The sequence below is a fragment of the Eschrichtius robustus genome, chromosome 1, assembly GCF_028021215.1.
Source record: "Eschrichtius robustus isolate mEscRob2 chromosome 1, mEscRob2.pri, whole genome shotgun sequence".
Lineage (NCBI taxonomy): Eukaryota > Metazoa > Chordata > Mammalia > Artiodactyla > Eschrichtiidae > Eschrichtius > Eschrichtius robustus.
The window spans coordinates 93,598,171-93,670,259 of NC_090824.1; positions in this window are offsets into that span (position 1 = coordinate 93,598,171).

Below are 72,089 nucleotides of genomic sequence, written 5' to 3' on the forward strand. Positions count from 1 at the left end.
GTAAGAGGGAGGCCAGGGAAATCAGGAGAGGCAGGTGGGAGGGGCCCTCTGGGAGAAGCGGGAGAGGAGCAGAGGGCGATTGCCCTGACCACTTGGGCCCAGGAAGCCTGATGGGCTCCCAGGTGAGGTCCCCTGCCCTCTGAGACCAGGGTGGGGGGCACGCCTGGGCCCCTTCTGTTCCTTGAGCCTAAGCCCCACCCCTCACAGCCCCCAGGGCCTTTTCCAGCCCTGTGGTCCTGAGCATTGGCCCCACCCACTGCCAAAACCTCACCCTTGCTTAGATCCTGCCCTTCACAGCCAAGGCCTTTCCCCCCCTCTTTTTTTTTCTTTTCCCTCCTCCTCTTTTTTACTATTGTGATACTTATGTACCTTCCAGCTGTTGATTAATCTATATTTTTATTTTTATATTTTTCCTAACATATTTGTTAGTTTCCTATTTTTATTTTATTTTTTACGTTGCTCTTCTTTTTTTTTTTTTTTTTTTGCCACCCCAGACAGCTTGCAGGATCTTGGTTCATCAGCCCGGCATGGGGCTGAAGCTCCTGTGGTGGGAGCTCTGAGTCCAAGCCACTGGAGTAATAGAGAACCTCAGACCCCAGGGAATATTCAATAGAGTGAGGTCTCCCAGAGTTCCTAATCTCAGCACCAAGACCCAGCTCTATCCAATAGCCTACAAACTCCAGTGTTGGAAGCCTCAGACCAAACCACCAGTAAAACAGGAACACAATCCCACTCAAAAAAAAAAAAAAAAGAGACGGCAAAAAACTTCATCACACATGAAGCAGCAAGGTAAAAACATACAAGACCAAATAAATGAAGAGGAAATAGGCAATCTACCTGGAAAATAATTCAGAGTAATGATAGTAAAGATGACACAAAATCTCAGAAACAGAATGGAGGCATGGATTGAGAAAATACAAGAAATGTTTAAAAAAGATCTAGAAGAACAAAAGAACAAACAAACAGAGATGAAGAGCACAATATCTGAAATGAAGAATATACTAGAAGGAATAAATAACAGAATAACTGAGCAGAAGAACGAATAAGTGAGCTGGAAAACAAAATGGTAGAAATAACTGCCAAGGAGCAGAAAAAAGAATAAAGAATGAAAAGAATTGAGGACAATCTCAGAGAACTCTGGGACAACACTAAATGCAACAATATTCGAATTACAGGTGTCCCAGAAGAAGAGAAAAAAAGGGTCTGAGAAAATATTTAAAGAGATTATAGTGGAAAACTCCCCTAACATGGGAAAGGAAATAGTCACCCAAGTCCAGGAAGCACAGAGACTCCCATATATCATAAACCCTAGGAAAAACACACCAAGACACATATTAATCAAACTAAAAAAAATTAAATTCAGGCATAAGCAAGGAGAGACCTTCAAGATGGTAGAGGACTAAGACATGGAGATCACCTTCCTCCCCACAAATATATCAAAAATACATCTACATGTGGAACAACTCCAACAGAACACATACTGAATGCAGGCAGAAGGCCTCAGACTTCCCAAAAGGCAAGAAACTCCCCACGTACCTGGGTAAGGCAAAAGAAAAAAAGAAAAAACAGAGACAAAAGAATCAGGTCAGGACCTGCACCTCTGAGAGGGTGCTGTGAAGGAGGAAAAGTTTCCACACACTAGGAAGCCCCTTAAATGGTGGAAATAGTGGGTGGGTAGGGGGAAGCTTCGGAGCCACGGAGGAGAGCACAGCAACAGGGGTGCAGAAGGCAAAGCAGAGAGATTCCCGCACAGAGGATCAGTGCCAACCAGCACTAACCAGCCTGAGAGGCTTGTCTGCTCACCTGCCAGGGCAGATTGGGGCTGGGAGCTGAGGCTTGGACTTTGGAGTTCAGATCCCAGGGAGAGGACTGGGGTTTCCTGTGTGAACACAGCCTGAAGGGGGCTAGTGCACTACAACTAACTGGGAGGGAATCTCGGAAAAGGTCTGGAACTGCCTAAGAGTCAACAGACCATTGTTTCAGGGTGCATGAGGAGAGGGGATTCAGAGCACCACCTAAACAAGCTTCAGAGATGGGCAAAAGCTGCAGCTATCAGTGCGGACACCAGAGATGGGCATGAAACGCTAATGCTGCTGCTGCAGCAACCAAGAATCCTGTGTGCAAGCACAGGTCACTATCCACACCTCCCCTCCTGGAAGCCTGTGCAGCCTGCCACTGCCAGGGTCCCATGATCCAGGGACAACTTCCCCGGGAGAACGCATGGCACACCTCAGGCTGTTGCAAAGTCATGTTGGCCTCTGCTGCCGCAGGCTCGCCCCACATTCTGTACCCCTCCCTCACCCCGGCCTTAGTGAGCCAGAGCTCACAATCAGCCGCTCCTTTAACCCACTCCTGTCTGGGTGAAGAACAGGCACCAGAGGGCGACCTACATGCAGAGGTGGGGCCAAATCCAAAGCGGAACCCCAGGAGCTGTGCAGACAAAGAAGAGAAAGGGAAATTACTCCGTGCAGCCTCAGGAGCAGTGGATTAAATCTCTACAATCAACTTGATGTACACTGCATCTGTGGAATACCTGATTAGACAGTGAATCATCCCAAAATTTAAGCAGTGGACTTTGGGAGCAACTGTAGACTTGGGGTTTGCTGTATGCAACTGACTAGTTTCGGATTTTTATGTTTATCTTAGTATAGTTTTTAGTGCTTGTTAACATTGGTGGATTTCTTTACTGGTTTGGTTTCTCTCTTTATTTTTTCTTACTTTTTAAATTTTAATAATATTTTTAATTTTAATTTTTTTATTTTATTTTATTATTACTTCTTTTCTTTCTTTATTTTTTTCTCCCTTTTCTTCTGAGCTGTGTAGCTGACAGCGTCTTGGTGCTCCAGCAGGGTGTTAGGCCTGAGCCTCTGAGGTAGGAGAGAGGAGTTTAAGACATTGGTCCACCAGGGCCCTCCTGGCCGCATGTAATATCAGCTGGCAAGAGCTCTCCCAGAGATCTCCATCTCAACGCTAAGACCCATCTCCACTCAACAACCAGCAAGCTCCAGTACTGGACACCCCATGTCAGACAATTAGCAAGACAGGAACAAAACCCCACCCATTAGCAGATAGGCTGCCTAAAATCATAACGTTCACAGACACCCCAAAAAAACCCACCAGACATGGTCTGCCCACCAGAAAGACAAGATGCAGCCTCATCCACCAGAACACAGGCAGCAGTCCCCTCCACCAGGAAGCCTACACAACCCACTGAACCAAACTTACCAACTGGGGGCAGACACCAAAAACAACGAGAACTATGAACCTGCAGGCTGCGAAAAGGAGACCCCAAACACAGTAAGTTAAGCAAAATGAGAAGACAGAAAAACACACAGCAGATGAAGGAGCAAGGTAAAAACCCACCAGACCTAACAAATGAAGAGGAAATATGCAGTCTTCCTGAAAAAGAATTCAGAGTAATGATAGTAAAGATGATCCAAAATCTTGGAAACAGAGTAGAGAAAATACAAGAAACGTTTAACAAGGGCCTAGAAGAACTAAAGAGCAAACAAACAATGATGAACAACAGAATAAATGAAATTTAAAATTCTCTAGAAGGAATCAATTAGCAGAATAAATGAGGCAGAAGAACGGATAAGTGACCTGGAAGATAAAATAGTGGAAATAACTACTGCAGAGGAGAATAAAGAAAAAAGAATGAAAAGAATTGAAGACAGTCAAAAAGACCTCTGGGACAACATTAAATGCGCCAACATTCGAATTATAGGAGTCCCAAAAGAAGAAGAGAAAAAGAAAGGGACTCAAAAATATTTGAAGAGATTACAGTTGAAAACTTCCGTAACATAGGAAAGAAATAGTCAATCAAGTCCAGGAAGTGCAGAGAGTCCCATACAGGATAAATCCAAGGAGAAACACACCAAGACACATATTAGTCAAACTATCAAAAATTAAATACAAAGAAAAAATATTGAAACAGCAAGGGAAAAGCGACAAATAACATACAAGGGAATACCCATAAGGTTAACAGCTGATTTTTCAGCAGAAATTATGCAGGCCACAAGGGAGTGGCAGGATATACTTAAAGTGATGAAAGAGAAATACCAACAACCAAGATTACTCTACCCAGCAAGGATCTCATTCAGATTCGACAGAGAAATCAAAAGCTTTACAGACAAACAAAAGCTAAGAGAAATCAGCACCATCAAACCAGCTTTAATTAAGAAATGGCAATAGGAACATACATATCGATAATAACCTTGAATGTAGATGGATTAAATGCCCCAACCAAAAGACACAGATTGGCTGAATGTATACAAAAACAAAACCCATCTATATGCTGTCTACAAGAGACCCACTTCAGACCTAGGGACACATAGAGAACTGAAAGTGAAGGGATGGAAAAAGATATTCCATGCAAATTGAAATAAAAAGAAAGCTGGAGTAGCAATACTTGTATCAGATAAAATAGACTTTAAAATAAAGACTGTGGCAAGAGATAAGGAGACACACTACATAATGATCAAAGATTCAATCCAACAAGATGATATAACAATTATAAATGTTTATGCACCCAACACAGGAGCACCTCAATACATAAAGAAAACGCTAACAACCATGAAAGGAAAAATCGACAGTAACACAATAATAGTAAGGGACCTTAACACCCCACTTACACCAATGGACAGATCATTCAAACAGAATATAAATAAGGAAACACAAGCTTTAAGTGACACAAGAGTGGATAGATCTAATTGTTATTTATAGAACATTCCAAAAAGAAGTGGCAGAAAACACTTTCTTCTCGAGTGCACATGGAACTTTCTCCAGGATAGATCACATCTGGAGTCACAAATCAAGCCTTGGAAAATTTAAGAAAATTGAAATCCTATCAACCATCTTTTCTGACAATGCTATGAGATTGGAAATCAATTACAAGAAACAAACTAAAAAACACAAATACATGGAGGCTAAACAGCACGCTACTAAATAATCAAGAGATCACTGAAGAAATCAAAGAAGAAATAAAATAATACATAGAAACAAATGACAATGAAAATACGATGACCCAAAACCTATGGGACACATCAAAAGCAGTTTAAGAGGGAGTTTATAGCAATACAATCTCACCTCAGAAACAAGAGAAATCTCAAATAAACAATCTAACTGTACACTTAAAACAACTAGAGAAAGAACAAAGAAAACCCAAAGTCAGTAGAAGGACAGAAATCATAAAGATGAGAGCAGAAATAAATGAAATAGAAATGAAGAAAAGAATAGCAAAGGTTAATAACACTAAAAGCTGGTTCTTTGAGAAGATAAACAAAATTGATAAACCCTCAGCCAGACTCATCAACAATAAAAGGGAGAGGATGCAAATCAATAAAATTAGAAATGAAAAAGGAGAAATCACAACTGACACTGCAGAAATACAAAGCATTATAAGAGACTACTACAAACAACTATATGCCAATAAAACGGACAACCATGAAGAAATGGACAAATTCTTGGAAAAGTACAATTTTCCAGGACTGAACCAGGAAGAATTTTAAAATATAAACAGACCTATCACAAGTAATGACATTGAAACCGTAATTTAAAATTTTCCAACAAACAAAAGTGCAGAACCAGATAGCTGCACAGGTGAATTCTTTCAAACATTTAGAGAAGAGCTAACACCAATCCTTCTCAAACTCTTCCAAAAAACTGCAGAGGGAGAAACACTCCCAAATTCATTCTACGAAGCCACCATCACCCTGATACCAAAACCAGAAAAAGATATCACAGAAAAGAAAATTATAGACCAATATCACTGATGAACATAAATGCAAAAATCCTGAACAGAATACTAGCAAAGAGAATCCAACAGCACATTAAAAGGATCATACACCATGATCAAGTGGGATTTATCCCAGGGAGGCAAGGATTCTTCAATATACGCAAATCGATCAATGTGATACACCACATTAACAAATTAAGGAATAAAACCCACATGATGAACTCACTAGGTTCAGAAAAAGCTGTTGACAAAATTCAACACCCATTTATGATAAAAACTCTCCAGAAAGTGGGCATAGAGGGAACCCACCTCAACATAATAAAGGCCATATATGAAAAACCCACAGCAAGCATCATACTCAATGGTGAAAAACTGAAAACATTTCCTCTAAGATCAGAAACAAGACAAGGATGTCCACTCTTGCCACTGTTATTCAACATAGCTTTGGAAGTCCTAGCTACACCAATCAGAGAAGAAAAAGAAATAAACCAACACGAATTGGAAAAGAAGAAGTAAAACTATCACTGTTTGCCGATGACATGATACTATACATAGAAAATCTTAAAGATGCCACCAGAAAACTACTAGAACTAATCAGTGAATTTGGTGAAGTTCCAGGATACAAAATTAATGCACAGAAATCTCTGGCATTCCTATACACCAACAATGAAAAATCAGAAAGAGAAATTAAGGAAACACTCCCATATATCATTGCAACAGAAAGAATAAAATACCTAGGAATAAACCTGCCTAAGGAGGCAAAAGACTTTTACTCAGAAAACTATAAAACACGGATGAAAGAAAACATATGAGGAAAACATAGGAAAAACACTCTATGACATGAATCACAGCAAGATCTTTTTTGACCCACCTCCTAGAGTAACGGAAATAAAAACAAAAATAAACAAATGGGACTTAATTAAAGGTAAAAGCTTTTGCACAGCAAAGGAAACCATAAACAAGACAAAAAGTCCACTCAGAATGGTAGAAAATATTTGAAAATGAAGCAAGAGACCATGGATTAATCTCCAAAATATATGAACAGCTCATGGAGCTCAATATCAAAAAAACAAAGAATCCAGTTAAAAAATGGGTGGAAGACGTAAATAGACATTTCACCAAGGAAGTCATACAGATGGCTAAGAGGCACATGAGGAGATGCCCAGCATCACTGGTTATTAGGGAAATGAGGATCGGGGCTACAGTGAAGTATCACCTCACACTGGTTTGAATGGCCATCATCAAAAAATCTACAAACAATAAATGCCAGAAAGGGTGTGGAGAAAGGGGAGCCCTTTTGCACTGTTGGTGGGAATGTAAATTGATACAGCCACTATGGAGAACAGTATTCAGGTTCCTTAAAGAACTGAAAATAGAAGTACCATATGACCCAGCAGTCCCACTACTGGGCATATACCCTGAGAAAACCATAATTCAAAAGGATACATTTACCTCAATGTTCATTGCAGCACTATTTACAATGGCCAGGAAATGGAAATAACCTGGGTGTCTAACGATGGATGAATGGATAAAGAAGATGCGGTACATATATACAATATAATATTAGCCATAAAAAGGAATGAAATTGGGTCATTTGTAGAGATGTGGGCGGACCTAGAGTCTGTCATACAGATTGAAGTAAGCCAGAAAGAGAAAAACAAATATCGTTTATTAACGCATATATGTGGAATCTAGAAAAAATGGTACCGATGAATCTATTTGTAGTGTAGGAATTGAGACGTAGACATAGAGAACAGACATGTGGACACTTGGGTGGAAGGGGAGGGTGGGACGAATTGCGAGATTAGGTTTGACACAAATACACTACCATGTGTAAATAGATAGCTAGTGGGAACCTCCTGTATAGCACAGGGAGCTCAGCTCAGTGCTCTGTGACAACCTAGATGGGTGGGATGGGGGTGGGGTGGGAGAGAGGTCCAAGAGGGAGGGGATACAGGCATACATATAGCTGATTCACTTCAATGTACAGCAGAAACTAATACAACATTGTAAAACAATTTTACTCCAATAAATATAAAATAAATAAAAAATAAAATCTAGTCTCTTAAGCAACTTTGAAGTTTATAATACAGTATTGTTGACTATAATCACTATGCTGTGCATTAGATCTCTAGAACTTATATATGTATAGTTGCAAGTTTGTGCCCTTGAATAATGTCACTCTAGTTCCCCCTTTTCCAAGCTGCTGGCAACAACCATTCTAATTTCTGTTTTCATAAATACGGCTCTATAAGATTCTACATGTATGGGACATCATGCAGTGTTTGTCTACCTCTGGCTGACGTGTCTCACTTAGTATGATGTCCTCAAGGTCCAACCATGTTGTCACAAATGGCAGGATTTTCTTCTTTTCCATGTCATATAATATTCCATTATATATAATATATATTTTTTATATATAGTATATATATATGTATATATATTGCTTTTTTTAAAAATCCATTCATCCATTGACAGCCACTCAGTTTGTTTTCATGTCTTGGCTGTTTGGATAATGCAATGGACATGTGAGTGCATTTATCTCCTCAATATACTGTTCTAGTTTAGTTCAGATGTATGCCCAGAAGTGGGGTTGTGAATCATATGATAGTTCTACTTTTTAGTTTTGTGGAGGAACCTCTGCTGTTTTTCATAGAGGCTACAATGATTTGCATTCCCACCAACAGTGTACAGGGGTTCCCTTTTCTCTACATCCTCAGTGACATGTTATCTCCTGTATCCTTGATGTTAGTCATTGTATATGACGTGAGGTGGTGTCCGTGGTTTTGATTTGCATTTCCCTGATGATTGGTGACATTGAGCATCTTTTCATATATTTGTTGGCCCTCTGGATGACTTCTTTGGAAGTAAGTCTGTTTTGTTCCTCCCGCATTTTTAATTGGATTACTTGGGGGTTTTTTGTTGTTATTATTGAGTTGTATGAGTTTTTGTGTGTATTTTAATTTAAACTCATTATCTGATGTATGATTTGCAGATATTTTCTCTCATTCCATAGCTGCCTTTTCATTTTGTTGATTGTTTCAGACCAATTTCCTTAGATGTAGATGCAAAAATTCCCAGTAAAATACTAACAAACTAAATATACCAACTATAAAACAATCATAAACACAACCAAGCATTATTAATCCCCAAAACACAAAATTGGTTTAATTAAATAATATAGCATATTAATAGATAGAAAGCTAAAAACCACACAATTATGTAAATGGAGAAGAAAACGTTTGTTAACATGCAAAAACCCTGCATGGTAAAAATGCTCAATAAACATGCAATAGAAGGGGACTTCACCCTGATAAGGAACATATATGCTTTTCCATTTCACTGATTATTTCCTTCGCTGTGTAGAAGCTTTTGAGTGTGAAGTATATAGTCCCAGTTTTCTATTTTGGTTTTGTCACCTGTGATTTTGGTGTCATATCTACGAAATCATTGTCAAGACCAATGTCAAAAAAGTTTTCCCCTGATTTCTCTGAAGTGTTTTACAGATCCAATTCTGTGTTTGTCTTGCTTACAAATGGAATATTGTTTGGCCTTAAAGTGGAGGCAGGTCCCGCCATTTGGGACAACATGAATAAGCATACAGACATTGTGGTAAGTGAAATAATCCAGTTACAGAAGGACAAATATTGCATGATTCCACTTATATGAGGTTTCTAAAACAGTCTAAGTCATAGAAGCAGAGTAGAATGAATGGTGGTTGTCAGGGGCTGGGGGAAGGGGGAAGTGGGAAATTGTTCTTCAGTGGGTATAAAGTTTTTTTACTCAAGGTGAATAAAGCTATGGCTAACAATATGGAATTGTGAATTTTATAATATGTTAAAGGAATGGATTTTTACATGAAGTGTTCATTTCAAAAAAACTATAAAGGAACATATGGGAATTTGTGGAGGTGGTCAAGATGGTTACTGCCTTAATGTAGTGGTAGTATCATATGGGTATGTATGTGTACAATCTCAACAAAAGGTATACACTAAATGAATCTCAACAAAAGGTATACACTAAATGTGTGCAATTTTTGTGTATCAATTCTATTTCAATAAAGCTAGAAAGGAGCATATATGAAAACAAAAATAAATAAATAAATAAAAATAAATCAGTGGAATACGATAGACAGCCCAGAAGCAGACCCACACAAAAATAGTTAATTGATATTTGAGAAAAAGGCCAAGGCAGTTCACTGGGGAAAGAACAGTCTCTTCAACAAATGCTAAAATTCTAGTTGTAAAATTAACAGTTTCTGGGGATGAAAAAATTGCTGCTGAACAGTTAGACATCCATATGCAAAAAAAAAGGAAGAAGGAAAAGAAGAAGCAGCAGCAGAAGAAGCTAACTTATACCTTTCACAAAGTAACTCAAAATGATCGCAGATCTAAATATAAAATGTAATACTATAAAACTTCTAGAAGAAATCATAGGAGACAATCTACACGACCTTGAGTTTGGCAATGAGTTTTTAGATACAACAACAAAAGCAGAGGCAATAAAAGAAAAAACTGATGTACTGGACATTATCAAAATTTAAAACTTTTGCCCTTCAGAAGTCACTGCTAAGAGAATCAAAACACGAGACACAGACCAGAAGAAAATATTTGTAAACCGATACGTATGATAAAGGACTTATATCCAAAGTATACAAAGAACTCTTAAAACTCAACAGTATGAAAACAACAAACAAACGAACAAAAATTTTAAAATGGGCAAAGGATCTGGACACCCACCAAAAAATACACAGGTGGCAAATAAGCATATGAAAAGATGTTCAACAACACTTGTCATTAGGGAATTGCAAATTAAAATGAAAATAAGATATCATACACACCTATTAGGATGGCTAAAATTCTAAAAGAAAATTGAAACAAAGAAGACAATACCAAATGTTCGTGAGGATGTGGAGCAACAGAACTGTTTCCTGATGGGTGTGGATGAAAAATGTTACAGCCACTTTGGTAGACAGGTTGACAGCTCCCTACAAAACTAAACATACTCTTACAATGCAGTCCAGCAACCACACTGCTATGTATGTGTCCATTTGAATACTTATGTCATACAAAAACTTACACACAGATTTCTATAGCAGTTCTATTCATACGTGCAATAACTAGAAGTGACCAAGGCTTCTTTGAATGGGTGAATAAATAAACTGGTATATCTATATAATGGAATATTATTTAGTGATAAAAATGAGCTATAAGCCATGAATGCATTGAAGAACCTTAAGTGTATATTGCTGAGTGAAAGAAACCATTCTGAATGACTAAATATGGTATGATTCCCATTATATAACATTCTGGAAAAAGCCAAAACTATTTAGACAGTAGAATGATCAGCAACTAGTAGAGGGTGTGGGGAGGGGAGATGATGAGGCACAGGAGATTTTTAGGGCAGTAAAATTATTTTGTATGACATAATAATAGTAGTTGAAAGACATTATATATTTTTCAAAATCCATAAAACTTTACAGCACAAACACTGAATCTCAATGTGTGCAGTTATTAAAAAAAAATATTTAGGAGTTTGAAGGATCCAAGGAAGGACTGTGAACTGTGAGAAGACAGTCAGTGTTACAAATGTATGAAACAACCTAACTGAAGGAGTTGGGGGTGGGGGAAAGGCACTGACCTATTAACTTTGGAAATGAGTGGAGCCTGTAAGATTAAAAGCAAAAACAACTGTCCATGAGCAACTGTATTGAGGTTTATAAAGTTGTCTCCTACAGCATAGGTTAAAAATTCTGATACTGCAATACATGTATACTGGAACTGGGCAGTAATGTAAATGAATAGTTCATGGTGGGAATCAGGTTTCTTACTGTTAGAGTGAGAGTTTACAGGTAAGAAATTGGGGGAAGCTACAATGATTTCTGTGGTAATAATGAATAGAGCTGGAGACATCAGTATAAACTCATGTTTAGCTTAACATAGATACAGGTAGTTAAACATAGTTATGCATATGTCTACATAATACAAAAACATATGTAACAGATTAACTTATGCATTAGTATTTCCTTCTTCTGTCAATTGAGATAGAATAGAAGCAATGATTCTATGAATCTATTAAGAACAGAAGATCCACCAGAGGGCAGACAGTAGAAGCAAGAAGAACTACAATCCTGCAGCCTGTGGAACAATAACCACAACAAGATGAAAAGGCAGAGGGCTATGCATCAGATGAAGGAACAAGATAAAACCCCAGAAAAAAAACTAAATCAAGTGGAGAGAGGAAAAATTCCAGACAAAGAATGCAGAATAATGATAGTGAAGATGATCCAGGACCTCAGAAAAAGAATGGAGGCAAAGATCGAGAAGAGTCAAGAAATGCTCAACAAAGATCTAGAAGAATTAAAGAACAAACAGAAATGAACAATATAATAACTGAAATGAAAAATACACAAGAAGGAATCAATAGCAGAATAACTGAGGAAGAAGAATGGATAAGTAACCTGGAAGACAGAATGGTGGAAATAACTGCTGTGGAACAGAATAAAGAAAAAAGAATGAAAAGAAATGAAGACAGCCTAAGAGACTTCTGGGACAACATTAAATGAAACAACATTCACATTATAAGGGTCCCAGAAGGAGAAGAGAGAGAGAAAGGACCCAAGAAAATATTTGAAGAGATTACAGTCGAAAACTTCCCTAACATAGGAAAGGAAATAGCCACCCAAGTCCAGGAAGTGCAGAGGGTCCCATATAGGATAAACCCAAGGAGAAACATGCCAAGACACATAGTAATCAAACTGGCAAAAATTAAAAACAAAGAAAAATTATTGAAAGCAACAAGGGAAAAATGACATATAATATACAAGGGAACCCCCATAAGGTTAACAGCTGATTTCTCAGCAGCAATTCTACAAGCCAGAAGGCAGTGACATGGTATAATTAAAATGATGAAAAGGAAGAACCGACAACCAAGATTACTCTACCCAGCAAGGATCTCATTCAGGTTCGATGGAGAAATCAAAAGCTTTACAGACAAGCAAAAGCTAAGAGAATCCAGCACCACCAAACCAGCTCTACAATAAATGCTAAAGGAATTTCTCTAAGTGGGAAACACAAGAGAAGAATAGGACCTACAAAAACAAACCCAAAACAATTAAGAAAATGATAACAGGAACATACATATTGATAATTACCTTAAACGTGAATGGATTAAATGCTCCAACTAAAAAACACAGGCTTGCTGAATGGATATAAAAACAAGACCGATATATATGCTGTCTACAAGAGACCCACTTCAGACCTAGGGACATATACAGACTGAAAGTGAGGGGATGGAAAAAGATATTCCATGCAAAAGGAAAGCAAAAGAAAGCTGGAGTAGCAATACTCATATCAAATAAGATAGACTTTTTTTTTTTTTTTAACATCTTTGAGTATAATTGCTTTACAATGGTGTGTTAGTTTCTGCTTTACAACAAAGTGAATCAGTTATACATATACATATGTTCCCATATCTCTTCCCTCTTGCGTCTCCCTCCCTCCCACCCCTCTAGGTGGTCACAAAGCACCGAGCTGATCTCCCTGTGCTATGGGGCTGCTTCCCACTAGCTATCTATTTTACATTTGGTAGTGTATATATGTCCATGCCACTCTCTCACCCTGTCACATCTTACCCTTCCCCCTCCCCATATCCTCAAGTCCATCCTCTAGTAGGTCTGTGTCTTTATTCCCGTCTTGCCACTAGGTTCTTCATGACCTTTTTTTTTTCTCCTTAGATTCCATATATATGTGTTAGCATACTGTATTTGTTTTTCTCTTTCTGACTTACTTCACTCTGTATGACAGACTCTAACTCCATCCACCTCACTACAAATAACTCCATTTCGTTTCTTTTTATGGCTGACTAATATTCCATTGTATATATGTGCCACATCTTCTTTATCCATTCATCCGATGATGGACACTTAGGCTGCTTCCATGTCCTGGCTATTGTAAATACAGCTGCAATGAACATTTTGGTACATGACTCCTTTTTTTTTTTTAATACATAAGTAGTTGGGTTTTTTTTTAATTAATTAATTAATTAATTAATTAATTTTTATTTTTAGCTGTGTTGGATCTTCGTTTCTGTGCGAGGGTTTTCTCTAGTTGCGGCGAGCGGGGGCCACTCTTCATTGTGGTGCATGGGCCTCTCACTATCGTGGCCTCTCATGTTGCAGAGCACAGGCTCCAGAAGCGCAGGCTCAGTAATTGTGGCTCACGGGCCCAGTTGCTCTGCGGTATGTGGGATCTTCCCAGACCAGGGGTCAAACCTGTGTCCCCTGCATTGGCAAGCAGACTCTCAACCACTGTGCCACCAGGGAAGCCCACATGACTCTTTTTGAATTATGGTTTTCTCAGGGTATATGCCCAGTAGTGGGATTGCTGGGTCGTATGGTAGTTCCATTTTTAGTTTTTTAAGGAACCTCCATACTGTTCTCCATAGTGGCTGTATCAATTTACATTCCCACCAACAGTGCAAGAGTGTTCCCTTTTCTCCACACCCTCTCCAGCATTTATTGTTTCTAGATTTTTTGATGATGGCCATTCTGACCAGTGTGAGATGATATCTCATTGTAGTTTTGATTTGCATTTCTCTAATGATTAACGATCTTGAGCATTCCTTCATGTGTCTGTTGGCAATCTGTATATCTTCTTTGGAGAAATGTCTATTTAGGTCTTCTGCCCATTTTTGGATTGAGTTGTTTGTTTTTTTGTTATTGAGCTGCATGAGCTGCTTGTAAATTTTGGAGATTAATCCTTTGTCAGTTGCTTCATTTGAAAATATTTTCTCCCATTCTGAGGGTTGTCTTTTGGTCTTGTTTATGGTTTCCTTTGCTGTGCAAAAGCTTTTAAGTTTTGTTAGGTCCCATTTGTTTATTTGTGTTTTTATTTCTGTTTCTCTAGGAGTTGGGTCAAAAAGGATCTTGCTGTGATTTATGTCATAGAGTGCTCTGCCTATGTTTTCCTCTAAGAGTTTGATAGTGTCTGGCCTTACATTTAGGTCTTTAATCCATTTTGAGTTTATTTTTGTGTATGGTGTTAGGGAGTGTTCTAATTTCATACTTTTACATGTAACTGTCCAGTTTTCCCAGCACCACTTATTGAAGAGGCTGTCTTTTCTCTTTTGTATATTCTTGCCTCCTTCATCAAAGATAAGGTGACCATATGTGCGTGGTTTTATCTCTGGGCTTTCTATCCTGTTCCATTGATCTATGTTTCTGTTTTTGTGCCAGTACCAAACTGTCTTGATTACCGTAGCTTTGTAATATAGTCTGAAGTCTAGGAGCCTGATTCCTCCAGCTCCATTTTTCGTTCTCAAGATTGCTTTGGCTATTCGGGGCCTTTTGTGTTTCCAAACAAAAAATAGACTTTAAAATAAAGAATGTTACGAGAGACAAGGAAGGACACTACCTAATAATCAAGGGATCAAACCAAGAGGAAGATATAACAATTATAAATATATATGCACCCAACATAGGAGCACCTCAATACATAAGGCAACTGCTAACAGCTCTAAAAGAGGAAATCGACAGTAACACAATAATGGTGGGGGACTTTAACACATCACTTACACCAATACACAGATCATTAAACAGAAAATTAATAAGGAAACAGAAGCTTTAAATGACACAATAGACCAGATAGATTTAATTGATATTTATAGGACATTCCACCCAAAAACAGCACATTACACTTTCTTCTCAAGTGCACATGGAACTTCTCCAGGATAGGTCACATCTTGGGTCACAAATCAAGCCTTGGTAAATTTAAGAAAATTGAAATCATATCCAGCATCTTTGCTGACCACAATGCTGTGAGATTAGAAATCAATTACAGGGAAAAAACGTAAAAACCACAAACACATGGAGGCTAAACACTACGTTACTAAATAACCAAGAGAACACTGAAGAAATCAATGAGGAAATAAAAAAATACGTGGAGACAAATGACAATGAAAACACAACAATCCAAAACCTATGGGATGCGGCAAAAGCAATTCTAAGAGGGAAGTTTATAGCTATACAAGCCTACCTCAAGAAACAAGAAAAACCTCAAAAAAACAATCTAACCTTACATCTAAAGGAACTAGAGAAAGAAGAACAAACAAAACCCAAAGTTAGCAGAAGGAAAGAAATCATAAAGATCAGAGCAGAAATAAATGAAATAGAAACAAGGAAGACAATAGCAAAGATCAATAAAACTAAAAGCTAGTTCTTTGAGAAGATAAACAAAATTGATAATCCATTAGCCAGACTCATGAAGAAAAAGAGGGAGAGGACTCAAATCAATAAAATTAGAAATGAAAAAGGAGAAGTTACAACAGACACCACAGAAATACACAGCATCCTGAGAGACTACTACAAGCCAGTCTATGCCAATAAAATGGACAACCTGGAAGAAATGGACAAATTCTTAGAAAGGTATGACCTTCCAACACTGAACCAGGAAGAAACAGAAAATATGAACAGACCAATCACAAGTAATGAAATGAAAACTGTGATTAAAAATCTTCCAACAAACAAAAGTCCAGGACCAGATGGCTTCACAGGTGAATTCTATCAAACATTTAGAGAAGAGCTAACATCCATCCTTCTCAAACTCTTCCAAATAATTTCAGAGGAAGGAACACTCCCAAACTCATTCTATGAGGCCCCCATCACCCTGATACCAAAACCAGACAAAGATATTACAAAAAAGGAAAATTACAGACCAATATCACTGATGAATATAGATGCAAAAATCCTCAACGAAATACTAGCAACAGAATCCAACAACACATGAAAAGGATCATACACCATGATCAAGTGGGATTTATCCCAGGGATGCAAGGATTCTTCAATATATGCAAATCAATCTACGTGATACACCATAGCAACAAATTGAAGAATAAAAACCATATGATCATCTCAATAGAAGCAGAAAACGCTTTTGACAAAATTCAACACCAATTTATGATAAAAACTCTCTAGAAAGTGGCATAGAGGGAACCTACCTCAACATAATAAAGGTCATATATGACAAATCCACAGCAAACATCATACTCAATGGTGAAAAACTGAAAGCATTTCCTCAAGATCAGGAACAAGGCAAGGATGTCCACTCTCATCACTATTATTCAACATAGTTTTAGAAGTCCTAGTCATGGCAATCAGAGAAGAAAAAGAAATAAAATGAATACAAATTGGAAAAGAAGAAGTAAAACTGTCACTGTTTGCAGACGACATGATACTATACATAGAAAATCCTGAAGATGCCACCAGAAAACTCCTAGAGCTAATCAATGAATTTGGTAAAGTTGCAGGATACAAAATTAATGAACAGAAATCTCTTGCATTCTTATACACTAATGATGAAAAATCTGAAAGAGAAATTAAGGAAACACTCCCATTTACCATTGCAACAAAAAGAATAAATACATAGGAATAAACCTACAGAGGGAGACAAAAGACCTGTATGCAGAAAACTATAAGACACTGATGAAGGAAATTAAAGATGATACCAACAGATGGAGAGATATACCATATTCTTGGATTGGAAGAATCGATACTGTGAAAATGACTATACTACCCAAAGCAATCTACAGATTCAATGCAATCCCTATCAAATTACCAATGGCATTTTTTACGGAACAAGAACAAAAAAAATCTTAAAATTTGTATGGAGACACAAAAGACCCTGAATAGGCAAAGCAGTCTTGAGGGAAAAAAAATCGGAGCTGTAGGAATCGGACTCTTTGACTTCAGACTATACTACAAAGCTAAAGTAATCAACACAATATGGTACTGGCACAAAAACGGAAATATAGATCAATGGAACAAGATAGAAAGCCCAGAGATAAACACACGCACCTATCGTCCACTCATCTATGACAAAGGAGGCAAGGATATATAATGGAGAAAAGACAGTCTCTTCAATAAGTGGTGCTGCGAAAACTGGAGAGCTACATGTAAAAGAATGAAATTAGAACACTCCCTAACACCATACATAAAAATAAACTCAAAATGGATTAGAAACCTAAATGTAAAACTGGACACTATAAAACTCTTAGAGGAAAACATAGGAAGAACACTCTTTGACATAAATCACAGCAAGATCTTTTTGGATCCACTTCCCAGAGTAATAAAAATAAAAACAAAAATAAACAAATGGGATCAAATGAAACTTCAAAGCTTTTGCAAAGCAAAGGAAACTACAAACAAGATGAAAAGACAACCCTCAGAATGGGAGAAATTATTTGCAAACGAATCAATGGACAAAGGATTAATCTCCAAAATATATAAACAGCTCATGCAATTCAATATTAAAAAAACAAACAACCCAATCCAAAAATGGGCAGAAGACCTAAATAGACATTTCTCCAACAAAGACATACAGATGGCCAAGAAGCACATGAAAAGCTGCTCAACACCACTAATTATTAAAGAAATGCAAATCAAAGCTACAATGAGGTATCACCTCACACCAGTTAGAATGGGCATCATCAGAAAATCTACAAACAACAAATGCTGGAGAGAGTGTGGATTAAAGGGACCCCTCTTGCACTGTTGGGAATAAATTGATACAACCACTATGGAGAACAGTGTGGAAGTTCCTTAAAAAACTAAAAATAGAATTACCATATGACCCAGCAATCCCACTACTGGTCATATACCCTGGGAAAACCATAATTCAGAAAGACACATGCACCCCAATGTTCATTGCAGCACTATTTACAATAGCCAGGTCATGGAAGCAACCTAAGTGCCCATCATCGGATGAATGGATAAAGAAGATGTGGCACATATATACAATGGAATATTACTGAGCCATAAAAAGAAATGAAATTGAGTTATTTGTAGTGAGGTGGATGGAGTTAGAGTCTGTCATACAGAGTGAAGTAAGTCAGAAAGAGAAAAACAAATACAGTATGCTAACACATATATATGGAATCTAAGGAAAAAAAAAAAAGGTCATGAAGAACCTAGTGGCAAGACGGGAATAAAGACACAGACCTACTAGAGAATGGACTTGAGGATATGGGGAGGGGGAGGGGTAAGATGTGACAGGGTGAGAGAGTGGCATGGACATATATACACTACCAAATGTAAAATAGATAGCTAGTGGGAAGCAGCCGCATAGCACAGGGAGATCAGCTCGGTGCTTTGTGACCACCTAGAGGGGTGGGATAGGGAGGGTGGGAGGGAGGGAGATGCAAGAGGCAAGAGATATGGGAACATATGTATATGTATAACTGATTCACTTTATTATAAAGCAGAAACTAACACACCAGTGTAAAGCAATTATACTCCAATAAAGATGTTAAAAAAAAATAAAGACATATAGTAGAATGATCATTAAACAGTTTCTACTGTACCCCATGTCAAACCATATGCTCCTAAATACCATGTGCCACGAAACCAAAAATGGCATACGTTGTAATGCTGACAGTAGTCTTATCCCCAGCACTGGGACATCTTCAAATAAAAATGGCATCTAATATTATAAAATTATTTTTCATAACCTTCAGAACTAAAGACTAAATTGGATAATATTCAGAGGAAGAATGATTAAACAAATAAATGAATTAACATCCTAAAAAAAAAAAAAGAAAATCCTAGGGAATCTATAAATATGTTACTAAAACTAATAAATGATTTTAGCATGCTTGCAGGATACAAGATTAATATAGAGAAATTAATGTGTTTCTGTATACTGGTAATGAGAAATTGGAAATTGAAATTAAAAATACAACACTGTTTACAATAGTATATAAGATATGAAATATTTAGGGATAAATTTGTCAAATTATGCACAAGACTTATCCACTGCAAACTATCAAACATTGTTGGGAAAAATTAAAGAAGACCTAAATAAGTGGAGAGATATGCTTTATTCATGGATAGGAATCCTCAGTATTGTTGAGATAACAATATTCTCTAAATTGATCTACCTATTCAATGTAACTCCAAACAAAATTCACTCAGGACTTTTTTGTAAAAATTGACAAGCAATTTTCTAAACTTTGTATCAAAATGAAATGGGCTTAGAATTGCCGAAATAATTTTAAAAGAGAAGAACAAATTTGGGGTCTTGTACAACTTATTTCAAGACTTATTTTAATACATATAAACAATGGTCTATTACTCAGCCATAAAAAGGAACAAAATTGGGTTATTTGTAGAGACGTGGATGGACCTAGAGAGTGTCACACAGAGTGAAGTAAGTCAGAAAAAGAAAAACAAATATTGTATATTAACGCATATGTATGGAATCTAGAAAAATGGTATAGATGATCTCATTTGCAAAGCAGAAACAGAGACACAGATGTAGAGAACAAATGTATGGATACCAAGAGGGAAATGGGGGGTGGGAGGAACTGGGAGATTGGGATTGACACATATACACTATTGATACTATGTATAAAATAGATAACTAATGAGAACATACTGTATAGCACAGGGAACTCTACTTAATGCACCATGATGACCTAAATGGAGAGGAAATCCAAAAAAGAGGGGATACATGTATATGTATAGCTGATTCATTTTGCTGTACAGTAGAAACTAACACAACATTGTAAAGCAACTATACTCCAATAAAAATTAATTTAAAAATAAATAAATAAACAGTGATCAAAATATTATGGTACTAGCGTAAAGACAGAAGATGGTTTATTGGAATAGAGTGTTCAGATAAAGACACACACATATATATGTTCAATTCATTTTTTACAAATTTACCAAAGCAATTCAGTGAGAACAGGATGCTCTTTATAATAAATTGTGCTTGAACATATGCAAAAATGTTCTTTATAGTACCATACACAATAATTAACTTGAAATTGATCACAGACCTAAAGAGCTAAAACTTTAAAAGTTTAGAAAAAAATCTTAGTTACCTATTTTCTTGGCTAAGATTTCTTAAGTATTATACAACCTTCACTATAAATGGAAAAAGTCATAAACGGACTTTATAAAAATTAAGAACTTTTGATCTTCAAATAGCATGGACAAGAAAATGAAAAGCAGGCCACAGACTGGGAAAGTATATTTTTGCAAAACATGTATCCAACCAAGGATCTGCATCTAGAATATATGAAGAACTCTTACAATTTGATAAGAGGGCAATCAAGAAGACAATTTTAACATGGGCAAGACAGTTGCTCAGACACTTCACCAAATAAGATATACAGTTGGCAAATAAGCACATGGAAATTTGCTGCCAACATTATTATTCAAAGGCAAATTAAAACTACAAAGAGATACCAGTGTACTGCTACTAGAATGACTAAAATTAGAAACACTGACCAACTAGAGCAACTAGAAGTCTCATACACTGGGATTGTAAAATGGTTTCATACATTTTGGAAAAGAGTCGGCAGTTTCTTAAAAAGTGATCCATATTACCTGGCCATTCTATTTCTAGGTATTTACCTAAAAGAAATGAAATGGTATTCTCATACACAAACTTGTTCATAACTGTTCATAGCTTTGTTTGTAATAGCCCCAAACTGTAAATAACCCAAAAGTCCATCAATAAGAAGATAATAAAATTGAGATATACCCATATAATGACATATTACTTATCAATAAAAAAATGAACATATGCTACAACATGGATGAATCCCAAAATAATTATGCTGAGTGGAAGATGTGAATATACATACTGCATAACTCTATTTATATAAAATTTTGGAAAATGGAAAATATCCCATAGTGGTAGAAATCAGATCATTGGTTGCTTGTGGGGGTAGGGTGGGGTTTGGAAGGGTGGGAGGAAGGACTCACAAAGAGGAAATTTTGGGGCATAAGGATGTGTCATCTTGGTTTTAGTGATAGTTTCAATGGGATATATATTTGTCAAAACTTCTAAAATGATATACTTTAATATTTTCAACTTTTATTCAATCATTCCTTGACAAACCTTTCAATAAAAAATTGTTTTGTCTTTTTATAGACTACAGCAATTTGAATTGCTATTACTTATTTGTTCATATTTCTCCTTTTTAGACTACAAGATCCTTTAAGTCAGGAACTCATTCTATTTTTGTTACAAGTGTGTAATACTGAGGTTACTGAAAGCAAATATAACAAATAACATGCAGAACAGTATAAGTCAATCAATGAGTACATACTACTGAATACATCCAAATACTAGGGTCTTTGGGAAATTTCTTTTTTTTTTTTTTTCACACACACACACCAAGCATTTGGTATTTGTATTGTATTTTATTTTTACAAGAGATAAATAAACTGACACCAAGCATTGTAAGTGGATGACCACAACAAAAGCAACAATGATTGCAATTACCAAACACGAAACACACTCATACTATGTCATAATATTGACATTCAGTCCAGTAATCCTCCACTGTAGCAGGGGGAAATTTCTTTAAACCTTATTTGAGATTATCACGTCTTGTGAAATAAGAAAAAAAAAAATCTAGATTTTTAAAACAAAGTTAGAAATGTGCACCAGAGTAAAATAAGCAAAACTAACCATGCACTAATCTATAAAACTTGACCATAGCAATATTTAATTTCTAATATAAGCAAGATCGTTTCTCAGCCCAATTGACCTCTGCTTGATATGTATGCACCTTAGATTAAATAAACCCGTGTGAAGTAAGACCCCACTTCTGAAGTCACAGCTTCAGGAAAATGGATCACTGAGAGTCAGGTGAATGAGTCTGGGAAAAGTAAGGGGACTCCTAGAAGATTTAATCTGAATAGTGGGAATATTCTCATTTGAGTCTTGAAATTTTCCTTTCTTCAGTGGCTAAATTACATGTCTTTTCTTTTTTTCTTTGAATGAAGATTTTAATGGTCTCCACTCACAGGAGAAGCAAAGCGTACAGGCCCACAGCCCTCCATGCCTCCATCCAATGTTGGGTGTTGGGGGACAGGGGTGTGTATGTGGCTTATGTGGTCTAGGCCTAGATGTGGACTCCCCTGTCCCCTAGATTCACCTATAGTCCCTTTTCCTATTCCCCCTCAGGGGGCTCTTCCCCCCTCCTCATAAAAGTCACACTGCAACAAGGTTGAGGGAAGAGGGCACAGGGAGGGGCAGGAGGATCTAGGAATCCACATCCCAGCCTGGCCCGGCCTGAGTCAGGGTGGAGAGTGAGTGCATGTGCTTATGTGTGTGTGTCACTGGGCCTGACTGTGAGTTTTGGTCCAGTCCTGTGAGCTCCAAGTTCTTCCCCATACCAGTCCTCTTTCAGAGGTAATATCTGGTATCTCCACTGCGGTCAGCACATCTGAGCTGTTCAAACCACTTCTTTGGCAATGGTGGGGCTGCTGTGGGCGAGGCTGAGGCCTGGCGCCTCTCTGTCACCTCTGGCCCAGGGAAGGGAGGTGTGGAAGGCCAGGAGGGGAGGCAGGTCAGACTCAGGTGCTACTCCCTGGCTCCCCCAGGAGCCAGTAGGCCCGAACTGGGCCTTTGCCCTTCATTTCTACATCCCCTCGAAGCTCCAGCTCGAAACCACCAAACTCCTCCGGGATAGCCTTGGTCTCAGAAGACAAGTGGATCTTCGGGACTTCCCCATGAGACTCCATTCTTGAGGCCGTGTTGACTGTGTCCCCAAAGAGACAGTAACAGGGCATCTTCAGCCCTACCACACCAGCACATGCACAGGGGTCCTGCAGGGAGCTGAAGCCTATCAGCGAGGGGTTGGGAGGGGTGTTTAGGGAGGTCAGTGGGAGGAATGGAGGGTGCTCATAGGATGGGGCTAGGGTGCTCCAGGAGAGGTGGCAGGCAGGATCTGTGGCTGGTGGGAACCCAGGTGTGTGTGTGTGTGTGTGTGTGTGTGTCTGCATGTGCGTCCAGTGGTGCTGGTCCTTTTTTTTTTTTTTTTGAAACCCTGTAGTTCAGCACTTGATGTGATTGGTTGATGCCTGATATTATTGGTCGACGTGGTTGCATTAAGAAAGCTTATGATAACCCACCCCTCCCTCCAACTCTCAATCTCTAACTTCTCCACACATTACTTTTTCTAGGGACCTCTCAGAAACACAAGCATTATGCTTTGTGCTAATGGGGGGGGGGGTAGGAAGAGGTACTGTCCTGAAGTACTTTATAGTCTAATTAGACAGAGAAAACATCAAAACATGACAAAATAGCCAAACTACCAGGGAAGACAGAGTTCATAGGTGGGATCTGCCTATTGGCCAGGGAAGCTTCAAAAAAAAAAAAAAAAAGATGGGATTTTAGCTCAATCGAATAATCAAATAGGATTACAATAGGCTAAGAGGTGGACAGAGGGCACTGAGAGGTGAGGGGACAAGGGTGAGATGAGGAAATAGGATGGAGGAAAAAATAACTTCACAAAAGTAAGCACACTAATGAAATAAAGCTGAGTATTGCATTCAGCCAAATATCTAAACAGCATCTAGTAGTTTTAGAAGGGAAAAACAATGAAGAAAAAAAAAACACCACCTGACTTAATTATTTGCAATTCTTCAAACCAGTTTATATAGGTATGTATTATTTCATAAGTTATATCTTGAGTACTGGTATCACAGGTCTCTAAAATTTACTTTGTGATGCATAATCCAGAGGGTACAGATGATGATACTTAGTTTAAACTAAGTTCACTAATTGAATTCTATATGAGACCCTCAGTGAATTTATTTGGAGAATGGCTTATATCAAGTGATTGAAAGTTATTCTTTATATTACTAATGTTATGTATGTATGTATGTACTAGGGCTGGATTTGTCAACTATGTAGACATAGGACCATTAATAAGATTGACTAGTTGATGGTTGGTCCATGCTATCACTGAATCATACATAATAATCTAATTCAAAGAAGAACACTAACACTAGTATAAAATTATTTTAAAAATTGCTGCTTGAGATGTCTAAATCAGCTCATGGTAAACATCCCCTGTGCTAGGTTGAAGAAGTTTAAGCCTATCCAACAATGCACACTCCCAGGAAAACATCCTCAGCTGAAGGTAGCTGACAGTGTGGGTAACCTGACTCCCAAGAAAAGATGGACAGCTTCTATAAAACCTTGAAATCAGATTCACATTATCCTTGTGAAATTATTTTAGCTATTACTCCTTGAAATAAAATGCCACTTTCATAATGACAGCAAGATTTGGGGGACATTCTGTCACTTCTGTAACCTTGAAGTTGAAACAAAATGGAACACTGGTAAAGGAAACAGAGTTTGCATTTCACAAGGAATTCTACATTTCCCATGGGTTCTCTAAGCTCAGGAAACATCTTCTGAGAACAAAATACTTCTCTTTTTTAGTACAAAGGATGCAAATTATAGCAAATCAAATGGAGTGGGGATAACAAGGTCACTTAAAAGTACTTCTGTGATTAAATAGTCTGTATTCAAATTGTATTGTAACAGATTTTAATAACTGACACCTTGAATGAAAAGTGTTTTATTTCTGTAAAACTTTTCTGCAAAGAAAGCATGCTAAAAGAACATAGTTTGGTGTCTCACACCACTCTCTGGAGAATACTAGAATAATATGCATACTTGTACATGAGAAGAATTTATATCGTTTTAGAGCAAGAAGTGATCTTAGAGATCATCTAGTTCAAACATCTTGTTCTACAAATGAGGAGACAGGCCTAGAGGTCAAGATAAGATTGATGTTTAAGGAAGATTAGTCTGGCACCGTGGACATGACACTGCAGGTATAGTCTCAGGGACTGGTCTGGGTAGGCCTGGGTCAGGCAGGGGTGTTTTCTCCAGTGGTTGGAAGTGCATGCCATCAGAAGGATAACTGTGAATTGGAGCTCAAGTTAAGATGAAAGGGGCAGAGTCTGGCATCAGTTCCTAAGGAGTGATGGAAATATATGCCATAGCTGAGATTAGAACATTCTGGGAAATAGACTCCAAGACTCAACAACATTATAGGATGAAGACCAAAAGCTGCAAAGCAAGGACACATTTTTTTTAATGAATTTTCCTGTGATGTAGAAGAAGACTTGACATATAATTTGGAGTCTCAGAGTTGGACTGCAAAGCATTAGTGCAAAAAAGATTGAATAAAATTGAGTGATATTGGGGCCTTAGAAAAGTTTGATAAATGCTCATTGGCCTATTTAACTCCTCTTTTTCTAGATTTATAGAAATTAATCCCTATTGTCATTATTTTCCTTTTGGGGGCATTTTTCCTTGTAGCTTTCTGAGATGCCTTGTAAACAATCGGAAAATGGGTATATGGGCTTAGAAGCAGACAGATTGAGATTTGCTTCCTGGCTTTGTTCCTGACTAGACAAATGGTGTTGGACAAATTACAAATCCTCTTTAAGTTTTTCATCTGCAAAATGGAGATGACAGTACCCTTTACTTCAAAGGTTGTTTTGAGAATAAGATAACTAGAATTCTAAGCACAGAATATACCTCCAGTAGCCCCAAGGCATTTTGAAAACAGGAAAATTAAGAAGCAGGTTATTTGCTGATCATCCTAATAGTTCAGTACACCTTTCAATGGATTCACAAACTTTCACTTTTGCTGTCTCTTTTTCCCTTAAGTTTCCCGACCTGCAATCTGAATGGATATTGACAATCTAAATGGTAATCAGTGTCTTTGTGAAAATAATTGAATAAGATCATTGGGCTACAAGAGCCCAGAGAGATGGTTTAATACAACAATTTCAATTTATGAAGAGGAAATTTAAGCCTGTAAAATTACTCACTATGATGACATGCAATGATTTCATAGACCAGTACATTTTTTTTTTTTAATTAGAAGGTGGATGTAAGCTTGTTTTGTTCTTGCTGTTGTTTGTCCTTTGGATTTATCATCTAATATCACCATCTCTTCATCCTAGGTAGCTACTAATTGTTGGTTGAGCGTTGCATTTACCAAACAAACTCTGAATTAAGCTTCAGTAACAAAGGGAAGTATATTTAATGCAACTGCACCTCATTGGGACATCTTTAAAGTTTATTTGAGTGTTGGCCTAAACTGATGGTGTGCTACATTGACTGAGAGGACAGTAATCTGGGACAAAAAAAGTCCTGGATTAGAATCAAGAAAGACAATATGGCATGGCTCTGTTTATATGGCCATGACTACAGAATTAAAACCAGCTCTATGGTTTTAATAGATAAGTCTTACTAGCTCTCTGAACCTAATTTTCATCATGTAGAATATAAAAGAAATCCTGCAACAGATAAAAACTATAAATTGTGGAAAATACAAGACCCTGAGGAGTGAACAAAATTTAGGCAGATTCTGAAGAGATGTTGACAGTTGGATAAAGAAAATGACATGGCATGAGTTCCCCACTTTTTTTTTTTTTTTTTTTACTGATTTTAGCTCAAGGTCAGAATGCAGTCAGCATACGTGGGACAGCTAAAACTCCTATAGAAAACTGCAATCTTTCTGGCATGAAGAACCAATGACAGCCACTAGAAAGGGTGGGGGAAAATCCCAGAAGAAGAGCCAGAGAAGGTAAGCAACATGTTCTGTATATACAGTCTGTATACATCCCTAACTGACCCCTGCACCACACGGGCATAGGGCAGACTGCAAGCAGCCTAGCTACCAATAAATAACTGAGTTGCTGCCCAAAAGAGAGTTTTCAGTTTGAGACAAGTCAAATTACCCACTAAGACAATAAAAAATCAGTAATCTTTGCAAGAACGTAACATAGTCCAGAGTCTCTACAACAGCACTCATAATATCCAGAATACAATACAAAATTCAAAAATCTGGAAAATTTGATCCATTCTCAAGGGAAAAGACAATCAGTGGAAACTATGATAACTAATAACTCAGATGTTGGAATTCATAGACAAGGATTTTAAAGCAGTTATTGTAATTATGCTCAATAACATAAAGGAATATATGCTTATAAAGAATGAAGAAATATAAAATAGAGGTATTCATTCACTTCTTTAGACAGTATGCAACTATTCAATGCCTTCTATGAAGAGACAGTTCTTGCCTTCTTAGAGTTTATAGTCTAAAAATAGCATAGTTGGTGGGGTATAATGTCACTTTAGCTGTACTGTTTGTTCTATAAATCTTTGATTCTGAGAATAGGGAATGGAGGAGGGTCCTTAATAAATACACAGATATCCAGACACCGCTGACTTGTACAGTAGGGATCTAACTGAATTAAGGCCATTAGTTTGACTTCATAATTTCTATAGGCAGTGGCCCCAAACAACTAACTGACTAAATCAGGTCCTGACATATATTGACAGATGATTAATAATAATAATAACAATAATAATAATAATAACAGCAGCAATTATAAGAGTAATAGCTCATGTTTGTATATATCTTAAAAGCTTACAAAATAACTTGTACTTTTATTATGAAATTTGAGCCTCCCAACCACCCTGTAAAATAGGGGGGCAAATATTCACATTTTGAAGGTCCATTTGGAAGTAAAAGTTGGGGGGAGTATATCCATATAGAAATTTTCTTTTCAAAAACGTGAATGGACTATAAAAATTACAGGCATTCACCCAAATCTTTATTTCTAGTAAGCTCTCAGTTGCAATCTAAATTTTACTGAAGGAAAACAAGCTTTACCTGACATGAAAGCCTCAATGAATATCTGGGATTATCAAACCATTTTGGCAACTGTCTTTTCCAGAAACCTATCCTAAGAATGAGTTGTTCAGTGATAATTAGAGAGTGAAACGCACCCACCTTCACATTTCAATGCTCCTTTCCAATTAGAATGGCATTAGAGTGAAAGTGTAGCCATATAATTGTAAAGAATAGATCTAATTTTCTCAATGTCACTGAAATATCACCTTTGGGGACTAACAGCACTGAATGATTACACATATCATTTGGTAATTGTATTTTTATCCGTTCCAGACTGGGAGCTGATTTTTTTAAAGTGGACATGCAATTAGACTATAAATGAACACACAACAACTGGCCCTCAAAAGACAGCAATATGTCAGCATTAACCCAGCTGCATTTTTAACTACTGTCAGTGGCAGTGTTTGTGGCTTGTCAACACTCAGCAGTGATGAACATAGGGATTCTGAGCCTGGCCTTTAATAATAAAAAAGAAAGAAAGTGACTGAGAAACTCTGAACTCAGGGAGAGTGGTCTTCACACACTGGCTGGCTATTGGATGTAATTTTTAAACAAGCTGTGATAGAAGATCAAGATTAAATTTCCACCATTGCTGCTAGATGCTAGTCTTTGAGAGCTGCAGAGAGAATGTATATTAACAGAGAGGAGCCTATCATTTTATCTCATAGGCTGAAAAACAGATAATCCCTGGGGGAAAAAGAGTAGGTCTGAAGTGCCAATTAATCGTGGCATACATTGCTGGATATATTTCAGGTCAGGAGTGGAAATTTATATAGCCATCTGCATTTAAACAGCAGTTTCTAAAAGTAAAATGTATAGAAGGCGGCGAGGTTGAGGCTATAAGTTATGGCTTCAAGACCTCCTGAATACTACTGAGCTCTCTAATGCACAATCATAAATTTAAATAAATATAATTATTTGGTGTGTAGTTGAAGTCTCATTATCATACTAACGAAAAGCAAATTTGTGGACCAGTCTGATCCTTGGACTTGATAGGGAGCAATCTCAGGATATTTAAATGAGGGCATTTTTCATATGGGACAAACGATGAAAATTAATTTTGATTTTCCTGTCCTAACAACACAGCAGTTAACAACCACACTCCCCCTCATTATGATGGAGTGTTCACACCATGAAGTGGAAATGTCAATAACTCCATTCTCATTAGCAGAGTTGTTAATGCAAGCCGATGAAATGCACTATTTCTGCACGAGACCTCAGCCAGAAATCAAAGCCTGTGGCATTTCTTATAGATTTCTGTGAAGGCCTTCCATACTTTAACATGTGGATGGGCTGCAGCTGTATCTGCACATGCGAAATGAATGTTCTGAGTCATTGTCTTAGAGTGCTTCCCCTCCCCAAGGAACATGACCTGTTGTCCTGGATGCAGTCCTAGGGTGTATAGGAGGGGATCTCTTACTGCCCTGGCTGCAGTGGGTGAGGTCAAGAGAAGCCAACAAAAAGGCAGTATCTGGGGAGAATGACAAATTAACTCCAGAGAGATCATATACCCTAATCACTAGCCTATAAGGTCGCTGACAGAGCAGACATGTGGAAATATGAAATAATCGTATACAGATGGGGAAACCAAATGACTATTGGAGAAATCTGAAGCAGAAAGTAGGAGGGAGAGCCTGAGAAATTCCCCAGCTGGAAAGAATAAGTTAAGGCTTTCCTTTCCTTTTTAACTTCTCTTCCTCACTGTACACCCTACTTTAGCACTCATCCTCTGTATTACAGATAGGTAAGACCATCCTTGAGGTAACCAATAGACAATATATGTCTTGAAAAAAGGGTTATGGTTAATGTTTCTGTATCCCTGGGTTAGACACAAAATATTTGAAAAGCCTTCTTTTTGAATTAGACAATAGTTTTCTACTGCATTTAGAATAGAACCCAGACTTCTTACAGTGGACCATGATATGAGTCATTCCTACATCTCTAATTTTATCTCAACCTGCCATCTACCTTGTTTAATATGCCCTAGTTAAAAATAGATTTTTACAGTTTCCTGAATGCCCCAAGCTCTTTGTAAACAAATGGTTTCTTTTGCCTAGACTTCCCTTTCCTTCCTCTCTTCACGTGGCTGAGCTTCTTTCATTAATGTCTTTTTTCTTATCTTTCAGTTCTCAGCTTAAATGTTACTGCCTCAGAAAGATTTCCAGACTATACATACAATATAAAGTATATCCTTTTTGTTATTCTCTTTTATAGCACTAGCTTTTACCCCTGTAGGGTGATCAGCCACCCTGATCACCAGGAATCAGAGGATTCCTGGGATGCAGTTCCTTCCGTACTAAAACTAAGAAAGTTTTAGGCAAACCAGGATGGTTGGTTACCCTACCTGTAGAACTTACTTAATTTGAACTATATTTTTGTTCATTTACTTGTGGAATGTCTATATCCCCAATTAAACATTAAGGTCCAAAGAGGTGGGAACCATGTCTTTTTTGTTCACCATTGTATACACTACACCTCTCACAGAGCCAGACACTTAGTAGGCACTCAATAAATATTGAATGAATAAATTAAAAATGAATCAAAAAACCAGATACTGGGAGTTCAGAACAAGAAATGTACACAGAAGCATCAAGGAGCCAGTCAGTTAGACCAGAGGATGGCAAGCTACAGCTTGTAAGACAAATACAGTCCACCATCTGTTTTTCATACAGTCCATAAGATTGGTTTTTACATTTTAAAAAAAAGAAGAAAGTTTTGTACATGTTATATATTGTGTATGGCTACTTTTGCACTACAATGACAGAACTGAGCAGTGGCGGTGTTGAGTCATTACAACAGTCTGAAAGGTCTGCAAAGCCTATAATGTTTTCTATCTTGCCCTTTACAGAAAAAGTTTGCTGATCCCTCATGCAGAGAGTCCCAGAAACAAACTTTGTGGATTGGTGACTTAGGATAAGATGGGCCACCCATATCCTCTGCCTATGGAGATTCCGGGAACCAAGACACCCCCAGCACAACTGAAGAGAAGATTCTCAGCAGTTTGGCAGGATGGGATCTAGAAAGTATAGTTATTTTATTGTACACTAGGGTTTAGGACTGAGATTCGTAACCATTAAACATGTTAAGATGATAAAGAATCTGTGAAGTCCTGCTGTCAATAAACATATATATCTAATGTTTTCCAAAGTTATTTAATCCTGTATTTTTTGTTAGACTTATTAATGTCCTAGGAAAGGAAGTTTTCTTTTCTAAAGAACACAGTTTGGAAAATGCTGCTGTAGTCCAACCTCCTTATTTTATAGGGGGAAGGCTGAGAATCAAAGGTGGTAACGTGGACAAGATCACATAATCGGTAAATAGCAGAACTGGAACTCAAGATTTCTAACACCTCTAGTATAATTTTAAGTCTCTACAAATCATTTTGATTTAATCATGCAAAATTATCAAAACCAGATAGTTGACAGATGCAACAAAGTTTCTGAACTGATTTGAGTTTTTGACTGCCTATCAGTTAAAGCTAAGTTGTTTTCATCATTGTGAAGCATCAAAACTCACAAGCAGCAGGGTTTAGAGTGATGCCACATTTTAATAACTTTTTTTAGCCATTTAAAATAAATTGGTCAGTCAATCCCATGTAAAACAACATTCTGCTAAACAATACACCAAATTGGATTTTGATGGAATTGACCGTCTGTTTAAACTGTCAGGCCAATTCAGGTTGTATCTAGAGGACAGTCCAAAATAATTTCTGAGAGTAAACACAAAACTTTTTAAAGTTAGGGGGAAATTAAATTTTCTGATCAGGCAGGAAAAGGATAGACTAGTCAATCTCTGCCTTCAAAGCCCTCCTTTTGCTGAAATTGACAAATTGGTTACTTTCATCAGTTTCCGCTTCTGTCAATTTCAGCATCCTAGAACAGTCACACAAACACATCAATTTCAGCCCTAGAAGCTTGTGGCTTTTGAAATTGACAGGAACTAAAATGAAGGAAGGCCAAAATGTCAGGTTCTCTGGAGGCCTTGGGAAGCAGCTGATATTGACTGATCTCTTCAGCAGGCCTGGTGTTCCAGGACCTTGATCCTGCTGGCTTGGTGCACTGGCTCCACACCAAGGTGCTGTCCCTAGGATCCTATAGTGGGTGTTCCAAAGGGGCCACACATCCTCAAACTTAGGTCTTAAAGTCAACTGCAGCTCAGAATAAAGTTGGCATAGTACAGAGTGTGATGATTTCAGAATTAGAAATACGAGTTCTGGGGCCACCACTTAACAAGCAATGAAATAATTTAAATTTTTGAGGTTCTTTTATGATCTGTAAATTGTAGTTAGTGATATCTGTGCTACTAAATAATAATAACACTAATAAGAGTTAGCATTTATTGAGCAAAATATTTTCCGTTCATTATCCTATTTAATTTTAATCAACCTTTTTTGATAGTTTTAGAAGAGAAAACTAAGGAATAGAGAAGTTACTTTATGAATGTTGCACGATTAGTAAATCCTCACTTCCAGATTAATTATCCTGTTAAGGGTTAAATAATGGTATAAACTAATTGTGTTAAAGGATTAAATAACGTAATATTAAATCATTAAATAATGTAATATTAAATCATTCTGGAAACTCTTAGGTGCTGTGCACTTCAGGTGTTATTATAACTGGTCATCATAATTTCCAAAGGATTCACTGTATTCACTGTTTTACTTTCACATTAAAAAATATGTAATCATTGGGGGTTTCCCTGGTGGCGCAGTGGTTGAGAATCTGCCTGCCAATGCAGGGGGACACTGGTTCGAGCCCTGGTCTGGGAAGATCCCACATGCTGCGGAGCAACTGGGCCCGTGAGCCACAACTACTGAGCCTGCGCGTCTGGAGCCTGTGCTCCGCAACAAGAGAGGCCGCGACGGTGAGAGGCCCGCGCACCGCGATGAAGAGTGGCCCCCGCTTGCCGCAACTGGAGAAGGCCCTCGCACAGAAACGAAGACCCAACACAGCCAAAAATAAAAATTAATTAATTTTTTAAAAAAATAAACAAATATTTTTTAAAAAAATGTAATCATCGCCTTGTATAATCCTGCATAGTCAGTATGCTCTTACTTGATTTAAGGAGGGATGTGAGTAAAAGAATGATCTGATCCAAGTTAAATGTCCTGTACTACCAAATACAGATCCTCATTCCAAACACTTGGGATAAGAAACACAAGACCTACAAGGGTAATTTTAAGCTCTGTGGGTATGGCCTCTGAATAGGCTAAAACTCACTCTATTCTGACTGAAATATTTCCATTTTCATTGTCTCTTTTATGAAATTAATTTCAAGACCAAGCATATGCATACTTGTTTATTCAAATGTCCTTGGACATCATTCAGTGATATCCACCCCATTGCTGTCAACACAGACATACACTCCTCCTCCTCCTCATTTTTATTTAGTATATAATTTGTTTAGGCATCTCAATAAATTTAAAGCTTTTATGGAGGCTTCTAAAGAAGACATACAGATATAGAAAGGTGCTGAAGATTACGTCTCATCTTCTGGATTCTCTCCTGACCTCTTCCTTCTTTTCTTCCTGCATTATTTATCTTCTTCCTTCCATCTCTTTTTCTTTCTACAGATACTTACTGAGCTACCATGTGGCTGGTATCTTGCTAAGTGCTGAGGCAAGGTGCATCGTTTTTTTCCCTCATGTCACTTAGAATTTAGTTAGGTTTGACAGACATTAAATGAAAATTATTTATAAATGCCAATGTGATAAGTGTGCAGAAAAAATACAAGATGGTTTGAAATAGAATAACATGCCCCTTACTTAGACTAGGGGATGAGGAAGGCTTGAATTGAATGCTTAGATTAATGCCCCTTTGACATGCACATAATTTCTAAGGTTTTAACATAAATGCAGCCCACACTCATTTCCTGCCTTTGTTGACTATACATAATGAATGCCAGCCAGCTTTGGTTTTCTAATTCAGTCATGAAAATGGACAGAAAAAAAAAATAAGGTTTACTATTTCTTAATCTAATAGTTGTCTTAACAGCCAAGGCCAATAAACAATGGTGCAATTCAATTGGTTTATTGGACAAAGATCTGGAAAGAGCTAATCTTATCAACTGCACAAATTTAATTTAAAACTCTGTTTCACTCTATTTTTGAGGTTTCACAGGTAAGATTTGGGACATAAACTCAGGCTTGGGAAGGGAAGGGAAGGGAAGGGAAGGGAAGGGAAGGGAAGGGAAGGGAAGGGAAGGGAAGGGAAGGGAAAGAAACCAGCCTGACACATGACAAAGCCCCAGAGCATCAGTGTTTACCATGCCTAATGTGCTATGTCTGTCTACGCTGACCTGCCAGTTCAGGTTGCCCCTTCATAATTTGGCATTTTTTCTCTGAAAGCAGAGAGGTGCTTGTATCCTCAGAGCCTTCCTGAGACTCATTTGTTTGAGAGCTAATTTGTTACCTTGAGAATTCTCTTCATCACTGTCCCCTTCCATTCCCCGCACTGAGAGCCTGTAGCCCTTTGTCACTTTGATGTGTGCACAGCATCTATATTCAAGTAATTTATTCACAGACTGAAATCGCTAATCCCAGTTTGGGCTGGAGAGTGTTTACTTGGTCACTCACACTCTGTTAAGCTGAGGCATTGAAAGAGGGTCACTCATAGCTGTCCTTCCCTTTACAACTTTTGGAGCCATGTATTGCAAACCATTTTATCAAAGAGCCATGGGTAGCAGTCTGTGAGGATGTATTGGGAATCAGCTAATGGACAGAAAGTACCTGCTCTGACACGTTAATTCCCTTCGCTGTCAGCCTGCATCACTGTAGAGCATGCATGATGGGAAGCAAGTTCCCATCACACCATGGCACCTGCTGCTTTTCCATCTGCCGAGCGCAATAGCTCCTTTGATTGCCCATTTTTCAGCCTAATGGCTTATTCCTTTTCTCTTTGTAAAGTTTTTACATTTTACTGTGATTTTAATACTCAGTTAAAAAATTTTCTCATCTCTGTTTGGCACACCAAGGATGCTGATAAAAGAATAACATAAATAATATTCTAAACCGTACCCAAATTGAGATTGCTCCAAGAGCTGCATTTCAGTGTTTAGTCTGATAAAGTTGTCATGGCAATAATGTCCCCTGAGAATAAAAGTGCCACGTGCATGGTTGATTAAAGGAAATAGCTCAGATGGTACACAAACTGGTAAATATTGAACCTACGAACTATTATACTAGCCACAGTTTTATTTTGCTTTTTTTCTGCTTGGATTTTTTTTTTTGGTGGGGGGGGGGTGCGGAATAGTCCAACGATTCACATCTCTCTCTTTTTTTACTTGAGGATTTATGTTGTTAAAATCTCTTGGAATAGATATTGGCAGTGCTCCCAAACCGGCCTTTGGATTCTGTCTAAAGCTGTTGATTTGGCTGGATTAGTCAAAGCAGCAGATCATTATTACATATTGAACATCTGTCAAAAATAGCACTAACAATTATCAGATACATTCTCTATCGTGAATATTTGGACTTGAGTAGTTAAGAAGAACTTCCTGTAAATCTAAATCAATAGGACTATTTACTCAACATGAGAAAAAAAATAGAACTGTCTTTAATTAATGTGAGGATAAAATAATAGGTATACTGTATTTGGGTATTTCAAATTAGGGTAGGTTGAAGCTACTATTTTCTGAGGGGTCAGAGCCAACCCATCTTCCTAAGTTTCAAGTAAATGAGAGAGAAAAATGGGTGCTTTAGGGGGGAAATGTGAGCCCTGATGTTACCTGGAATCTAGAATTTTTCTTTACTATCTGTAGGAAGAAATGCTTTATGATTTATATGTTTACATATATCACATTCATTGGTGGAGTGAAACATCAGAATGCTGCAATATATGGTAAGAAGATCTCATAGGCTGTGGGAATGAGAGGATAAATAGCATACAAATTTCTGGGAAAAAAAGAGTGGGAAGGCACTTCAGAAGATACTTATTTGTGTAGTTATACATTAAAGTTCAAAAAGCTCTCATCTACTAACCACACCCCAGGGAGGTAATCATATAACTATGAACCTAACTAAACCTATAAAGACCAGTAAGATGCCAGACATTTTCAGTAGGATTTGAAAGGAAGTTGGAATATAGCACCCATACTGATGGACAAAATAAAAACAATCTTCAGCTAAAGGGTACCCTAAAGTTCTAGACCCTGAAACTGGAGAATGAAAAAGGGACATTAAAATGGTAAAAGAAATGGAGGAATCTCAGTACAAGCAAGGGGACAATTCTTCATTTTGCAAATGTTTACTCTTTAGCAGCTCAGATTTAGACATTGAGCTAGGTACTGTAACGAGAAGCAGAAAGAAATACAACTTTATCTTTATCCATCAGGAGATTATAATTAAACAGAGAAAGGAGACTATATCTATATCAAGAGAATACATGAAGGAGGAGGCAAGTAGAAGTGCTCTGTGCTTTGAGCGTGGGGTGAGCTAACTCCAAGCTTCTTGTAGTGGAGAGGCCAATGTTAGTGAACTATCTTGCAGGTGTTGTCAATCTAAGCAAAGTCTGCCCTGGACTAGATGTGGGAGGGCAGGATCTATGACTAAGTAAAAACCTTAACAGTGTGGAAAGCCAGAGCCCAAGAAAGGATGTGACCGAAATTCATAATGACAAGTGGAACAGGTTGACCACAAATTTCTTTCCCAAAGGGAGAAATGGAGAAGTGCTAGAAACAGGGAAGGTCTCCTTTGAGTAATACATTAGCATCCTTCCCAGATAAAAAGGGAAGAATGAAGGGAGGGAAGGAGGGAAGGAAAAAGTAGGGAGGGGGCCAGGGAGGAGAAAAGTTCTGCTTTCCACAGTGAAAAGTAATCTTATGAAACTGGTTGCTCTAAGTTGGTATGGATTGATTATGCTGTATGTTCCAACAGTATAAAAGTGTTTGCATAAATTCATGGGTGGCAGATTCACATTCATATTTGAGAGAATCCAAAGTACAGAGAGGCAGGATGCTCTAGTGTAAAAAGCACTGGGTTGAGCGTCAGAAAATTTAGGATGGAATATGCCTGACTCACGAGCTATTTTGTATGATTTGGGGCAAGTTATATTACCTTAGTTTTCTCATTTTCAAAAAGAACATATAATACCTGTTTCACAGGATGGTTAGAGTAAAGGAGACAATGGATGTGAAAGACTTTTAATAAACTTATTAGCAAACACACACATTCCTTGACACTGATGTTAGAAAGGACAACTTTATCTTCCCATTAAATTATTCTTCCTGACTGGTAAATTCCACTCAAATTTATAAACAGTGCTTTTGGTGAGAAGCAGAAGCAAGCAAAATGGACAAAAAGGTTGTTATTATATCTAATCATAGCACAGTACTGTCCTGCCTCCTTTTGAGTCTGTTATGCTTCAGTGAAAATTCATGCCTTATGCAGTGACTCAGGCACAATGCCTGGCAGAAGTCAGAGCACTCAGGCCCAATCCTTTACATGCAGGAGGCAGGCATGCTTTATGTGCTACAAGGAGACTTGTATAGATTAGCAAGGCCATGCAAAGTATTTTCCTTCTAGTCAATCATCATTTTTAAAAGCAACTTGATTTGTGTATAACAATTTGATAAGGTTATATATTATACCAAAAATAGAAATAAAATAAAATCCTGAACTACAGACAGGGACTAGAATTAACTCTACTGAACAAAGACAGCTGTGACCCTACTGCAGTACTGTGATGGAGAGCTACTGGCTTGACAGCTCCAGGCTGTTTCAGATACAATGACATGCGAGACAGCAAATGACTCTCAGCTCTGCCTTTCTCAGGTGGCAGAACAGTGAAAGGAGGAGGCTGAGGTGCTTTTTAGTGGGTAGAGGGTTATCCAAGAATAGCAGATACATTTATGTCATTAATTATTTAAAAGAGAATGGCAAAGGGCTCCCCCTCTCCTTATGTCTACTCTAACATGCTCTTTGACTAACGGGTGGGAAACAGGAATGTATAATTTTCCCCTAAAGATCTATGCATGCTCTGGTGTGCAGCTGTATATGAAGGTGGTGTTGAATTGATCAGGGTGCAGTATCCTGACAACCACTGTTTTTTATCAGAACAGGTTATTCTACCACCAAATATTTTATTAAGTCATCAATTCAAACATTTTATCTGACTGCCTGAAGAGATTTTATACCAGTTCATTTATTTCCCTTGCTTCAGATGATAGGCACTTTGAATTTTCTTAGCTGGCTATCACTCAAGTCCATTTCTTGGTAAGAGTTAGCTATCAGTAGTTTAAGGTATGACCCAGCCATGGCCAAACCACTTCAGTCTTCTTGGCTGTAACTGAACTCCAAAGTGAGCTATTAGTATATTTGGGGGAAGTATTTTGTTCCTCTTTAACAACCTGGACAACAATTAATTCAGGCTATTGCCCTAAATCTGTTCTTCCAAGGTCACATGAGCCAAGTCCTGCTATCAACAGGACAAAAGGGGCAGCTGCTCAGGGCTAACTCTGATAGGGGAAACTACTGCTTTCTGCCTTCTGCTGAGGAGGGGCAGGTAGCTCAGTGAATAGGCATTTTTGCAGGAGCCCAAATAAGGGACTGTTTACGCATCCTGAAATCGAATCGTTTTTATACCACATTTTTTTCTGTCATGCTATCCTTTGGGCTGGTCTCCTATGGTCCTCACTCCCTCGATAAGTCAAGGCTATGTCCTCTATACTTGTCTTCATTCTGTTCCCAGTAATAGGACAAATAGTATGTAAGTGACTCTTAAAGGCTAACCTGGAACTGAACTACATCTTACAGGAAACCTCAGAATCTCAAAAATTCTCCTGATGGTTGTAGGAATGCCATTCTAAAGCATGAAAGGCAAAAACCTATAGGTTAGCTGGGCTGAGAATTGTGGATAGACAGATGGAATTGAATGCTTAGAGGTCGATAGCCAAAATTTGGTACGAAAAATTAGGTACTTTAAAAATAGCGTGGAAGAAGACATATAGATGGAAAATAAGCTTGCAAAAAAAGATGTTCCATATCCTATGTCACAAGGGAAATGCAATTTAAAACAACAATGAGATACAACTACACACCTATTAGAATGGCTCAAATCCAGAATTATGACAACACCAAATGCTGGTCAGGATGTGGAGCAACAGGGACTCTCATGCATTGCTGGTGGGAATGCAAAAATGGTATGGTCACTTTGGAAGATAGTTTGGCAACTTCTTATAAAATTAAGCATAATCCTACCATATGATCCAGCAATCACCCTCCTTGGTGTTTACCCAAAGGAGTTGAAAACTATGTCCACACAAAAACTTGCACATGAATGTTTGTAGCAGCTTTATTCATAATTGCCAAAACTTGGAAGCAACCACAATGTCCTTGAGGAGGTGAACAAATAAAGAAACTGTGGCATATCTAGATAATGAAATATTATTTAGTGCTAAAAAGAAATGAGTTATCAAGCCATAAAAAGACATGGAGGAAACTTAAATGCATATCACTAAGTGGAAGAAGCCAACCTGAGAAGGCTAAATACTGTGTAACTCCAACTATATGACATTCTGGAACAGGCAAAACTATGGAGGCAGTAAAAGGATCAGTGGTTGCCAGGGATCACAGGGAGGAAAGGATGAATAGGTGGAACACAGAGAATTTTTAGGGCAATGAAACTATTCTATACAATGCTATAATGATAGATATATATTATTAGACATTTATTCAAACCCATAGAATGTACAAGACCAAGAATTAACTGTAATGTAAACTATGGTCTTTGAATGATAATTATGTGTCAAGATAATCCCATCAATTGTAATAAATGTATCACTATGGTGGATGTTATTGATGATGGGAGAAGCTATACATGTGTGGGGGCATGGAGTATATGGAAATCTCTGTACCTTCTGCTCAATTTTGCTGCGAATCTAAAATTGTTGTAAAAAGTGAAGTCTAATTTAAACAATAGCTTAGAATAAATATTGGTGCTTTTAATACAAAGCAGCAAAGGATAAAGGCCAAAAATGAAAGTTCTAGGAGAAAGAAACTAGTTGAGTTTGGGTTGGTGTAAGAAGAATTTACAGAAAAGGTGGAGTTTAAACTGGTTCTGGAAGACTAGGTATGTGGAGAAGAGCTAGTAGGAAATGCACGGCACAGGGATTGGGGTGGAGAGGCACCATGCATGCTTTTGGAATCATTGAATAACTCAAACTATTTTCAGAGTTGGGAAGAATTTGTATAAGGGAACATAGCATACTTTCAAGGAGGTGAATGGAAAGAGTAACTTGGTCACTCTGAGTAGGATTATTAAGAACCGAGAGGAAGGATGGATGCAGGAGGTATTATGAAAGGTGGACTGTCAGACTTCTCACGTGGATTGGTTATGGGGCATGAGTAGCATGGACTCTTAAGGTCAACATTTTGTGGAAAACTAGTAGAGTCATTTACCCTTCAATGGGGAAGGGGTATGCCTCCATCACTGTTGATGTTCAGAAAGGCTACTCAGAGATGCAACTCATTAGGTAATCTCTTATTCTTGCAAACTTTTTTTTTATAGTTTGAAAATAAATGCATTTTTATAAATGTTAGATTTAGTGACATCATGGCTATAGAATGAAAGAAAACAATCTTTTACTTTTTAATCATAAAATTAGTGTATAGTTCTTGAATAAAATTCATTAAAAAATATATTAAGGAAAAATCTCCCACTCAGCCTTACCCCTTAAATGCATTTTTTTAAAATGCATTTTTAAAGCATTTTGCCATATTCATATTTAATCTTTTCTCTTTACACATTTTTGGTTATATAATTCTAATCAGATTGCATGTGGAATTCTCTATACAATTATATGCCAACAAACTGGACAACCTAGAAGAAATGGACAAATTTCTACAAACATACAACCTGCCAAGACTAAATCAGAAAGAAACATAATCTGAATGGACTGATCACTAGTAGTGAAATTGAATTTGTAAAAAACAAAACAAAAAACTCCCAGCAAACAAAAGTACAGGAGGACTGGATGGCTTCACAGGGGGAATTCTACCAAACATATAAAGAAGAGCTAATGCCTGATCTTCTCAACTATTCCAAAAAATTAAAGAGGACTGAACACTTCCAAAGTCATTCTGTGAGGCCTCCATTACCCTGACACTAAAACAAGAGAAAGACACTACAAAAAAAGAAAATTACAGGCCAATAGTTTTGTTGAACATAGACACAAAATTCCTCAATAAAATATTTGCAAACTGAATCCAGCAGTAAATAAAAAGGATTATACATCAGGATCAAGTGGGATTTATTCCAGGGATGAAAGTATGATTCAGTATTCACAAATCAATTGATGTGATACACCACATTAAGAAAAGAAGAATAAAAATCACACGATCATCTCAATAGATGCAGAAAAAGCATTTGATAAAATTCAACATCCACTCATCAAAAAACTCTCTTCAAAGTGGGTATAGAGGGAACATATCTCAACATAATAAAGGCTGTTTATGATAACCCACAGTTAACATCATATTCAACGGTGAAAAGCTGAAAAAGCCTTTCCATGAAAATCAGGAAAAAGACAAGGATGCCCACTCTCACCACTTCTATGTAACACAGTATTGGAAGTCCTAGCCACAGCAATCATACAAGAAAAATAAATAAAAGGCATCCAAATTGGAAGGGAAGAAATAAAACTGTCACTATTTGTAGATGATACAATACTATATATGCAAGACCCTAAAGTCTTCACCAAAAAGCTACTAGGATAAATGAATTCAATAACACTGCAGGATACATGATCAATATAAAGAAATCTGTTGCTTTTCTATACACTAATAGTGAAGTACCAGAAAGACAAAACAACAAGACAATCCTATTTACAATTGCATCATAAAGAATAAAATACCTAGGAATAAACTTAACCAAGGAGGTGAAAGACCCGTACTCTGAAAACTACATGACATTGATGAAGGAAACTGAAGATGATACAAAGAAATGGAAAGTTATCTTGTGTTCTTGGATTGAAAGAATATTGCTAAAATGTCCATATTACCCAAAGCAGTCTACAGATTTAATACAATCCTTATCAAAATACCCATGACATTTTTCACAGAATTAGAATAATTCTAAAATCATATGGAAGCATAAAAAACTCCAAATTGCCAATGCAATCTTGCGAAAAAAGAACAAAGCTGAAGTTGTCACCCTCCCAGACTTCAGACTATACTACAAAGCTATAGTAATCAAAATAGCATGGTACTGGCACAAAAACAGACACATAGACCAATAGAACAGAATAGAGAGCTCAGTAATAAACCCACGCACCTAACAGTCAATTAATCTATGACATAATAGGCAAGACTATACAATGGAGAAAAGACAGTCTCTTCAGTAAGTGGTGCTGAGAAAATTGAACAGTTACATGCAGAACAATGAGATTAGAACATTTCCTCACAACATATATGAAAATAAACTCAAAATGGATTAAAAACCTAAATTTAAGACTAGAAACCATAAAACTCCTAGAAGAGAACATAGGCAGAACACTCTTTGGCATAAATCATAGCAAATATTTTTGGATCTGTATCCTAAGGCAAAGGAAACAGAAGAAAAAATATACAAATGGGACCTAATTAAACTTAAAAACTTTTGCACAGTAAAGGGAACCACTGACAAAACAAAAAGACAATCCACCGAATGGGAGAAAATATTTGTAAATGATATGACCGATAAGGGGTTAATATCCAAAATATACAAACAGCTCATACAACTCAATATTAAAAAATATCCTATTAAAGAATAGGCAGAAGACCTGAACAGATATTTTTCCAAAGAATACATACAGATGGCTAAACAGGCATATGACAAGATGCTCAACATCACTAATTATTAGAGAATTGTAAATCAAAACCACAATAAGATATCACCTCCCATCTGTCAAAATGGCTATCATCAAAAAGACCACAAATAACAAATGTTGGAGAGGATGTGGAGAAAAGGGAACCCTTGTACACTGTTGGTGGGAATGTAAATTGGTGCAGCCACTATGGAAAATAGTATGAGCTTCCTTAGAAAATAGGATACATGTATTTTTTCAAATTAGAGTTTTCGTCTTTTTTGGATATATGCCCAGGAGTGGGATTGCTGGATCATATGGTAACTCTATTTTTATTTTTTAAGGAACCTCCATACTGTTCTCCATAGATACATGCATCCCAATGTTCATAGCAGCACTATTTACAATAGCCAAGACATGGAAGCAACCTAAATGTCCGTCCACAGATGAATGGATGAATAAGTGTATACACACATACACACACACACACACCCACACACACCCACAATGGAATATTACTCAGCCATAAAAATGAATGAAATTTTGCCATTTGCAACAATGTGGATGAATCTAGAGAGTATTATGGTTAGTGAAATAAGTCAGACAAAAACAAATAATGTTATGTTATCACTTATGTGTGATATCTAAAAAATAAAACAAATATTTATATAACAAAATAGAAACAGACTCATAGATATAGAAAACAAACTAGTGGATACCAGTGGGGAAAGGGAAGGGGGGTGGAGAAAGATTGGTGTATGGGATTAAGAGATACAACTACTATGTATAAAATAAATAAGCATAAGGGTATATTATACAGCACAGGGAAATACAGCCATTATTTTGTAATAATCTTAAATGGGATCTATAAATTTTTGAATCAATATGATGTACACCTGAAACTAATAGGATATTGGGAATCAACTATACTTCAATAAAAAATAAAATAAATAAAAATATATATTTCAGAAACCAAAATAAAAGAAGATATGGGGTGTGTGTGTGTGTGTGTGTAATACAATGGAATACTATTCAGCCATGAGAAAAATGGAAATACTGCAATTTGTGAGAACATGAATCTTGAGGACATTATGCTAAGTGAGATATGTCAGACAGAAAATGACAAATACTGTATGATATCCCATACGTGGTAACTAAGAAACAAACTCAAAAAACAGAGTGGAATGGTGGTTCCCAAGGGCTGGGAATGAGGGAATAAGAGAAATGTTGCTTAAGGATACATACTTGCATTTAGTAGATAAATATATCCCGGAGATCTAATACACAGTTTAGTGATTATAGACAATAAAACTGTATTATAAACATTAAACTTGCTAAGAGACTAGTTCTGAATTGTTCCCACTACAAGAAATGATAATTATGTGATGTATTAGAGGTGTTAGCTACTGCTACAATGGCAACCGCACTGCAATAGTAAATGTATAAAATCAATATGTTGATTTACTTAAACTTACACTATTGTTATATGCCAATTATATCTCTATAAAATACCCTAAAATAGTTTTATCACACACACACACACACACACACACACACAGTCCTCCCTTGGTATCTGCCGGGGATTGTTTCCAGGACTCCTGCAAGGATACCAAAATCTGAGGATACTCAAGTCCCTTATACAAAGTAGTGCATTATTTGCATATAACCTATGCACATTTTCCCATATACTTTGAACCATCTCTAGATTACTTATATTACCTACTGTAATGTAAATGCTATGTAAATAGTTGACAGCACATGGCAAAATCAAGTTTTGCTCTTTGGAACTTTCTGAAACTTTTTCCAAATATTTTTGAGCCATGATTGGTTGAATCCATGCATGTGGAACCCATGGATATGAAGGACCGACTGTACATGTATACATATATTGTGTATATATGTATGTATATTCCTAATTATAATAGGTTAAGTTCTGCATGGTGATTAGATTTATTTTCTTTTTATTTTGCCTTCTATGAGTTTGGAGGTTGTATTTTCCATATCCATTCTTTTAGTAATTACCACAGATACTTTAACATGGATACTTCAAAAGTCTAATGTTAATCACTATTTTTACCCTCTTCTCAAATGAAACAACATCAGAATGCTTCAGGTCAAATCAATCTTGTCTCAATTAGAGTATATGGGTTTTTTCTTTTCATTTGACAAAATATATATTATTATTTTATATAGCCAATATTTGTTTAGATTTGCCTACATAAGTCTTTGCTCACCATTTCTTTCTGCAGCTGTGCCTTTCCATTTGGTATTACTGCTACTTGAAGCTCACTGTTGAGAATCACCTTTAATAAGAATCTGTTGCTGGTAAATTCTGGTATCTTTTAGCCTGGATGTGTTATTTTTCTCCCCTCCTATTGTTGAAAGGTAATTTCACCACGTATTCCATGTAAGTTGATGGTTATTTTTTCTTAGCATTTTAAAATATCATTCATTGTCTTCTGGTTTACATTATTGTTGTGGGAAAAAAAAAATCAATCAAGCTATTTACAATGCCTTTGTAGAAACATCTTTACTTTCTAGATGCTTTACAGATCTTTCTGCCTTTATTGTTTTACAGTTTCACTGTAGTTTATATCTAGATGAGAATCTCCTTTTATTGATATTGCCTGGAATTTTTTTGACTTCTCAAATCTGAGGATCAGTTGTTTTTTAAACTTTAGGGTATCTCTGGAACTATTGCTTCTGATACATTCTCTTTATTATTTCCTTATGAAACATTCTCCTTATTATTTCCCTATGAAACTCTAATTAGACATCTTTTAAAACTTCTCATTCTATCTTTAGTGTCTCTTAATCCTGCTTCATATTCTGTCCTTTAAAAACTGTACTGCATTATGCATAATTCATTCAGATCTGTATTCCATTTCACTGATTTCTTTTTCCTCAGTCATGTTCAGTCAGTTAAGCCATCCATTGAATTTTTTATTTCAATGATTATATTTTTATTTCTGGAAATTCTATTTGGTCTTTTCATATCTGTTTTGTTGCTTTTTATTATTTTGTGTTCCTTTTTCCTATTTTTAAGCCTCTCTTATTTCTCTAGATATGTTAAACATGCCTTTTGTATACTCTTTGATAATATCTGAATTCTCTGCAACACTGATTCTGCTGTTGTTTCTGGTTGGCAATTCCTCATGATACATTGTGATATTTGACTGTAAGTACATGTTCCTTGGAACTTTATTTGTAGGAATTATCTGAGAAGTGGTTTAAAGTTGGGTCTCTTCAGATAGGAGTTGTCTTTGCTTCTGATGTTGGCTGGGATACTACCAACCTGCAAATAACTTCTATTTCTCACCTTGAGTTTTTCTGACCATAAACCTGTGTGAAAACTGGCTTGTGGCTACATATTCTCAAGGGAGATTGATTTACCCTCTACCTTGCTATGTTTTTTTCTGCATAGTAAGTTTGTTTCTCATGTACCCTTACAATGAGAATGTCGACCTTTGGGCTCCCAGCTTAATGCTGGAGTCTTCCATTAGATTTTCCTCCTTAGGTGTGTCTTAGGCTTTATTTCCTGTATCTCATGCAGGGTGACCCTGAGCAGCTATTAAATCAGAAGCTCAAAGTTACCAGGATTTGGCAAATGCCGTTAGAGCAAATGCTGGGCTACCCATAGGGTTACCTAAGGATGATTGTCTCTTTTACTTGTTTTGGGTATCTGAAGATTCATCAAAACAAAAAAACAATACATAGCATTTTTATTGTTTTCACTGGGAGGGTTATGGAGAAAATCTCAATATACCATATTTCCAGAATCAGAAGTCAAATCAGAAGTCAGGGTTTTTTTTAATCACTCAACATTATATCAAAAGTATTCCACATAATATTTGTAATCATTATGGTAATAGCAGATGGAGTTTCTTTGCCATTCCCTAATTTTTTACTATTATTTTTTAAAGAGCAATGCTATAAATACATTTAAAAATAACATTTTCTGTATATTTGAAGTTATTTTCACAGGCTATATTACCAGTGTAGTATTGCTGGACTAAAGGGATGCATATTTTAAGGTTGTTGATATACTTCACAAAAGCGCTTTTCAAAGTCACTGTAACAATTTACATTTTCATTAATTAAAATGAGAGGGCTCTATAGCCTCATCATTATTTGGTGTCATTGTTAATACTATATATTTTCCAATTTGATAAAGGACTTTTCTTTAAAAGCAAAAACATGTTTGTCTTAAAATCTATTTGTGATTAAAAATTTTAAAGTTTAAGAAGTTCCATTTGTTCTGTGTTTACATATTTATACATATGTTTATTATTGGAAGTAAATACAGAACGGCTAACCTCTGAGATGGGTGGTAAAAATAAACATTTGTCAGCTCTAGAATATTTTGGTTCTTATCTCTCTCTTTACTCTTCCTCCACTCCCTTCCTTCTGACATTTAGGGAAATGTTTTTTAAACATATAGTATATCCCATCTCTAGAATGCCTTCCTCTGGAGGTGCCCAGAGGCCACCCAGTGTCCTCATATAAATCCTGGTAAACTCCTCCCTTTAATCCACTCTATCCTCAGAATAAACCAGTTCATTTATGGTCACTAGTTTTCCAGCTTAACAATGACAACAAACAGTAAGAAAACACAAACCTTAGAAACACAAAAACTCCATTTTTCCCTTGGGACTTTTTTTTGGTATATAAGGTCAAATAGTTTGTGAATACACAAAATACTTTGTACGTGTGGAGGACAGTCAGAGAGGGAAGACAGAGCAATCAATACTCCAAATTTTTTTTTTTTCAGAAAATCAACACATTTTTTCCTACTTAGAATAATTTTTATGTGCAGACAGTGCAAAACATCCCCCTTGAAGGCAGGTCTTCTGTAGCAGTAGCCAGAGGAGGGGGGTTGCCTCTGTGCCGCCAGCATTTATAGGCTCAGCTTCCTGAGGACCTGCTCTCTCTCAGCATCACCTGAACCTGTCTCCCCACAGCCTCAAAGCTTTGTTTCCGATAAGGTGCCTCTTGCCTCGCAACCCCCCCAGGTGACTGGTCACCTCTCTCAAGCAAAGACCCTGGAGTCCTGATGGACTTCTCTCTGAGAGCTCTCCAGGAAACCTGGCTGCTTATAGCTTTTCAGCTTTCTTTGTTTCCCTGGAGAGACTGGTTTCAAATCAGCAGCTGCCTGCCTGGGCTTGCATTCTTTGTGTCCCAATTGGGACAACCAGGATCTTGAATGGTTCTCACGCAAGATGGCAAAACATGCAGAAAGGGTCACCAATTCTCCTAGTGTTGCTGTTTGAAGTAATTATTTTCTATTTAAATTCTTTTTTTTTTTTTTTAATACAATATCCTAAAGGTTGTTCAGATTCTGACTGACAGATTGACTTTAAAAACTAGAGAACAATTAGCCAATCATGCTGTTTTTAAAGGTCAGGTTTGACTGATTTTACCCAGAAGGATATCTGCACATCTTCAGAGGGAAATGGTTTGTAGTTTGAGTTGTTTGTAAATGTTCGATTTATTTTCTGACAGCCTGTTGCTCCCTATCCACAGCAATTGGCTGGCTGTCCTTTGGTTTTCCTAACCTGTTTCACTTCAGGAGGAAGGAGATTATTTCAATTCACTCCATCTGAGACTATGTGAATCGTTTAACAATTCCCAGGCATCAGTCATAGGCTTCCCAGTTTAATTCCCAATCCCATACGCTTTAGCCTTTCTATTCCCAACTCCTTTCCCCATAGTTACAGCCAACCAAACATACTTTTTTTTTTTTTTTTTTTTAAGAGAGGAATAGAAGTTTGTTTTCTAAGAAACTATAGAGCATGGAAGAAGGTAATTCGGATTTCTGACATGTTTTAAAACATGCTTCCTGTGGGATATGCCACAGAATACTCAGTGTAGTCAGAAACCATTAGTAAAGGGCTTTTACCTGGACAGAGCGGAGTTGAAGTTCGAACTCTGCTACCTCTTAGCTTTGTGACTTTGGGCCTGTTTCTCCATCTGTAAAATGAGATGTGCCTACTGGGTTCCCTGTCACTTTCCCATTCACAAATATATGGCCACTACTATATATGTTAGACGATTAAGGTCTTAGGAATGTCTAATGGCAAGAACACTTTAAGATACTTTGTCTTGTAAAGGTAGTTAGAATATTAATTAGCATTCTCAAAGTGCTTCTTATCTTCTTAGGCATTTGGAGAAACTTTCAGTTAAAACTAACAATTATTTCGCATTAAGAAAAAAGCCTTGAAGTTATGAGCTCTTTCCATTTTTTACGAGCAATAAAAAGTCAAACTAGGATATTCTGATAAAAAGTGATCTAGGGACTTCCCTGGTGGCGCAGTGGTTAAGAATCCGCCTGCCAATGCAGAGCACATGGGTTCGATCCCTGGTTCGGGAAGGTCCCACATGCTACAGAGCAACTAAACCTGTGCGCCACAGCTACTGAGCTTGTGCTCTAGTGAGCACACCAGGGAAGCCCCCCAATCCTGTTTTTATCTCTGTCTCCCTAGAGTCTAGTCTCACCATTAGAGCTAGCATCTTTCAAAAATATTGTCAGTTCATGTCACTCCCTTGATTACAATCCTCAAAGAATTTCTAACCCACTCCAAATAAAAGTCAATGTCTTTACAATGACCTTCAAATCCCTATGTGACCTGGCCCCCTGTTAAAAAGATAACTTAAAAAAAGACAATTATCTTTTACTCTTCCCAATGTTTAGATCACTTCCCAGCCTCCCAGCCCCCGGGGACCTGCAGAGCTCCCTCCTCCTCCTCCTTCCTTTGTTACCTTTACAGTGAGGCTGTCTTTTATCATACCAGTTGAAGTGAAGCCCATCCCCCTCCTTCCAGGTTTCATTTGTCCATGTAGCTTTTATCACCTTCTGTTACACTACATAATTTAATCATTTATCTGTTTTGTTATTTGCCCTTGCCTAGAAGCTTCCTGAAGGCAGAGATTTGGTTAATTTTGTTAATGGATGGCTCCACAGCTCCTTGAATCATGCCTGGAGTGTAGTAGGCACTTAATAAATATTTGTTGAATTAATAAAGGAGAAAATTTAAAAGCAGACGATGGACTTTAGAAGGTGAATTTTTTTCAACCTTTTCAGATAAAATAATTCCTTTGGTAAAACTTCAAAGGAGATTTTACTTAAACTCAAAGGAAAAAAGAAAAGACGCGGATTAACAGAGAAAATACAAGCAACGCACGAGCGGTTGAGTTAGTAAGTAAAAGGTTTCTGAAATGATGGAGGCTTAAGATCAGGCATGCTTTTCAATTCAGTGTTCACCATATTTGGAAATATGGTGCCTTCTCAGATTGTAAATGATGCTCCCTTTGGCTTTTGCTCTCTCTTTTATAGTGAGGGGTTGGGGCAGACATCGCCAATAGAAATGCTGGTTCCTTTAAAAATACAACAAAGCCTTCCACATCCTGTGAGTACTATACAATTTCCAACAACCTGAGTTTACAGCTAATATCACATAGAAGATAAGGACCACACGATCTAGGCTTTGCCAGCCCCGAGTTTCTGGTTTGAAAGCAGTTCAGTCTGCATGTTTTCCCTTTCTCTCTCTCTTCCGACTGCCACTTATGAGACCCGCGTTTCCTACCTCACAACGTCCCAGTTCCCAGGAGAGACCAGGTGCTCAACTTGCTGAGGCTGCTTCCAAGTCTCTGTCACTGTTTTCCAGGAACTGCTGTAAAAGACGCTGCTGCCCCTGACCCTGGGAGACTGTTTCTCCTCCTTTAAAAAGTGATCTCAGCTCACAAAATAATTAGCTCCTTAGTGCTAATCCATGTGCATTTGCAAAAGTGCTTTCAGGTTAGGAGAAATAAAGACTTGATTAGGTCTTCATCACTGAGATGTAACACCAGGGAGCTGTTACCTGCTAGTTGTATTGGCATAAGGAGACCCAAGGCTCCTCAGGTTTGCTCACTAACCAGCTCTCCTTCCCTGCTTTTTAAAAACATGTGGAGCTTGCAGAAAACTCTGGCGTCATGGGTTGATTTCGTCTAGAATGTTATTTACATTACTTTGATTGGGCTTTTGGCATTTCTCCCTTTGTTCTTAGCAGTCCTTTGGGGTACAATCTAACAGCCTCACAATCCCTCTGTATACTTTGTGACCAAGACATTTGACTTTGTAATCTAGGCTGCTTCTTTCCAACTCTTCAAATCAAAGAGACTTGGTATGATTCCCAGGCTCTAAGATATTAAAAGAGGAACTGAGAAAGCAGAAATGAAGACAAGAGAGGACAAATTTATGTCAATGAAATCCCGTGACAACTTACTTGCATTTAGAGATCATGCACATTTTTTTCCTTGATGAAAGGTTTCTTTTTAAAAAAAAAAAAAAAAAACTGTTCTGAAAATGCTAATGAGACAAGTTTCAAGAAATTGACAGTAATGGAAAACTTGAATGTTACAATGATATCTTAAAAGAAAGAAATTATTTCACTCATCTTAATCTTGCTGGAGAGGAGAAAAAAATGTGAGCAGAGAAATGAGACAGCTGGCAATTGAAGCCTTGGGATTCCTAAACCTTCTCTTCTGTGCTCCCAAATGAACAAGGTTTAAGCAGCCTTCAAGAGAAAGTCAATCTAAAGTCCATGATGACTTTTCAAAATGAAACCTTAGGGGGCTTTTAAAACTACAAGCTTCAGCTCACCAAGGTCACTTTCTAAAGTGAAAATTCTTTTTAGGATAATGCTTGTGGGGTTAGAAAAGGAAGGGGATGGGATGGCCTGGTGAAGTTTGAGTTACAAGCCATGTCAGGAATCTTCACCTGTAGAAAGAAACACTGTACTGTCTCCCTCAACAGATCATAGGGAGGGATACTGTCCAGCTGGGTGCTAAGCCCCCGTGGGCTTCTTTTGCATACCACCTGCTAAGAGCATACACACCTGTTCATTGGTAGTTAATTGGCTGATCTCTATTAGAAGTTAAAACTCTGGTCACTGGGGAGACTGCATTGCTCTGGGACACCAGCAGCCCGAGGAATGCTCAGCTGTCACCAGGATTGCTAGAAAATAACCCAGATTTATGTTGAATTCCTTTCCACTCTCTGCTGCTGCTTTTTTCAGTCTTTACACCCACTCTTTGCTTACAGGCTGTCTTGCTGTTGTTATCTACTGTTTCACAAATGTGTGTTTTGAATTCCCGGTTACACTGTGACATTCTTAGGGAAAGGGAACAACTTGCAGACCCCACGTTCTCTGCCCTGCCCTGGAATAGGGAAGGGAGTGTGAGGGAGGAGCAGTGGCCCAGGGCTGGACTGGAGCCTGAGTGGGTGGGCAGCATCAGCATGGCTACCTGGAACCTAGAGAAGTGAGCGGAGGCCACAAACACAGCTAGCCCTTCTGAGGACTGGGTTGGCAGGGAAGGTGGGGGGAAGCTAGGCAGCCCAAGCAAGTCCGAGTTCATAATCAAAGTTAAACTTTACAATAAGAACAAGGGAATGCAACAGAGGACCGTATGGAATCCTGCCAGATGTTTGCCACAGCTGCCTGTACCTCAGCCCTCTCCCAGGAGGATGTCCACCTGCTATTCAAAAAAAAAAGAGGGAGGCATCAAGAGGCTCCTTCTCTTGTGTTTCTGTTGGTATCAATATCCCAGATGGTCCCTAGATGCTGACTCCATTACTTCCTAACAGGGTCATCTTGGGCACATCCCTTAATTTCTGCCTTTCTATTTCTACAAATAAAACAATGAAACAGGAATCAAAATAAGGATAAACTATGTCATTAAATTTAATATTGTAGGTATGCAAAAAGGATTTGTTTCTTTTCTCTTCCATTTCACATGCTCAGAGTAAGTAATTAATACATATTTGTCAAGAAACCGTAAGGTGATCTTGAGAGTAGAGTGTGTAGTAGTAGCTGTGGAACCAGAATATCTGGGCTCAAACTCTTAGAAACTAGCAACGTGACTTTGGACGAGCTATTTAGACTCTGTGATTCAGTTTTCTCAGGATGCAACACTAATAGTGACAATTTGATAAGGTTATGGTGAGAATGAAATGATATAATGTACACAGATGTTAAAAAGATGATGATGATGGTGATGATGGTGATGATGGTAGCTTTCCCCACCCTCAGGCTTGCTGAGTACAGCTAGCATCTCTCCCTCACCTGCCTCACATACTTGTATTGCTCAAGGCCAGGTATGACACATCCCTTCCCCCAAACAATTAAATGTACTTATTTTTCATGGAAAAAAGTGAGAACAGGAAAGAACATTTAAAACAAATGTCATTTGATTTTATAAATGACATAGTTTTAACGTTACCTGGGGAGATGTTGTCAAGGTAAAAAGCTGACACTCTATGGAGTGTGGAATTTCTTCCATAATAGCTTTATGGGGAATAGAAAGAGAAGTGTTGAGTTGTGTGCTGCTGAAACCCTCCTTTTTTGCATCCATAAAATCTACATAAGAACGAGCCACATGCAACCCAAAAACTTCTGGAAGGAAAGTTAAGATCTCAGAATCCCTACTCTGGCTAGGACCCCATCTGGCACCTTCCAGCAGCCCCATGCCTCCTCCAGGGCACTGACCTCAGGCATGCAGTCACGTCTTTGCAGATGTGCCTTCTAAAGCATCCTCTCTGTGGAGGGAACATTCCAAGAAGGAGTGCTTACTGACTGAAAATTGCTGTCTATGATGGCCGTTTTGAGCAACGCTTTACATTTACTCCATGTGTAGCTCTTTCAGCAGCAGGTTTCCCTGTGGGTTATGGAAGCGGTTTAAATTTCCCTTCTAAGAGCTCTGAGCTGCCAGCTCTGGAGGAGGCTCTTTGATTTCTGAAGTTGGATGACATTCACCAAACCTTACTCACTTGTAAGAACGAAGCAGCAGTACATTCTGAACGTTCATGCTGTTCTCAGCAAGGAGTTACCTGGCCAGGGTGATGGAAGGGAAGCCTCACGGGCTGGTGGGAGAGTGGAGAGTGCTGATCTCCAGCCTTAACATTTTCAAACACAGCCGGTCACAGGTCACATAGAAATAGGGTAAAAAGGAGGGTGCGTAAAAGCGAGGAATAGGAAATTCCATTTTGGGTCTCTGTATGTGTGCCTCTCGAAATATAGCTACAGTGTTAGGAAAAAAATGTATAATTGAGTCATACATTCTAAAGAATGCTAAACGTGGACTACTGTTTTCTCCAAAGTGGGAGTTTTAAATTTGTAATCCACAGACCTTTAGGGAAAATATGAAATGTGAGTGTCTGTGTTTACTTAGGGAAGAAGGTGTGGTTTAGAACATGGACTTTAGAGCCAGACTGCCTGGGTTAGAATCCCAGCTCTTCTTCTTTGCTTTTTTATTATTATTTTTTTTTAGACTTTATTTTATTGCCTAGATTCTATTTTTTTTTAATTAATTAATTTATTATTTATTTATTTTTGGCTGTGTTGGGTCTTCGTTTCTGTGCGAGGGCTTTCTCTAGTTGCGGCAAGTGGGGGCCACTCTTCATCGCGGTGTGTGGGCCTCTCACTATCGCGGCCTCTCTTGTTGCGGAGCACAGGCTCCAGACGCGCAGGCTCAGTAGTTGTGGCTCACGGGCCTAGTTGCTCTGCGGCATGTGGGATCTTCCCAGACCAGGGCTCGAACCCGTGTCCCCTGCATTGGCAGGCAGATTCTCAACCACTGTGCCACCAGGGAAGCCCCCAGCTCTTCTTCTTACTGGACAAATTACCCAACTTCTCTGAGCCTCATTTTTCCCATCGGTAAAGGGGATAATAACAGTACTTACCTCATAGATTTGTGAGGATTAATGATATAACACATGTGAAACCTTTATAACAATGCCTTTCATACAGTTAGCACTAACAAGCAATCATTATCCTTATTGTTGTTTTATTATTATTTTCTTAAATCTATGGGCTGGCCAAAAAGTTTGTTTGGGTTTTTCTGCATGATGTTACTGACAATTCCGAGTGAAATTTTTGGCCAACCCAATATAACCAAATAAAGTTCAGATTCACTGCTCTACAGTGTGACGAAACAAAATGTCCATGACGAATTTCTGTAACATCACCAATTAGTAGTTGAACAAACTAGCCTGGTAGTGACGAGGCAAAAACTATCATACCCTACACTTACACCGTGATTTAGAGTTTACAAAATGTTTCTGTCTGTATTTCCCTCACATTGATCGTCACAGTCACTGTGAGATGGAGAGCACTACCCCCACTGTATAGATGAGATTGTTTGGCTCAGGGAGAGTATGTGACTTGCCCAAGGTTGTGCAGATAGTCAGCTGCACAATCCAAGTCTAATCCATCCCTACGCTGATGTGCTTTCCTTTACAGTATACAAGAGGTAAGCAGTCTCATAATTAGGCTATTGGCTGCATATTATATATAGTGTAACACTCATCAAGGAAAAGCTGAAGGATTTAAGAACAACACCACAGGTCCCTGAAGCAGCAGCAGCAAACCTGTACATGACTAACAGTCAATCACTGTTCAGCTTTGCTCTCCAGTCACTCATTAGCTGTAGATTCCACAGAACACTCCACGCTGAGCCAGCCGAACACGAATTGCTGTCTGGAGAGCTTTTAGAAATATATGCTCAGAGACAGCATTCGAAAAATTCATCAAAAATGGGGGATGAGATGACAAACTGCAAATTCAAAGGATTTATTTATGTCTTTATAACCTAAGTATACGGCAATATTGGGCCTTGAACAGACTGCTTTGGCCCAGCCCCCAACTTGACCTTCAGGGTAGTTTTGGAACCCTGCTTGTCTGGAATAAATCCTGTCTAAAGGATTTATTCACTGCTCCCTTAAACCCCACCAATTACCCTTTTTGCTACTTTACCTATGTTTAGTTGTCCAGGATATATTCTCCAGGCCATTGACTAAATGCTACTCATCTTTCAGACCATCTCAAAATTTTACCTCCCCAGATAGAACCCACGTTTGTAATATAATACTTGCTTTTGAACTCCTGGAGAAGTGATTTTCTAAATTACCTAATTTGCCTTTAGCTTTAACTGCTGCACATTTTCTTTTCATATACATGTACCCTATCTTTCCCACAGAACCATTTTTTCTTGAGGGCCAGGAACACATTCTTTATTTCTTCATATGCCACATAGAACCTCAAATTATGCCCTGTAACTACTAGAAGCACAGCAGACACTCAATTATCAATTGATTACATTAAAAGATCAATTTATACATATCAGCTATGTACCTGATTAAACTTGGACAAAAACAAGAAGATGCATAAATCAGACAAAAAAAATTTTTTTTTTTTTAATTTAAAAGCTCCTATAATGGATAGCATTTTTTCTCCCAAAGTTTCACTGCTTCTGCTGTCACCCAAAATCTGAATCTTGGCTGCTTTCTGAGGACCTGTAGGTACCCAGGATATGAAAGGGGTATGTGAAATATCAGTTAGTTGATGCTGTTATCTAATGGAATAACACCAAAAAGAATGATAAATTTATCTGTAACCCCCACCTCCAAGGGCTATCATTCAAAAAGAAAGCTAAAGGAAAGAGCCAAAAAGGAAATATGATTGTCACTCTTACAACTTTTTCAAATGCCTCTCCTGGAAAGTAAGTTCTGAGGGGCGGGTTAAGGTGAGAAAGGAGATTAGGAAATTTGCTAACTAGGAGTGAGAGTCCCATCAGAGGTTCATGTAGTTGGTAGGGAAAGGAGGCATCCCGTGGAGACCCCGGTGTCCTCATAAAGAGGAATTGATAGAGGAGGAGCTAGGGTGGAAGGGAGGTGAGATTGATTCTCAATAATGAAGGAAAAGTGGGTCTGAGCAATGACTGTCCTTTGTGCTGGGTGGAGGGAAGCTTTGCTAACCTGGGGCACTAGAACCCTGACAGGAAGCCTCTGACATCAGCACAAAACACATCCCCAGAACTGTATCAGTCTATCTGAAATTGGTTTATCCTTTTTCTTCCATTAGATGGTACCCACTTCATAGATAGGAATTCTATTTCCTAAGCCTCTGTTTCTGCTTAGCCTGGACCATTGTGTGTGTGTGTGTGTGTGTGTGTGTGTGTGTGTGTGTATAAATACAATGCCATAATTTTAATTGGCATATGTGTATACCCCTCAAAAGTTCATTGCTAAAGGCCATTTCTGTCAATGAGAATGTAGGTGTAGGTGGTTGTGCAGTGGTAGTGGAGATAGCAGAGATTGGTATTTAAAATACGAAATCTCCAGCAGCAAGGAGAAGAAAATACTACTTCAGAGTTGTCTGCTTACAGCAAAGTTGGAAAGCCAAAATATGTTGGCAGCAGCACTAGCACACCTCAGCAGTCCTCCTGGTACTCTACATGAGTGTTTTACACACCGTGGGTAGCAAGCCGTTAGTGACTCACGAAATCAATTAGAGGGCTACGTCTAGATTTAAAGAAATAAATTTAATAGTATATTCATTTAAAATATACATTTTAAATGAAATACAACAGAAAATGTCAGAATATGTTACACACTGTAGGAGTATTATTTAGTGAACTTTTTGTTATATAAAAGTATGTCCTGATTCATGATTTTAAAAATGTATTACTTAATGAGGGTCATGGTCAAAAAAGTTTAAAACTCACTGCCCTAAAGTATTGTGAGGCTTTACTTGATTTAATTGGGCAATCTAGGATGAAGGATATGCTTTAATGGGTTGTGAATGCCACTTTTATCTAGTAGGAAAAGATTTTAAAAAGACATAAAAACTACTAAGCAAATGAGAAAGAGCTTCCCTCACGGAAAAAAGAAGTGTGCGCAAAGGCAACGTCCTGGAGAAGGCATAGGCCATTGGGGGAGACAGTCAAATAATAAGCAGTTGCCCTATGAGGTCTATCCATTATAACGTTGCTTATAATAGAAAGCTAACGGAAACAGCTTCAATGGCCCACAAATAAAGGCTTGATTAATATATGAGTACATATTTATAATCAAACATATCCAACCATTACACATGAAGGTAAGGATCTACATTTACTGGCTTAGAAAGATGGGTGTGAAATATTGTTAAGTAAAAAAAAAAAGCAGGTTATAAAACTAGTACAGTAGGCTCATTAGGAAGGACCTTCAAGATGGCAGAGGAGTAAGACATAGAGATCACCTTCCTCCCCAGAAATACATCAGAAATACATCTACATGTGGAACAACTCCTACAGAACACCTACTGAACGCTGGCAGAAGACCTCAGACCTCCCAAAAGGCAAGAAACTCCCCAAATACCTGGGTAGGGCAAAAGAAAAAACAAAAAACAGAGACAAAAGAATAGGGGTGGGACCTGCACCTCTGGAAGGGAGCTGTGAAGGAGGAAAAATTTCCACACACCAGGAAGCCCCTTCACTGGCAGAGATGGGGGGGTGGGGTGGCAGGGGAAGCTTTGGAGCCATGGAGGAGAGCGCAGCAACAGGGGGGAAAAAGGGCAAAGAGGAGAGATTCCCACACAGAGGATTGGTGCCAACCAGCACTCACCAGCCTGAGAGGCTTGTCTGCTCACCCACCGGGACGGGTGGGGGCTGGGAGCTGAGGTTTGGGCTTCAGAGGTCAGACCCCAGGGAGAGGACTGGGGTTTGCTGCGTGAACACAGCCAGAAGGGGGCTAGTGCACCACAGCTAGCCGGGAGGGAGTCTGGGAAAAAGTCTGGACCTGCTGAAGAGGCAAGAGACCATCGTTTTGCAGTGTGTGAGGAGAGGGGTTCCTTGCCTGTCTGCCTGTCTGCCCACAGAAGGCAGAGAACCGACTGAACGAGATCCAGAGATGGGCACGAGCCGTAGCTATCACCTCAGACACCAGAGACGGGCATGAAATGCTAAGTCTGCTGCTGCAGCCACCGGGAAGCCTGTGTGCAAGCACAGGTCACTCTCCACACCACCCCTCCCGGGAGCCTGTGCAGCCCGCCACTGCCAGGGTCCTGTGATCCAGGGACAACTTCCCCGGGAGAAAACATGGCACGCCTAAGGCTGGTGCAAAGTCACGCTGGCCTCTGGCACCATAGGCTCACCCCGCATTCCGTACCCATCCTTCCCCATGGCCTGAGTGAGCCAGAGTCCCCTAATCAGCTGCTACTTAAACCCCATCCAGTCTGAGCGAAGAACAGATGCCCTCAGATGACCTACGTGCAGAGGCGGGGCCAAATCCAAAGCTGAACCCCAGGAGCTGTGCAAACAAAGAATAGAAAGGGAAATCTCTCCCAGCAGCCTCAGGAGCAGCAGATTAAATCTCCACAATCAACTTGATATACCCTGAAGCTCTGGAATACCTTAACAGACAATGAATCATCCCAAAATTGAGGCGGTGGAGTTTGGGAGCAACTGTAGACTTGGGGTTTGCTTTCTGCATCTAATTTGTTTCTGGTTTTACGTTTATTTTAGTTTAGTATTTAGAGCTTATTATCACTGGTAGATTTGTTTACTGAATTCGTTGCTCTCTTCCTTTTTGTAATATATATATATATTTTTTTTCCTTGTTCTTTTTTTGTGAGTGTGTATGTGTATGCTTCTTTGTGTGATTTTGTCTGTATAGCTTTGCTTTTACCATTTGTCCTATGGTTCTGTCTGTCCGGTTTTTTTTCTTTTTTTTTAGTATAGTTTTTTTTTTTTTAATTAATTAATTAATTTATTTATTTATGGCTGTGTTGGGTCTTCGTTTCTGTGCGAGGGCTTTCTCTAGTTGAGGCAAGTGGGGGCCACTCTTCATCGCGGTGCGCGGGCCTCTCACTGTCGCGGCCTCTCCTGTGGAGCACAGGCTCCAGACGCGCAGGCTCAGCAGTTGTGGCTCATGGGCCCAGTTGCTCCGCGGCATGTGGGTTCTTCCCAGACCAGGGCTCGAACCCGTGTCCCCTGCATTGGCAGGCGGACTCTCAACCACTGCGCCACCAGGGAAGCCCCTTTAGTATAGTTTTTAGCACTTGATATCATTGGTGGATTTGTTTTTTGGTTTGGTTGCTCTCTTCTTTCATTCTTTCTTTCTTTCTTGTTTATTTTTCTTTTTTTCATTACATTTCAATTTTTCTATTTTTATTTTTAATAATTTTTTATTTTAATAACTTTATTTTATTTATTTATTTTCTTTCTTTCCATTTTTCTCCCTTTTCTTCTGAGCCGTGTGGCTGACAGGGACTTGGTGCGCCGGCTGGGCATCAGGCCTGTGATTCTGAGGTGGAGAGCCGAGTTAAGGACATTGGTCCCCAAGAGACCTCCTGGACCCACGTAATTTATCAAATGGTGAAAGCACTCCAAGAGATCTCAACTCAATGCTAAGATACACCTCCACTCAATGAGCAGCAAGGTACAGTGCTAGACACCCTATGCCAAACAACTAACAAGACAGGAGCACAACCCTACCCATTAGCAGTGAGGCTGCCTAAAATCATAATAAGGTCACAAACACCCCAAAACACAACATCGGATGTGGTCCTGCCAACCAGAAACACAAGATCCAGCCTCATCCACCAGAACACAGGCAGCAGTCCCCTCCACCAGGAGGCCTACATAACCCCCTGAACCAACCTTAGCCACTGGGGGAAGACACTAAAAATAACGGGAACTACAAACCTGGAGCTTGTGAAAAGGAGACCCCAAACACAGTAAGTTAAGCAAAATGAGAAGACAGAGAAACACATAACAGATGAAGGAGCAAGGTAAAAACACACAAGAGCAAACAAATGAAGAGGAAATAGGTAGTCTACATGAAAAAGAATTCACAGTAATGATAGTAAAGATGATCCAAAATCTTGGAAATAGAATGGAGAAAATACAAGAAACGTTTAACAAGGACCTAGAACTAAAATGCAAACAAACAATGATGAACAACACAATAAATGAAATTAAAAATTCTCTAGAAGGAATCAATAGCAGAATAACTGAGGCAGAAGAATGGATAAGTGACCTGGAAGATAAAATAGTGGAAATAACTACCAGAGAGCAGAATAAAGAAAAAAGAATGAAAAGAATAGAGGACAGTCTTAGGGACCTCTGGGACAATATTAAACGCACCAACTTTCAAATTATAGGGGTCCCAGAGGAAGAAGAGAAAAAGAGAGGAACTGAGAAAATATTTGAAGAGATTATAGTTGAACACTTCCCTAATATGGGAAAGGAAATAGTCAATCAGGTCAAGGAAGCCCAGAGAGTCCCATACAGGATAAATCCAAGGAGAAACACACCAAAACACATATTAATCAAACTATCAAAAATTAAATAAAAACAAAAAATATTAAAAGCAGCAAGGGAAAAACAACAAATAACATACAAGGGAATCCCCCATAAGGTCAACAGCTGGTCTTTTAGCAGAATATCTGCAAGCCAGAAGGGAGTGACAGGACATATGTAAAGTGATGAAAAGGAAAAATATACAACCAAGATTACTCCACCCAGCAAGGATCTCATTCAGATTCGACAGAGAAATTAAAACCTTTACAGACAAGCAAAAGATAAGAGAATTCAACACCACCAAACCAGCTCTACAACAAATGCTAAAGGAACTTCTCTAAGTGGGAAACACAAGAGAAGAAAAGGACCTACAAAAACAAACCCAAAGCAATTAAGAAAATGGTCATAGGAACATACATATCAATAACTACCTTAAACGTAAATGGATTAAATGCTCCAACCAAAAGACATAGACTGGCTGAATGGATACAAAAACAAGACCCGTATATATGCTGTCTACAAGAGACCCACTTCAGACCTAGGGACACATACAGACTGAATGTGAGGGGATGGCAAAAGATATTCCATGCAAATGGAAATCAAAAGAAAGCTGGAGTAGCAATTCTCATATCAGACAAAATAGACATTAAAATAAAGACAATCAGAGAAGAAAAAGAAACAAAAGGAATACAAATTGGAAAAGAAGAAGTAAAACTGTCACTGTTTGCAGATGACATGATACTATACATAGAGAATCCTAAAGATGCCACCAGAAAACTACTAGAGCTAATCAATGAATTTGGTAAATTTGCAGGATACAAAATTAATGCACAGAAATCTCTTGCATTCCTATACACTAATGATGAAAAATCTGAAAGAGAAATTATGGAAACATTCCCATTTACCACTGCAACAAAAAGAATAAAATACCTAGGAATAAACCTACCTAGGGAGACAAAAGACCTGTATGCAGAAAACTATAAGACACTGATGAAAGAAATTAAAGATGATACAACCAGATGGAGAGATATACCATGTTCTTGGATTGGAAGAATCAACATTATGAAAATGATTATACTACCCAAAGCAATCTACAGATTCAATGCAATCCCTATCAAACTACTAATGGCATTTTTCACAGAACTAGAACAAAAAATTTCACAATTTGTATGGAAACACGAAAGACCCCGATTAGCCAAAGCAATCTTGAGAACGAAAAACGGAGCTGGAGGAATCAGGCTCCCGGACTTCAGACTATACTACAAAGCTACAGTAATCAAGACAATATGGTACTGGCACAAAAACAGAAACACAGATCAATAGAACAAGATAGAAAGCCCAGAGATAAACCCACGCACCTATGGTCAACTAATGTATTACAAAGGAGGCAAGGATATACAATGAAGAAAAGACAGTCTCTTCAATAAGTGGTGCTGGGCAAACTGGACAGCTACATGTTAATGAATGAAATTAGAACACTCCGTAACACCGTACAAATAATAAACTCAAAATGGATTTGGACCTAAATGTAAGACCGGCCACTATAAAACTCTTAGAGGAAAACATAGGAAGAACACTCTTTGACATAAATCACAGCAAGATCTTTTTTGATCTGCCTCCTAGAGTAATGGAAATAAAAACAAAAATAAACAAATGGGACCTAATGAAACTTCAAAGCTTTTGCACAGCAAAGGAGACCATAAACAAGACGAAAAGATAACCCTCAGAATGGGAGAAAATATTTGCAAATGAATCAACAGACAAAGGATTAATCTCCAAAATATATAAACAGCTCATGCAGCTGAATATTAAAGAAACAAACAACCCAATCCAAAAATGGGCAGAAGACCTAAATAGACATTTCTCCAAAGAAGACATACAGATGGCCAAGAAGCACATGAAAAGCTGCTCAACATCACTAATTATTAGAGAAATGCAAATCAAAACTACAATGAGCTATCACCTCACACCAGTTAGAATGGGCATCATCAGAAAATCTACAAACAACAAATGCTGGAGAGGGTGTGGAGAGAAGGGAACCCTCTTGCACTGTTGGTGGGAATGTAAATGGATACAGCCACTATGGAGAACAGTATGGAGGTTCCTTAAAAAACTAAAAATAGAATTACCATATGACCCAGTAATCCCACTACTGGTCATATACCCAGAGAAAACCATAATTCAAAAAGACACATGCACCCCAATGTTCATTGCAGCACTATTTACAATAGCCAGGTCATGGAAGCAACCTAAATGCCCATTGACAGATGAATGGATAAAGAAGTCATGGTACATATATACAATGGAATATTACTCAGCCATAAAAAGGAACGAAATTGAGTCATTTGTTGAGATGTGGATGGACCCAGAGACTGTCATACAGAGTGAAGTAAGTCAGAAAGAGAAAAACAAATATTGTATATTAACGCGTGTATGTGGAACCTAGAAAAATGGTACAGATGAACCGGTTTGCAGGGCAGAAGTTGAGACACAGATGTAGAGAACAAACATATGGACACCAAGGGGGGAAAACCACGGTGGGGTGGGGATGGTGGTGTGCTGAATTGGGCGATTGGGATTGACATGTATATGCTGATGTGTATAAAATTGATGACTAGGAAGAACCTGCAGTATAAAACAAACAAACAAACAAGAAAAACAACTAATACTAAACTTTCTTTGGGTTATTTGTATGGAAATATGTTAATATAAATGTTTCAGACATTACATGATATTTCTAAAAATCTTATATGTTCTGGTATAATGTTATAAGTCATAATTCTAGTTATTACTTTAAAATGTATATCTCAGAAATAACTAAATTTCCTTGTCAATTACATTATTATGAACTTTCATCAAATCTTTAACCGTGGTCATTTTTAAGTCTTTTGTCATTTACAGACAGTTCTGGGTGTACTCTGATGCTTTTGCAAATATGTTCCTATAAAAGGGTTTCATCTTCAAGGAATTCATGGAAAAGACTCTGACAAGTACAGATTTCTGATAACTGACTATACTGCTGAACTGAATAAATAAGCATTTTCAGAACTCTAATGGAAAACTGATGAATTCATAAAAGTGGTAACAAAAGATCAAGATGAAAAAAAAATTGATTACATGGGACTGAGTGAACTGATGAGGATGATTATAATTCTTGTGACTTTCTGTTTGAATAAAAAAAAACAATCCAACAAGGACTCAGAGGCAAAAAACATACAAATCAATTTTCACTGCAAAGTAAAGGAGCTGTTACAGTGGAGGATTACTGGACTGAATGTCAATATTATGACATAGTATGAGTGTGTTTCATGTTTGGTAATTGCAATCATTGTTGCTTTTGTTGTGGTCATCCATTTACAATGCTTGGTGTCAGTTTATTTATCTCTTGTAAAAATAAAATACAGTGTGTGTATGTGGGAAAAAAAAAAAAAAAGAATAAAGGCAGCCTCTGGGCCCCTGGGAGGAAAGTCAGAGGCAAAGATCTGGCTCAGGGCTCTCCCCTTACATGAAGTAGACAATTGCTCTTAATTTTTAAGACATTACTATTCCTGGAGGTATATGTTTAGTCCAACATAGTTTAAAAACTACAAAGCCAGAGGAAACAGTTTTGAATTAACATAACTTGAGTGACTTTACAAAATGATTTTACTCAGAACGCTCAGAAAAATCAATCATTTTAAAAATTGTAAGGGATTGGGGTTTTCTAAATTTGAAGTTACTGCTAATGATTTAACTTAGCTGGAGGGAAAATGAAGTCTTTCTGTCAACTACAGGTTGTTCAGCCAGGGAAGGTCAAAAGAAAGCACACACACAGAAAGAACAAAGTCTGCTATTCATGAGAAGTGATGGTCTTTTCTAAAATGAAGTTTCAACTGAAATGTAAGAAGTCAGCTAGAAGCAATGATTCCAAGAGGTTTTGAAGAAGGCATCAGAGAAGAGTGGTAGAGATGCAAATTTCAAGCTGTCTGTACAGCTTCAGCCCAGCAGAGATCTGGAGTGAAGAGAAACTATTTCCTCAAGTCTTTAGTGCCTGTCCATCTGGAAGTTAAAAAAAAAAAAAAAAAGTAGGCAGGAAAAATAGAGACAGCCCAATCTGGTGTATGGTTTGGTTTATGGCCAGAGAAAGTTCAGCTAACTCCATCTTCCCTGTTCAAATACAGAGAAGTTTCTCCCTTGTCCCTTACACCCACCTTTGCTTTCTTCCTCAGGTAAGTTAAGTCCTCAGACAGGGTCACCACCAGTCTTTGGTTCGTGACACTAGATGTTTTCTAAGGAATTCCCTTTTGGAGCAGACAGTGTGTAAAGTAGATTTAAAAATGTACCAGTCTCCTCGCTCTTCCTTTGTATGTTTGAAATAAACATACTATTCCTTTTCTTTTTAAGGATTTTATTGTGAAACACTACGAAAAACAGCTAGGGAGTAACAAAAATAAACAAAGTTAATCTTCAAGAAATCTTCAAATCGTTATATTCTCTGTCCCTGTTCTGAAGTAAAAAGCAGGGGGAGCTAGCCAGCTCTGGGCTATCAGATGCATGCTAAATTTTGCTTTAAGCATCAGTCCCATTAAACCCTACCTGCTAGACAGACGGTTCCCATCCAGCGCTCTGCACTGTTGCAACTGCTGATTAACTCTCGTGTTCACCAGTAAGGTGGCCTTACCTGTTGTTTATTAGCTGTTTGGTACCTTAGGCAGGTTCTGGGGTAGAGTCAAAGGTTAGAGCACTGTCTAGCATGTGAAGACAGCCCAAAGGAGGAGGTGGGAAGCAAATCTGTTCAGTTGTAGAAGGAGAAAGTCTATGCCATTGTGTGTGGGGGGGTGGGGGGGAAGGACAGAAAAGAAAGGAAACTGCAGTCTTCCCCTTTTCTTTCTTTGGACTTTCCTTTGGTCCAAGGTCACCCTTGGGGCCACCTGCAAGTGTCTATGAATATGTCATCCTACGTCCCTGGAACTCTGACCTGCTCTTCTCTCTGACTGCTATTTCCTTTGGTTTCTTAAAAATGTCATCCCAGTGTTATCTACATGTTAAATGATTTGCTGGTGCTGTGACATTTGATCTTCCCTGCTGAGAGAAAACCTGTGTAGATTCACAAGTGGTTAAGTCATTAATACAGCTAGCACGTATTGAGCACTGACTGTATACCAGGCATTCTGCTAAGTGTTTTATCTATAATAATCCATCAAGGTAGGCTTTGTTACTGTCTTCATTTTATAAAGGTTAAGTGCCTGAGGCAGCTCATAATTGGCCAAAATAAGACCGAAATATAGGAAGCCTGAGCCTACAGCTGTGTCTTCAGCACTACATCCATGCCCTTCCCTGCAAGACTCCCACAGCTTCCTCTCCTGAGCTTCAGTTTGCCCCAACTGTCCAGCACTTTCCTCCCCACACCCCTCAGGACCTTCTGGCTCCAGTCCTGGCTCTGTTTGCTGCATTCTCTTTATTTTTCCTGTAACATATTCAACACGTGGTTATTTTTCTTGGCTTCAGTTTCTATTATTCTAAGTCAATATCTCAGTCAAGTACAGCACACTGCAATATTTTAAAAAGTGCCTCCATAGCCATCATATCAATTTTTCCATCTGTAAACCTGGGCTAGGATAGTGTCTATCTCCTGTGGGTATTATGAGGATTAAAAGGTGAAATATATGTGACATTCGGCACAGTGTCTGGCACAATATGAGTGCTAATTATTTTTGTAACATGCTTACTAAAATAGTCTAGAAGTATAATTATGCTTACTTTGTGGATGTGGAAAATGGAGCCTAGGTGTCTAAATAACCTGGCATAAGGAAATAACACGAGTTGCTGGCAGAGCTGGTGGAGCCTGTGCCTTAGAATTCATCTCCTCCCTCAGCTGCCCTGCAGAGGCACTTCCTGCAGACCTTTATCCACTTCCCACATTGTTGGGTATCCCATTGCCTTTATGCTTATGGTTTGGGGTCACTTTACATTTTCAGTTAATTTGAAGAGAAGAGATAATCTGTGTTCCATTTCAGATGATCAAATTCTCAGGTTCATTTTAAGATTATTCAGGGGCTGTCAGACTTGGGAGTGGGAAAGCAGAGAGAGGGGAGAGATGAAGGCTCACTTCTAGTGTTCCTGGTGTGGTGTGTCAGTGTCAGAGAACATCGGAAGAGGGCAAGAAAGAGCCTAAATCAGGGGACGGTTAAGGATGTTCACTTGGTTGTGCGGTTCACTGGGATGATAGGGGGAGGCTGACACTTGGGATGGGGGAATCCTGATGCATAGGAAGTAAGATTGTAACAGAAAGCTGGAAGGTATATCAGCTCCATGCAACCATCACAGAGCTCGGGTCTTCCCGGAGTTGGGCAGCTTAGCCAAGATCAGATTTATCCATGTAGAGAGAAAGTAGACACCCTATTCCAGGGTCAAGGACATATTGTGATGGACAAGAATTACAGCGGAAGAGCATCGTGGAGCTGAGAGGAACAGAGCAAATTAAGTGCACAGCTTCCCTTCCCTCTGGAAGTGTACCCTGGGCAAAATCTGTAACTGAATTTAAATGACACTTGTTTCTAGAAGGGGCCTAGAATAAGGAGGGTTTTGCCCTAGGAGAGCCTTTGTTTTCACCTTAAAAATAAATGGTAACATTTCCATGTAAGGAAGAAAAAGCAATATTTCTTCGTATAAGATTCTCTAAGGCTGAGGGACGTTTTTTAAAGATGAAGAAAAGCAAATTACTTTCTTATTTACATTTACGCTGTCACCATACACCAAGTAGTAGCTTAAATGTAAGAGGAACTCGAATAATAGAGTAAAAATCCGATGCAATGCTGATTAAAAATGCAAATTTGAATTTGCCAGTGATCTTCTAGCTAAGCAGAGTAAACACAGGGAAGGAGAAAAGGCAGACTGAGGTTGGTTAGATAATTGAAATGATTGTGTGTGCTGAAGGAGGTAAGAAACGTGGAGTCTGGCTTCTGAAGAGTAAAGGGAGACTGAATAAGCCCTGGTAAATCAGGGGGAAAAATCAAGTCCCCCAGAATGATGCTTAGCAGTGTTTAGATTTTATGTCCATGGATTGAGCCAGTGATGCTTGGAGGAAATCCAATCAGCAAATTCCAACTGAACATCCACTGCGTGCAAGGCAGCCTACTATGCATTCCCAGGGTAATAAAGAAGTGTAAAGATGAGATAACCTTGCAATATAACAGCTAAACATACAAAAAGGTAAGTAAGTAAGATAGAGAACGTATGCACCTTGAAGAAAAGAAAATTATAGCATGTTAAATGCAAAATAATGGCACACGATAGCAGCACTAGGGGACTTTGAGCAAGAGGTGGGGTGGTCAGGAAAGTCATCATTAGTGTATAGGAATCCAAGAGATTTCTGTGCATTAAGTTTGTATCCTGCTACTTTACCAAATTCATTGATTAGCTCTAGTAGTTTTCTGGTAGCATCTTTAGGATTCTCTTGTATAGTACCATGTCATCTGCAAACAGTGACAGCTTTACCTCTTCTTTTCTGATTTGGATTCCTTTTATTTCTTTTTCTTCTCTGATTACTGTGGCTAAAACTTCCAAAACGATGTTGAATAATAGTGGTGAGAGTGGACATCCTTGTCTTGTTCCTGATCTTAGTGGAAATGGTTTCAGTTTTTCACCATTGAGGACGATGTTTGCTGTGGGGTTGTCATATATGGCCTTTATTATATTGAGGAAAGTTCCCTCTATGCCTACTTTCTGCAGGGCTTTTATCATAAATGGGTGGTGAATTTTGTCGAAAGCTTTCTCTGCATCTATTGAGATGATCATATGGTTTTTCTCCTTCAATTTGTTAATATGGTGTATCACATTGACTGATTTGCGTATATTGAAGAATCCTTGCATCCCTGGGATAAACCCCACTTGATCATGGTGTATGGTCCTTTTAATGTGCTGTTGGATTCTGTTTGCTAGTATTTTGTTGAGGCAAAATTTCCCCTTTGTATGCTTCTTGTTCTTTTGATTTTCATTTTGTTAGCAATGAATATTAGGCATGTTCTCTTTCCATATCTCTGTTGACATCCTTATTTTAAAAAATACTGATAAAGGTAGTAGATGCCCAGTTCATCTTACTAGTTTGATCCACTTTCTAGGGCTCTTAGATCTTTCAGGGTCTGTGTGTAACGCTGTGGAATTATTTTTGGTGCTCAACCGATGTCAGCATAGTGCCATAGGAGGCCAGGAGAGGGCAGCAGAGAGCTGAGAAGCCCTCTGATAGAGGCCGGAGGAAGCAGGAGGTGCGGAAGAACCTGTAGCAGGTGGAGGAGGAAATATTGGATCCTTCATGAAGCACAGGGTATGCCTGTGTCCGTGCTCCTTAAATCAACCAAAGCCAGAGTCATTACTCAGACGAGAAACTGGAATCAATAGGGGATGCCATAGGGAGTAGCAATTTTAAAACAGGAAGAGATGAAAATAGGCTCTGAGATATTGCGGGGAGCCTGCAAAGGAGAGCCAGCTTGTGGGGTGATGGTGGACCCATGACTGCTTGTGAGAACCATGACCCTAGTGAGTCTAGGCCTAGATATAAACCCAAATCAAGAGAAACATGCTTTATCTAAGGACTGAGCAAGTCTTAACTTAGGGATGCATGTGAACAGGATAGAGCAGAACATTTTAGGTAAGATTCCAGGGAACTGGAGAAGTCCTGACTTTTAGGAAGGGCAGAAGAGATTCCTGCAAGGTTAGTGCCTACTCCACAAGGAAAGACTCTTTAGAAGGCCAGGATGGGGCCAAGGGGTGTTATGCAGATGGAGGGCATACAGGAAGTACCAAAGGCACAGGCCAGGACCGGGAGAGTGAGCTAGAGCACCCCATCTAGAGAAGGTATTTCAAAACAAATTCTGCAAGGTTTTGAAAATTCCACAAGATTTTGTTATTGATAGTGCCAGTCTGAATCTACCTTAGGCCCAAACTTCCAGAATGTGGTTTAGCACCTCGCTACTTAAAGTGTGCTCTGCAGACCAGCAACACTTGCATCACTCGGGAGCTTATTAGAATTTTGAATTTTGGGTCCCACCTCAGACCTACTGAATCAGAATTTGTATTTTAACAAGATCCCCAGGTGATTCCTGTGCATATTACGCATATTAAAGTTTGAGAAATACCAGTCTAGCAGCCAGTCCAGGCAGGCCTGGGTGGCACTGATGCCTCTGGAAGATTTAAGGGCATCGGTAATGAGGAAGTGAGGGAGAACAGCTGCATCTGAATGAGAGTAGGTGCACCTCTTACCAACTTGGTACTTTCTTTTGACTTATTTTTGTTAAGCCCTATTAGATTCCTTATAGTTACATGCAAAATCAACCAACCAATGTCTATTTCAGAGGCCCCATAGTGGGGAAAACCATATCCTTTCGCAGTCTGAATGGTGGTGGGAATCAAAGTGGAAGGTGCTGCCTGAGGTGAACAGGGTTTCTTAGCAGGTTTTTGCTATGTGTGGTCCAGGGTCTGCATATCCAGAAACTAGATTTTTGGTTTTTATTTTTTAGGCTAGCTAAAAGCAATTAGACTATAAGACCAGGGACCATTAGTATTAACATTACAAGGTGGCGTATAGTAGTTTCTTATTGCTGCTGTAACAAATTACCACAAATGTAGGGGCTTAAAACAACACAAATGTATTTTCTTACAGTTCTAGAAGCCCTAAATCAGTTTCACTGGGTCAAAGTCAAGGTTTAAGCAAGACTGGTTCTGTCTGGAGGATCCAGGGGGAGAATCCATTCTCTGTCTCCTCCAGCTTCCAGAGGCTGATGCTGGCATCCATGGTCCTCTATGGCTCATGGTCCTTTTCCTCTGTCTTCGAAGCCAGCAGCATAGCATCTTGTTTCTGTCGTCACATTGCCTTATTCTTTTGTGTCAAATCTCTCCCCAGTTCCCTCTTGTAACTACACTTGTAATTACATTTAGGTCCCACCTGGATAATGAAGGATAATGTCCCCATCTCACTATCCTTAGCTTAGTCACATCTGCAAGCTACTTCTTCCATATAAGGTAACATTCATAGGTTCTGGGGATCAGGGCCTGGATATCCTTGGGGGCCATTATTCAGCCTACCACAGTGTTTAAATCAGAATGCTAAGTAATTAACAGATAACATAAAATATGCTTTTCCATTGATTAGAGCAACCTATCCTGTTTCTTGGTATTGGGAAGTCACATAAATGTCATAAGAACTGGACATTGGAAAAATAGAGAATGAGTGCCCACGGAAAAATAGAGAATGAGTGCCCAAGGAAGTGGCTATTTTGTGTCAGCCAGAGAGAGCCTTGAGAAAGCACCCTGACCCACAGCAATCCCTCATGACTGCATTGCTCCCGTGAACCAGAGCTTCTCTCCTCCACTCTGGCCTAGTTCATAGTGTCATAATTGCTCTCACGCTTCCTTGCTCTGCACAGCTCCCCTCCTTCAGTTGGCAAATTCTTTCTTTGGATGTATAATATTATAGTTGAAGCCCCAGGTTTGGGGGTTCATGAACCCTCCTAGGTACCTAAGGGTACCCTCCTAGCTGGTCCAGGAAAGAGCAGCTCAGACATAAAACCAGGTCATTCAGGTAAAATGCTGCTGGCATAATCTTAGAAGATTTTGGAGCTTGAAGGCAACTTAAACATCATCTAGTCCAACCCCTCATTTACTGATGGGGAAAAAAGTCTCAGAGAGACAGCTGCGTGTCCAGGGCCACACTCTGATTTATTATGTAGTCAATGCAAATTCATAAAGCAGCTGCCATGTACAAGGGTTACAAAGAAATGGAATGTGAAAGAAGGAAATAAAGGATGGTGACCATGGATCTAGCTGGCAGGAGGCCCCAACATGTGCACCAGAAACCAGGCTTTGGGCATTTCTGAGTTCAGACTCTAATACTCTGTATGGGCAAGTTGGAAAACCTCATGCTATTACTCCATCATTGATAAAATAGAAATAGTAGTATTTATTTCCCAGTACA